At 38.5% G+C, this 72,089-nt stretch overlaps 1 protein-coding gene across 2 annotated transcripts; it reads right to left on the bottom strand.

Annotated features, from left to right (window-relative positions):
• Positions 1-6,667: 6,667 nt before the first annotated feature.
• SERTM1 (serine rich and transmembrane domain containing 1) lies at positions 6,668-37,422 on the bottom strand. Of its 2 annotated transcripts, none has more exons than XM_043999128.1 (2): positions 36,935-37,422; positions 6,668-10,357 (listed from the first exon to the last, which is right to left on the bottom strand). In XM_043999128.1, exon 2 carries the CDS (start codon positions 10,184-10,186, stop codon positions 9,863-9,865), a length of 324 nt encoding a protein of 107 aa, XP_043855063.1. In that variant the 5' UTR covers positions 10,187-10,357; positions 36,935-37,422; the 3' UTR covers positions 6,668-9,862. The 2 variants fall into 2 exon arrangements, with proteins under 2 accessions (XP_043855063.1, XP_043855062.1); XM_043999127.1 differs by having other exon boundaries at positions 36,890-37,422.
• Between the last annotated feature and the right edge of the window lie 34,667 nt (positions 37,423-72,089).

The raw sequence follows: 72,089 nt of genomic DNA on the forward strand, positions 1-72,089 counted from the left end.
CTCGTTTTTAGTGCTTTTCTGTCAACAAAATTACTTTGTATATATTCTGAATATGTTTTGTATATCCTTATTGGGAAACATGTTATTTGTTTCAAGTAAAACCCAAGTTCTTAAAGATCAGGGATTCTTACTTTTATGACTTGGCACCCCCAATGCCTTGTACAGTGTCTGACACAGTAGGCATTCAATAAATTCTTGTTGGATTGAAGCTGAATGGGTTGCCTTGAGAGGTAGTGGATTGTTCCTTACCAAAGGTCATAGACCAAAGCCAGCATAGCTAGAAGGGTGGTGTAAAGGAGATTCTTGTTCAGGTAGCCAGTGGATTAGATAGCCCATAAGGTTCCTTTGACTTTTTTTTTTGCAGGGCAATGGGGGTTAAGTGACTTGCCCAGGGTCACACAGCTACTGTCAAGTGTCTGAGGCTGGATTTGAACTCAGGTCCTCCTGAATCCAGGGATGTTGCTTTATCCACTGCTCCACCTAGCTTCCCCTGGTCCCTTTGACTTTTGAGATTGTTTCCATTTTTGTTATTATTGTTCAGTCTTTTTTCAGGTGTCTAACTCCATAATCCCATTTGGTGTTTTCTTAGCAAAGATACTAGAATGGTTTCTGCCTTCTCAACATAATTTTACAGATGAAGAAACAGAGGCAAACAGGGTTAAGTGACTTGCCCAAGGTCACACAGATGTGTATCTGAGGCCGGACTTGAACTCAGGAAGATGAGACTTCATATTTCAGGGCCAGAACTCTATCCACTGTACCATCTACCTGACCCTTGTTTCAATTAGCCTTACAACAAACTCTCCTATCTGGCAGTCTAATGATCAGAGGGTTTTATTACTTGTTATGTGATAATGGCACATATCCCTTAATCTCCCTAGACCTCAGTTTCCTCATCTGCAAAATAAAGGGGTTAGATTAGATGATTATTAGCACTCAGCTAGAAAAATCCAACATTTCTGCAGTACCTCACTAAGTGATTTTTATGAAGATGACCCAGGAACATTCTACAGCACTGTTTGAGTTATTAGTTGAGAATTAAATGATGTTCAATACAGTTTTACTGTTTTGAGACTTTTTAATTCTTTTTTTTTTGAGGCAATTGGGGTTAAGTGACTTGCCCAGGGTCACACAGCTAATAAGTGTTAAGTGTCTGAGGCCGGATTTGAACTCAGGTCCTCCTGACTCCAGGGCTGGTGCTCTATCCACTGTGCCATCTAGCTGCCTCTGAGACTTTTGAATTCTTTAAAATTTGTTCATCCATGTATGATATATAGAGTAACCTTTAATTAACCAGAATATTTAATTAACTGGAACAGTCCTAGAGAACAGTGTTTATTTCATTAGAATTCAATAAAGATTGTCATCATTTTCCATGATTATTAAGAAAGTGGAGACGGCCATGGTATAGTACATAGTGCTGTGGATAATGTCAAAGCAAACTAAGCCTCTCCATTTCTATCTTTTAGAATTATTAAAAAATAAATATTTCTCTAGTCTTAAGTCCTTGCTCTCACCCTAATGAGAAATCATATAAATAATCAAACTTCTGGAAAAACAATGTTCTCTACAAAATTCTTTTTTTCCCTTGTCAAAGGCCTATGTTGTTCAAAAATATATGGGGGTGCCTATCTCTGTTCTGGGTTTTAGGTAACTTAGCTGGGGTTTCTAATACATTGCTACTTATAAATTAGAGACTATTGCACCAGTCTCTGGCATTAAACATTTCTTAAAGCATATTAAATATTAGCAAAGAAAGAGAGCACATTCTTCAGAATTAGAGTTCAGAAGCCCTACATACCTAGATAGAAAAGAGAGAGAGTGTGTGTGTGTGAGGGGGGTGGGGTGTGGCTGCCTCCTTCAGCGTCCCAGGCCTAGCATAAAAATTCCAGGATGGGGAGAGGTAAAGTGAGAAGAGCAGGGAAGAGAAGAGAGTGACCCTTTTTACCCCAAGGGTTTTTATGCCCTCTCACATAGAGGTGGGTCACTGCACCTTGACCCAAGCTAATTGGCCAGTAGCATTCGAGTCCATTGATTGGCATGATATGAGCATGGTCCATATCAAAATGAGCAGTGCCTAATGTATTGTTGGTGGAGCTGTGAACTGACCCAACCATTCTGGAGAGCAATTTGGAACTATGCCCAAAGGGCTATAAAGCTGTGCATACCCTTTGACCCAGCAATTCCACTATTAGGGTTTTTCCCAAAGAGATCATAAAAAAGGGGAAAAGACCCACATGTACAAAAATATTTATGGCTGCTCTTTTTGTGGTGGGAAGGAATTGGAATAAAATGAGAGAGAGACCCACAAGGGCCAGAGGCTTTTGACTGATCTACTTAAGATTAGTAGCCCCCCCAACCCCACTGCCTTTGCCCAAGTCTTGATTACATTAAATTAATGATCCATCTAAGAGAAAGAAGACATATTTAATTCTTTCAGTTAATGAAAGTATCTCTAAAGTTCACCGTTGGAGATGGCGGAAGGGCGAATCCTTAGGGTAGGAGATTCTGTGTGTGTGTGTGTGTGTGTGTGTGTGTAGTTCTTTGACAATGAGGACTCCTCAGAATAATGATTGCTGCCTCCATTTGTAATTGAAAGAAATGCTAAATTTCAGTTAGAAGTTAGAGAAAAAAATGTGATTTTTTCCCCCATTCAAATTCATGAGTTCCCTGAAATTAATAAATTCTTGGTCCCTTGGGGAAGAGAAGTGTACATGGACTTCAGGTTAAGAATACCCACTTAGAGGATGGAGTCAAAGATGAATTGAATAGTTTAGAAAAAAATGATTCTCTATAATTAACCAATATTTTAATTTAATATTGTTCTAAGCTTACTACTTAACCTCTGAACCCTTTGTAAATCTTGATTGTGGAATTTTGTCTTATTTATGAGCACCATGAATTATAACTTTAAAGTTATCTTGTGTTAGATTTTTAAATGCTTGTAGAAACATAATCTGTCTTTGTCTCTTTCTTCCCCGTCTTTGTTTTGGATTAATTTAATAAAAATTAATAAAAATTGCTTCTAGCTGGCTTATGCCTTAAATTTAGAGTACAGAATTTTTTTCCACCTATGTTATCTATGTGACCCTGGACAAATTATTTAACCTCTCAGTGACCCAGACAATTTTCTAAGCACTGATCTTTATTAGTAGAAAGAATTTCCTCATTAGGAGTTCCCTTTGATAATGAAAGCACAGGTCTGCTAAAAAATTATGAAAATTTTTTTGCTAGTAGGTAACAAACAATATTTCTAATGAAAGGATCTATCACTAGTTACAATAACCTAAACATTTTGGTCATCAGGCATACCTAGACTCTGGAACTTGTTTACTAGGACTGTCTACAGATCACACATAAACCATGCTTTCCTGCCAAAACCACCAAGTCTAACACTTTCTTGCACTACCTATGGGAAACAACAGTAAGATTCATAGGGATTCATGATATAAATATAAAAGGTTATATTATTAAAAAGATAGAGAACAAAAGGAGATACATTCATAACTATGAACTGGGGATAGAAACTTTTCCAAATAAGGCTGTAATAAAGGGAATGATCATAAGTGTGAAATAGAAAATTTCTGTTACATAAAATTAAAAAAAGGTTTGCAAAGACAAAATCAATGCAAGTAGATCAAGAAGAGAAATGTTCAAATGAGAAAAAATGTCATTGCATACAAAGTATAGAATTGATATGAATACATAAGACCAAAAGACATTGCCCTGGAGATAAGTGGTTAAAATATATGAAAAAAAGTTTTAAAATAGTTGCAAACTATTGCTATGAATATATGGATCACCTTGATTTGATGGAGGTGTCTTTTTATTCCAAAGTATTTTTTATGAAACCCTGGATTAATAGGATTAATAAGAACAAAAAGTCCTTCAACTGAACTCTAAACTGAACCCAGATAGCTAGCAGATAAAACACCCTATCTAGTGACTTCTTTTCCCTCAGGATAGTAAGTCCATATCTTATGGTGACATCTGGGAGTCCTCATCCTTGCCAAACCCTTTTTTGCAATCTTGTAAACTTATCATGATGCTTCGGTATAACCTCCATACTTGTTATAACTGAAATTGTTAAACTGCTTTTTGCTTCTGGGTTGATTTTTGTATCATACTATTGAAACTGACAATGCCCTGTAATCAGTGGACAATAAACTTTATATACCCTCAGAAAGAGAGGGGTCTCTAAACTCCCTTCTTCGGAGGGGAGTCTCCACATGATCATGGTTTCTTTCTTCTTGGGACAAAATAAATTGTTACTGTGTTTTTTCCTATCCATTCTCTGATCTGGTTTCTGTGAGGTACCTACTTCTGGTACAAGAGGCAGAAATAATCTTCTCTGATCTGGGTGTACAAATTATAGGGGTTATTATTGATGTCTCTGACCTGTTTTTTATCTTGTAGGAGGATGGGTAAAAATACTATATTTAATATTCAACACTGAACATTGTTCTTGATTACTACTAATAGTAGTATTTCACATTAAAACAAGTGTAAGGCTGCCTTAAAATGATAAAAATAATAAAAGAAGGAAATCATCAATGTTATGGGGATAGTAACATTAATAAACTGTTGGAATTATGAATTAGTCCAACTTTTTTATGACAACTGTTCAGAATTGCGGAAGCAAAGTCACTCAACTGTTCTTACCCTGTGACTCACCTGTCCTGCTGCTTACTGGGCATAGACCTTGAGGAGATCAAAGACAGAAACAAAGGCCCCATGTATTCCAAAATATTGATAGTAGCAGATTTTGTGATAGCAAAAATATGGAAACAAAGTAGGTGTTCATCAATTAGAGGGCTGAAAAAAATTGTATATAATTGTAACGGATGCAGAGTGCAGAAAGCAGAAACCAAAAATATGTACAAGGGCTATAATAATGCAAATGGAAACTGCACTAAAAGGCAGTTAAACTGGGAAGAACTGTGACGTCCAGTTTTGATGTTGGAGAACTGACGAAGTACATTTTCTTCCTCTTGGTAGAGAGAGGTCATATGATCATAGCTTTAGAACTAGAAAGGGCCTTAGAAAACATCTAGTCTAGCCCCCTCATTTTTACAGGTAAGGAAATTTAGTTCTGATATCACAAAAGTAGTATCTCTGACTTCGAATACAGTGGTCTTTCCTTGGTACAGATGAGGAACCATCAGATGGTTTCCATTTATGTAGGTTAGTTTTGTTTAAACGTTTTTCTTTGTTACAAGGGAATTTAATGAGTGTGGCTCAAAAGAAAATGACTAGAGTGTGCTCTAAAGAGAGATAAGTAAGGGAAGGTTTGGGGGCACAAGGGAGGTGCTGTACAGTAATATATCAAATACTAGAATTGTGGCAACTCAATGTGCTTAGGACTGAATTCTCTCCAGGACACTAGGGCAAATGCCAAGAAACCTCAGCATGGCAAATTTGGAAGATGTATTTTCATACTCAGTACCACTACCACCTGGCATTTCCAGATACTTGCCAATCTTGCCAGAATATGAATTGAAGAAAGAATGAGTAGAAAGGGGAATGAAACGTGTATATAACAAAAAATAGTGAAATGGGTGAAATAAATGGGTGAAAAAATTAGGACTTAAGTCCAGAAATCTAAATGATGTCTGCCTCAAAGATTTCAGAGAATTACAGAGAGGGTGAAACAGAAGATTGGAAGTAGACTGCCAATATATGTCAGCTATTCAAAAGAAAAGAGGACCACAAATAAGAAACTGTATATTTTCATAAAAATATAGGCCAGATAATTTTTATAGTTTTAGGGGGTAATGTTTTAAAAGAAGTAAACATCTCATGCTTAAATTTTAATGTAGCAGTATCTGACCTTCATTTGAATCATCACTTGAATTTGTTGGAGATAAACAAACATAGTCAATCCTCAACTTTTGCAAGGATATGATTCCTAGAAAATGGTGTGAAAGTCAAAAATAAGTGTTGATACATTGAACCCATAGGAAATAAGAGGGTTAGGTACCTGACATCCCCAAAAACTATAATCTTTCACTAGAGATTGCTCAAAATACACTTTTCTGCATATATTTTGTTATAAAGGTATAATAAAAGCTATAAAAGTTATAAAGTCATATATAAATATAGATATATGCCATATACAAGTATATAAATATAGCTATGCATATGTTATAAAAAGTTATAAAGATATAACAAAACATTAATTCTTATAATATGCACTTTTCCTAATATAGTAATTATGAAATAACCCATAAAATGCAGGGAAGAAGAAAGGAGAAAATGAACAAGAAGGAGAGGGACAGGGGCAGAGTTGTCAGAAGAACCCCAGGTAAAAAAGGGAAAAGGGCAACCTGACACCTCTATTCTCCCTTTCTACTCTGTGGTTGAACTATTTCCCCATGAAAAGCACATGCCTTAGGCTGAGTCCCTGGCCCTGGTTGATTTCAAATCTCCTTACTGGTGCATCTCTTTCTGAACTGGATGCAGTGATGGGGGCAATCTCCTCCCCTTCCTCAACTCAGCAGCCTTCCAAACTGGGATGCTCAGGAGTGAGCCCAGCTTCATGGGAAGCAGGGGAGGCAGGATGCTCACTCAGCAGTGAATGCCTATGAGAGGGTGGGGTGACCATCTCATTTACCCACAAACTTAGCCGCTTTTGCATTTTTTCAATTCTTTTATTGCATACTCAAGAGATTACTTTAGCACTTTTTGGAGCAAATTCATGAACAATTTTATAAAGGCATTCCTCCTTTTTGCAGATATTAACTTGTGCATCACGCCTCTCATTTTTTTCTCTATGGTGCATAGCAGCAAATGTACTCAGTTGCGAACATGAAAGTGAAAATGAGGTTACTAATAAAATCGCACAAATACTTGAAGTTGCAAAATTTAAATACTTGAATGTTAAGGATTGACTACATGTAGGTGTGTGTGAATATCTATATCTATATCTATATCTATATCTATATCTATATCTATATCTATATCTATATCTATATCTATATCTATATCTATCTGCACATACCTGTTTACATATATATGTAGAATGCAAGAACAAGAGAGAAGTGTAGAGGTGTATATGTGTACATATATGTGGATATATGTAAATTATACATACATACATACATACACACACACATATACATATACATATCACCCCCATCAAATGGACAAAATAGTAGTAGTGATAGTGGGCAACTAGGTGAAGGAGTGAATACTGTGATGGCTGGAATTAGGAGGACCTGAGTACAAATCTGACCTCAGACCCTTACTAGCTGTGTGACCCTGGGTAAGTCATTTAACCTCATTTGCCTCAGTTTTCACATTTATAAAATGAGCTGGAGAAGGAAATGGGAAATCACTCCAGTATCTTTGCCAAGAAAACTCTAAACAGGGCCATGAAGAGTCAAAGACAACTAAAATGATTGAACAGCAACAAAGTAGTGGTAGCAGTCATAGTAGCAACAAAAATAATGAACCAGACTTTGGATGGGCTCCAGTTTTTATTTTTTATTTATCAGTTAAACTTCCAACTCTTTTGAACACCTTTAATATTCTGAAAACAAACCTATCTCAAGTTGTATTGGTGCCTTGGCAAATTTGGGAAGAACAAATAGAATTTATCTTCTACTAAATGTGCACAAATGTGTTGTCATTTATCACAAATGAAGTTGAGTGCAATGAACCATTATTGCCGACCACATTTCTTTCAGGATGTGTCCTGGCAATTCAATACTTTCTTTGAATGGTAGTTTCTGTGAATAGCTCTTCTAATAGGGACTTTTGTATCTATCTCTTTTTAAAAGAAAAAGGCATCATAATTATTTTCAGATGATGCTGAAGAAAATTTTTTAAATGTTTTCAGAGCCACTTTATCTCATCTTATTCCTCAGTAATTAAAATTGTCCCTTTGAAATCTGCATGGTCCTATGCCATAGAGATGGCATTACCATATTGTAAACACATATGTTTGCGTGTTTGATCCAACTTAAATGCATTCATAAAAGGAGAGAAGCAGCAGTATTTGCATAAAAAGCAGGTCTCTATTTCATTTTTTTTCCTGTCTCTTGAATCCCTCATCCATGAGTCGCTGTACTTTATGTGGTGATAGAGGAGAGTTCTGCACAAGCTCACAAAACCTAAGGTAGCAACCACGCACAACTCCTGGGCCATTTATGAACATATAGTTAGCTAAAGATGGCTTTGGCCTGATTCATCCTTCACTATATTTAAAGTTAAGAACCTTGTGGCCCTCTACTTTTACAAGTCCTCCAAGTTTCCCACACTTACCCACATAACCAGTATGTCTATGTCCTGAAAAATCTTGAGTAGAACAAATGGTCACTTTTTGGGTGCCATTCTCCTGACCAAATAGGTTTGACTGTGCAGCCAAACCAATGGTTGTGCTAGATTATGAAGGTGCCTTCCATATTTGCCTTAGAAATCTTTAAATGGGTAGGAATTGGTCTTGAAGAGGACTGTAAAAATTAGAACAAGAACAAAAATTGAACAAGAAATGGTCATTTGAGTTGCCATGTATGCACATGACCTTGGCAATGAGGCACCTGATGGCAGTGAGTAGTGGTAGTCCTGCATTTATGCTGTGGGGACTTATATTTACATAGAAAATTCTTATTCTCTAAGAGCCAGATATCCTTTTGGTGTAGTTTAATTTCTTTCATGTGCAAGACCTGTACTCATTTATGTGGCAGGCCCCAGGAACCATCCTGCCTTCTCTTAGTCTTACTATCACAGCCTACACTTATAGAAATGTCAACTTTAGACCTCATCTTGCAATTCAAATTCACAGTACTGGATAGCCTATGACAACAGTAAAAAGGGAGGCAACATTCATTTAGAGCTTTGAATGAGAACACATACATAGCTTTTGCATTTCAGTTTCTAACACTTTCAAGTTAATGTGAGTCAATGTCGATCTGATGTCTTGTAACCTTCACATAATTCTGCAGTAAGGTGGAAAGAGTATAAAACTGAATACATGAACACACTTCAATCAAGTTGTCTGTTGTAAGTCATGACAGTATGATATGTTTACAGTCTATTCTTCATGTGCTTAATTCCCATTGACAGAAATCACAGGTATGAAACAAGAGTCCAACTCTTTGATTTGTGCTGGGATATGCCTGAAATTCATAATTATCCTCACAACGAATGATAAAAAACATGGAATACTGGATCTGAGACAAATAAGTGGAGGAAAACCCCCCAAGAGACTGATTATATTGACAATTTGACGCTTACAGTTATTCCCATCTTGCTCTATGAAAAATAATTTCTTCCCAATCCTGCCCAGATATAGTTTTGGCTCATTAAAATTAAATTAAACTATTTGAAGCCTTTCTCCAAATTTTTAGAAATTTCCCAAGGGCCATTCAAACTGAAATTGCTTTTGGTTCCATTTGGTTCATGGAAAATGTTCTTTCAAATGCTGGGGGGGGTGGAAACAGAATAATTCTAAATAGCAATCCCCTACCCCACAAATTACACTGGAATTTTGGTTGGCTCCATTGGTCAAATAGTTTTTCAGAAAAGATGAAGTCCAGAAGCACACAGTCCAACATCACACAGATGAGGTGAATTACAGGTGAGCATGTGAGTGTCTAATGCCATGGAATTAATGAATCCCTCTACTAAGAGGCAGTTTTGGGGTGTAAAACCCCTTATCATTTCTAGATATTTAAAGCTGTTTGTGTTAGCATTATGTTCAGAGATGAAAAGCACTGCTAACTAAAAAGGGAAATTGAGACTAAGGGATGAGGGGTAGTCTAAGAGCTCAAAGAGTCATCTCTTCCACGATGGCCTTAAAGAGTCACCATAGCATGCAACTAACCCCCTCCAGCACCAAAGTGTTCTCTTTTGTTTTGCTTCAGGAGGAAAGATTGGAGAAAGTAGACCTCTGAGAGGAGATGCTACAGACTTCCAAGTTAGTGAATGAACTCCCAGCATCACTAGGGTACTCAGGGTAGGAGGAACTAGATGAGATGATGTTTTTAAGCCTCTGCAGAGCAATGATCAAGAGCAAGAGCAGAAATGCTAAAAGGCTGAGGAATATCGACACGTAGATGTAGACGTTGGATAAATGGCCAGAAGATGAATCCACAGAGGTGGACAGGGAGGTGGGGAAGAGCTCCAGGAAAGTTCCATTCTCTACACTGCCCACAAATCCAGATGAAGGGTCAGGGTCTGACATCTTTGTGGTGTGAGAATCAGAATGAGTGAATGAAGTTACTCAGATAGGGGTTAGATTCTATAGTTCTTCATTTTTCTGTGGGAATGCTGGCATAAATAGCAGGTTGTTTTATCTGAGCCGAGGGTCTTGCTTTCCAGACAAGTACAACTGGGGATTTGGTGTCCACTGGAACTGAAAGAAAACAGAAAGAATTGAGTTAGATTGCTCAGGAAACATCTGAGATAATTCTGAATTTTTGCTTTCCTTTTTTAAGGTATATCTATATGAAACATGATTATTAAACTTAGCAGGAGCAAAGCCCAAACTCTTCCCTATGAGCAAGTATGATTTGCCACATTATGAACAACGACATGACAATGAACTTTTATTATCTCTCCGCAGTACACTAGGTGCTAGATTTCTCTAAGTTGCCAGAGATAAAATTAAAATACATTTCTTATGTCTTCCATCTGTTGCAATTTCAACACATGCTGCAGTATGAAGCTTTGTGCACAGGCCCCCAAAGATTCAAATCAAGGTCTACCTCCTCCAGGAAATTCAAATTTCACCAATTCTGAAAACCATCAGCCCACCCCCAGACCAACTCTCCTCTATCTGCGAACTCTGGGAAAAATTGCATTTGTAGTTTCTATTGGGATCACAGTTGCCTATCTTGTTTCTCCTATTAGACTGTAGCCTCCTTAAGGACAAAGATGATGTCTAAATGTTTGTACATTTTAATATGTACCCCAAACCTGTCAAGTGATTTTAGAAAGAAGCTTACTCCATCATATATTGGTTCTTCTAAACTCAAGGTAAGAAAATCACTGTTTCCCATCATTTCCATGAATTAACTTGTCAGTTGTTAACTTGAACTAAGCAAAATTTATACATATTGCATCTTTTCTTTGTGTCTATTTCCCCTTTTCTCTTCTTTCCCCTCCATACTTTTTTTCTCAGTACAGTGAGGGTTAAGTGACTTGCCCAGGATCACACAGCTAGTAAGTGTCAAGTGTCTGAGGCCGAATTTCAACTGAAGTCCTCCTGAATCCAGGGCTGGTGCTTTATCCACTGTGCCACCTAGCTGCCATATCCCTTTCATACTTGAAAGGAAAAAAAGGTTGATATTGGTGCGTAGGTTTGAGCTAAAGTGTGGTGGAGATCAGAGAACACAATCTCTCTACAGGAGCAGAGAGTATTTCTTTTTATCTTGACTTCCCCTAAGGAAAGATAGAGATGTCATAAAGTAAGAACTGGAAGAGACCTCAGATGCCATTGAGTCAAGCTTCATTTTACAAGTGAGGAAAATGAGTCCAGGAGGTGCAAAGTGACTTGCCCAGGGTTAAGTAGATAGTAAATTAATAAGGCAAGATTTGAAGCCAGGTCTTTTTGACTCTAATTCCAGTGATCTTTACAGAATACAGTTGGGTGGAAGTTATAATTATCTGGGTTCCTTCTCTGGACAGAGTCTCTGGCATTTCTTAAAAGCAAGTACAAGAAACTTTCAGTTTAGGGCAATGAGGCATTAAAGCCACTGGGGACTAGAGGGTGAGCCTAAATATGCAAAGAGACACCTATAGAGAAGATCAGTAGAAGACTCTTTTTTCATGTCCACAGAGGACACTGACATTTCCAAAGGGGGCATGCTAACACAGTGAGAAGATTTGAAACTATGCCATGGGAGAATCAGCTGAAGGAACCGAGAATATTTGGTTTGGAGAAAAGAAGACAATCTAACAAGTCACCCAGAAATATTGACCTATTATTGAACATCTACATAGCTAATAAGTTGGAGGGTCAAATATAGCTTCAGTATTTTGGAAATTAAGAAAAAGGTAGGTCTGGAGTAAGATGAGGGGAGAAAAAAGAGGTAGAAACAAATTATAATGAATTAAAAAGAGAGAAGGGTAGAATGCAGGAAAACAATATATTTTTATTGATTTCTTCTTGCCTAGAAGACTATGGATACATTAGATGGAAACTTAGGTATCACCCTATAGAATACAGGAATGGTAATTAAATGGATGCAAGCGGATATTAAGTGATACAGAAGTGGTACAATGAACACGCTCTCTTAGACGTGACCATGTGTTGGTGTTGGTCAAAGGTTACAGTACATATGAGAATCAATAAAAGGACTTTGGATAAAGGATATTTGGAAGGTGGGACATGATGATTACCTTCAAGTATTTGGAGGACTCATGTGGGAAAGTGATTCAATTTGATCTGTTTGACCCCAGAGAGTAGAACCAGGAGAAATTGGTAGCAGTTACAGAGGGACAATTTTTGTTTCAATAAAAGGAAAATCTTCCTAATAATTATAATCCACCAAAAGAGGAATGGGATTTTTTTGAAAGCAGGTCTCCATATGGAAGCCGGAGGACTACTGGTTGGGGATGTTGGAAAAAGATTCCTGCTTAGCTATGGGTAGAGCTAGACAAGCTCCGAGCTGTCTTCCTAATGGGAGATTCTGTGATCCAGTGAAGGTCTGATCCCTGGTGCAAAGTCAAGAACTGAGCTCATTAGAGGATTATATCATTTCAAAATAATTGTCTAAATCTCGTCCCCTAAGGGCACAATGCTAGTGGCAAAACAGTTCCTGTGGCACCATTCCTTTTCTCTCTGTCCTGCATTTTACCTTTAAAACTTGCATTTCCTCTCTGTTCTCCAGATCTAATTAAATATGTGATTCTTCGGGAGTCTGACATTCACTGTTTATGACCAGAGCAGTGCTGCACTAATGATCCCCAGGAAGGAGCAGCTTCTGAGGGAGCTGTCCCTGTCAGGGCAGGCTAATGAGTCTTAGCAAGTTCCTCTGGGTAGGCCAGTGACAACATCTTGGTAGTACCTAAAATAATTTGCCTCCTACAGCTCATTATGCTTTGCCTGGTGACTTTTACTCCATTTGATTGTCACGGGCTCTTAACAGTCCTAAATAAAGGAAGAATTAGAGTTGGATATTGAGTGTAACATTGGGTTTTTTAAATTGTATGACAAGGCTGCTTTACATGAGTGTAGCAGCTCAACTCTCTAGTCTGGCTCAAGTACAACTGGGAGGAAAATTAGAGAACATTTTGCCCAACCCCCTCACTTTACAGATGTGAAAAATGGGTCCCAGTGAAATGGGTCCCTGTTCAAGGTCACCTTGGTAGCCAGATACAGAGTCGGGATCTAAATCCTGTCTGATGACCCTAAATCCAGTGCTCTCCCATTATGGTAGACTTTCCTAGAGGTAATATAGAATGCACACATCATAGGGTTTGGGATCAAAAGATCTGGTTTGGAGTCCTGGCTCTACCACCCATTTCTCAACCTTTAAGAGCCTTAGTTGCCTTATCTATAAAGCAGGTATGATCCAGCTTTGCTCATAGGGCTGTTGTGTTAAAAGCAAATTGTAAATCTTAAAAAGTTATATAAATATAAATATTAGTTACTATGTTATATTATTTAATACTGTATTATATATTATCTTACACTATGCTATATACTATGCTATAAAATACCATAGCATATAGTATACCATATATATTGTTGTTCAGTCTTGTCCAACTCTTCATGACCCCATTTTGGGATTTTCTTGGCAAAGATGCTAGAGTAGTTTGCCATTTTCTTCTCCAGCTCATTTTACAGATGAAGAAACAGACAAACGAGGTTAAGTGACTTGCTCAGGGTCACACAGCTATTGAGTATCTGAAGCTAGATTTGAACTTGGGTCTTTCTGACTCCAGTGCTCTATCCACTGAGCCACCTAGGTGCCATACTATACATACTATTACATAGTATATGTAGTACATATACTATGCATAAAGAATATATGGTTTAATACATATATCATATAGATGTACTATAGTTTAGTACAGGAATTATATTTACCATTAAATATGTAATACTATAAACCATATCATTACTATACTATATACTATGCTATATTATATATTTTATACTATTGTATAGGACCTAATATAGTATATATGATATTATATATAGAATGCCACAATATCTTTTAGGTAGATAGATAGATAGATGTTTTTGAGGCAATTGGGGTTAAGTGACTTGCCCAGGGTCACACAGCTAGTAAGTGTCAAGTGTCTGAGGCCGGATTTGAACTCAGATCCTCCTGAATCCAGGGCCAGTGCTCTATCTACTGTGCCACTTAGCTGCCCCAACAATATCTTATATTTATGCTGTTATACAATACATATACTATACTATATTATCATGTGATAATGGAAAACACTGTGAACTTGAAAGTTCAATCTAAAGTACAATCTAAATATATAATTAAATAATAAAGAGTAAAATTCATAAACTTTAACATTCAATATAAATATTCATTATTTTAACTAATGATCTCTGTTATTAACTGGTAGGGAAACTGAGGCACAAAGGTACTGTCATTCTATAAAGCAGCTGAGCTGCAGAGAACAAAAGAGGCTTCATTATTTCTAGGTGCTGAGAAAACTGATCAATATCAAAGTGATTTCCTTTATAACAATGAATTCAAAGAGAATTTTTGCTTAACCTTCAAAGGTTTTTGAAAACAGCACATTGTGAGTTAATGTCACCTATTGAAATATTATATAGGAAGCCCATAGTAAAGGAAGATTTATGTAAAACATCTCTTCTACCAGATAAACTTAATATGATGATACAGAATGAACAAAGAAATATTGTATCCTGATTTTCCATTCTTCTCCTTAAATTACTTTGGAAAGTAAGGTTTGGGATTTAATATAATTTTCAAGTCACTACTTTAATTTAAAATGGCGGCAACATCAACTTCATTTTGATACTCTAACCTAGAAGACAGCATACATTAAATTTGGTAGAATTAATTTTTTTCTATTTTCTTGTTTAGGTTGAAAATTGGATGTTGCTTCATTTTATTATTTAAATATTTTATTCTGCAGTGTGTGGATGATAGTGATGTGTGAGAAATGAACAAAATCCTGATTTCCCATGTTTATGTGTAGGACTGTATGAAGCATTGAGATCAGGATGTCAGTGCAGAGGTGAAATCCAATCAATGCGCAATTCCTCTGGGATAAAGGGCTCTTCAGATTGATCCTTTCTGGATGGTACCTCCCAGACACACTGCATTTAAACCATAGATGAGACTTCATCTCAAATGCATACCCTCGACCTTTCACTGCCCTACTTCTCCAAATGCCTCTTCTTTCAGGTGACACATAATGGCTATAGCAGCTGGATTTCGATGCTGTTTCCTAAGCCACCTTCAGAAACTCACTGTATGGGTGATTGGGAAGGAGACAGCTGCGTCCTAACATTATAAATCATAATCCGTGGAAATGATTCATTTTGTGGTCAGTCAACTTTATTTTTTTCCACATTCAACAAACTAACTCAGGAGAACACTGGGACAAAGCAAACAAGGTATGAGGAAAATTAAAATCCTTGATTAAATAAGTTTGGCTGGGGAGGCTCCCACAGAAGAAAACCACACAGCTTCTCAAGGTGAAGGGGCTTTCACTCCTAGCCCTTCCACTAACCAAAGGTCATTCAATGCCTCTCCTGCCTCAATTTCCTTACTTGTAAGACAGTAAATTGTATCCTTTTTGGAGCTATTAAGAGGAAAACATTTCATTCTATGGAGAAAAGTTGTATCCTCTTATGTTTAGGAATTGAACCATGGAGAAAGGCAGAGCTATTGTCAGCTTTCCTCTGGGCAAGAAGCTGTCACAAAATTGTCTGAGAATCTGCTGACTAGGTGCTGCTGACAATCACCAATCAAAAATGCCCAGATACTAAAGAAAAAACCCCTGTAGTTTATCATGCTCAGAGTGCAGGCCACACTGAACATAATCAAAAAGTCCTGATCATTTTTTAGCCTACACTATCTAGGTTTTGGTTAGATGACCAGGATTTGTACGATGAAATTTCAAAGAGCAATTGGGAAAGATAATGATTTATATGTCAAAGAACAGAAGGAGAAGATCTATATCAGATAAAGCAGGAAACTAGCCAATAGTTGAGGTCTCAGCTTGATTTTGCAAACTAGTTGCGTGCAGTGCTCATCTTAAGTAAATGGCAGTAAGAAAGTTAAGCCAGATAGTCTCTTATCACAAAGAGAAGGGCTGAATGTCCCTGCCTACTCTTGCAAAGAAATTCACCAATCTGATTTTATGTAGCATCAGCCAAGTACAGGTGAAGTAATCAGCTTGTGTTAACGGCAGGCACCAGGGAATTCTCTTACAATATGAACCAAGTCTACTTTATTTTTTTCTATTTGTGTTTATTTGACATGTCCTCTGGGTGATTGTCCCAACTTGCACTCTTGCTAGTGGTTTGGGGACATCAGAGAACAACTTACTTTATCTCCTTTTCTCAGGACTCTCAGGATAATCCTGAGGGTCTGGGTTTCTAGTGCTGTTGATCACAAACTCTTACTATTATGCTTTCCTCTAATAATAAGCCATTAGGAGAGTAAGAACAAATTGGGATACTCTGTCCCAGAAATACATGCAGGCTCTCAGGAAGAGTGGGCTTAAATTAGAATCCAATGGTAGTGAGGTACATGTGTAGGATACAGGTGTAGCAAAGGGGTAACTCATATTCCACATTGCTTTTCAGCCTGGAATTCCTTTCCTGGGCCTGTGGTTAAAATTCTTCTGTGGTTCTAGAGGCTATGATCCTCAAAACCGCTTCCTCCCTTGAATAGCCATCTTTGTCTCCATCTTTGTGTCGTTTACACATTAAAAATGTTGTCTGTGCCCATATATTTCCAAGATTAATTTCTGCCTAATTTATTAGCTGTCAGTTAATATTATTATATTATTATTAATATATTATTATATTTTATATATTATATTAATTATTATTAATTAATTAATATATATATATATATAATAATATTAATATTACCCTGGTATCTGCATTTTTCTCTCCTTATACTGAAAAAAGAAAATGCTTGAAGCCCAACAATCCTATAGTCTATTCATTTCCATTCCTGAAACATAGGTGAAAATATGCAAGACAACTGGTTAAGCTTGGGGTACAAAGACAAAAGAGAAAAAGCTCCTGCCCTCATAAAGCTTTCTATAAGACAGGTAAGAGGCTAAAATAATCCATCTCCACTGTTTCCATAGTAGTAGTAGTAGTAGTAGTAGTAGTAGTAGTAGTAGTAGTAGTAGTAGTAGTACTAGAAGAAGAAGAAGAAGAAGAAGAAGAAGAAAGAAAGAAAGAAAGAAAGAAAGAAAGAAAGAAAGAAAGAAAGAAAGAAAGAAAGAAAGAGAGAAAGAGAGAAAGAAAGAGGGGAAGGAAGGAAGGAAGGAAGGAAGAAAGAAAGATTTTGAGGATCCATTCATATAATCTAGTCTTGTCCCTATTATGCATATATTCCCAAGACATCTTGTTGGACTGAGGGGTACCATTTGCTGCCCTGAAACAGAATGAAGCTTAAAGATACATATAGAAATTGACTATGTGACCCCTGGCCAGGACATTTAAGTCTCCTAATATACATACCCGCCCCTTAAATTGTCTACTCGAATGCTTTTTCTTTTTTTCAGAAGGAAATCTGGTTGGACAGTTTGGAGAAATCATTTAATGAAACACCTTTCAATGGATCTTCATTAACTATTCCCTACACTCAAGCCTTGTTGCTCCACACTCCAAATGTGTTCCCAGAAATGTAAGTAAAGGTGAGCTAGAATTGAAAGAGATTAGATTGTACATACCTCAACATGACATTAATGAAATGCTTTCCCCAGCTGAACAAGTGACACACTAAAGATACTGTAATTCTGTTACTTTAGTTCATATCTTAGATCTTTCATTCTGTACAATTCAAAGAAGAAAATACTTGAAGTTTGGTTGCTTATAGACTCCAGAGGACATTATGCTAAGTACACAAGCATTCCTGAGTTTGGAGTAGGGATACAAAGAAATCAAATTGGATTTGTCTTCTAGGAGGTGCAGCTATCATTTGTTTTCTGATGCCACCCAAAAGGTTTTTTTGGGGGTGGGGGCTTAGATTTCTTGTAAATTCTTAAGGAACATGATCTGAGGGAGACATTATACTGATAAATCACTTCATCCCTCCCTTTCAGGTCTACAGTATTAATTTAGCATTTAGGCTGCACAGGGCCAGGCTAAATGCTGCAACAAAGACGCTTTAGTTACAGCTCTGATGCTAAAAGGACTTACAATCTGATGGGTCAAATAAGACAAGTACACAGCTACCATGCTAGGAGTTTTGGCAAGGAGGGAAGAGTAGCAGACTTGGAGTCTGGAAGAGTATGGGGTTAGCACCCCACTTTAAATATTTATTAACTATGAGACCTTAGGCAAGTCCCATAACCTTTCTCAACCTCTACTTCTCATTTGTAAAATGGGCATAATAGAACATACTGCTCAGTCTTGTTGTGAAGATCAAATGAGATACAGGTTTGAATACCTCAAAACCTTAAAGTGCTATATAAGTGTTAACTATTATGATTAAATTGACCAAGAAACCTAGAGTGATATGAAGGTTCATGGGAAGGAGAGATCACTTCCCTCTGAAGTCAGGAAAGGCTTCATGGAAGTACATAACCTTGAAATCTGGGTAGGACTTTAACAAATTGCAGGAGGCAGCCTGAGCAAAGGCACAGGGACATATTCGGAATATGAAACACTAAATAGTTGTTTGGCCAGAATATATGTTTTTGAAAAAGAAAAGTATTTTTTCCCCAGAAACTTACCTGGGGAGCTTGAATGACCTCTCTGGAACAGGGGGCAGATGGAGAACAATGGGAGCTAATCTGGAAGGATTGGTCGTAGGGTTGTTGATAACTGGAAGGTTGGTGCCCTTCAATGCTGAACTAAGGAGTTTGGCATTAATTCAGAGGCATTAGAAAGCCATTGAAGGAGAGTTACATGATCAGAACTAGGCTTTTAGTATCATTAATCTGGCAGCAATGTAAATGATTGTAGGGCTGGGAAGAAAGAACTAGCTAGTCTCAGTAAGAGCTACTAAGGGCCTGAAGGAGGGCAGTGGCAGTGGGAATGGAAAAGAGGAGACAGACATTTCCAAAAAAGATAGGATTTAGCAACAAATTGAGTGTCAGTGAAGGATAAGGAGGAATCCACAATGAATCTAAGGTTTCTAGTCCTATGTGTGCCTGGGAGAATAGGGAACTACAAGAATGGGAATTGTTTTGAAGAGGTAATAACAATCATAGAATCCGACAGTTTCAGAAACTAGTATACATCAACTCATATCCATAAAGAAAATCCCTTTTACAATCCACCAGGAAGTGGAGTAGGCCATTACAGCCCAAGGCAGCCCATTCTGCCTTTAGAAAAGTGTTAAGGCATTTTTTCCTCACATCAGAAATTTGCCTCTTTGTTACTTCAACCCATTGTTCTTGGCCCTACCCTCTGAGGAGAAGCAGTACAAATGTGATCCCTCTTCCACATGAGAGTTCTTATTGATGATGGTTATGTCCCCTCTAAGTCTTTTCATCTCCAGGCTTAACACCCTCAGTTCCTTCAACTGGGCCTCCTATGACATTTATTCATAGCACATCAATGCCCTGACTGCTCTCCTCTAGAAACATATCAATGTCCTTCCTAAAATTCAGTGTCCAGAAGTGAACCCCAAATTCACAATGTGTACAGTGAGATGTTGCCTCCTTATTCCTGGATACTGTGCCTTTCATTCATTTTTTTTAATTCATTTTTTTTTTTGGCGGGGCAATGGGGGTTGTGACTTGCCCATGGTCACACAGCTAGTAAGTGTCAAGTGTCTGAGGCCGGATTTGAACTCAGGAACTCCTGAATCCAGGGCTGGTGCTTTATCCACTGCGCCACCTAGCTGCCCCCACCTTTCAATCATTTTGTTACAGCATCTAGGTTCTGTCAAAGTCTTTCTGAATACTGACTCTCTCATCCAATCTATTAGCTCTCCTTTTTCCAGATTTGTGTCACCTGTATATTTGTAAAGCTTGCCTGATGTTTATATCTTTTCCCATGTCATGGATAAAAATATTACAAAAGACCAATCACGAATCCCTAGGATATTCCACTGGATACCTCTTTCCAGGGTAGTTGTCAATCAATTTAATGAGTACTCTGGGTCTGGTTGTATGACCAGTTCTGAAATAACTGTATTATCTTCTAGCCCATGTCTGCCCAACCTCATCAGCAAAAATATGAGAGTTTATCAAATGCTTTGCTGAAATTAAGAGAAACCTTTGGCATTCCTTTGTTCTATCAGTCTAACAATTCTACTTGAAAAGATATAAGGTTATCCTGTTGTTAGCCTCTGCTTGAGGAATCATATCTGTGCTCAGTGTTTCCTTTTTCAAATGTTTGTTAACCGCTTCTTTAATAATAATACTTCTAAGAATTATGTAGGAAATTTATATTAAGTAAAATGAGCTATAGTTAACAGATTCCAGTCTCTTCCCTTTTCAGAAAAGTAGGTCATTTACCCTTCTCCATTCCTGTAATAAGTCATCCCTTTCCACAATATTTCAAAGACAATTGATGTTGGCTCAGCACCTACATTTACTAGTTGTATTAATACTTCTGCATATACTTCAGTTGGGCCAAGAAATAAACTAATTAATGTCAGGTCATTGTTATTATCTCATTAGTTATTTCAGGTATCAAACTCCCATTAGCCATTTTTGATCTGTCCTTTCTAGTTCAAAGATTCCAAGTCCAAAGATGACAAGTCCCTATATGGAAACAAAAAGAAAATTAAGTGAATCTGCCTTTTCTCTATCAATTTTCCACCTGAGCAATTAAAGTCCTACAATTGAAAGAGTTCTAAAGCTGACATTATGAATTTCAATAGCTCAAGCTCATATTGTAGATAGGCTTTTTCCCCTGGTTTTTGAAATGGCCTTCCTTGGACCTAGATCAACAGCATCAAAAGGGAGATAGACAGATTCCTCATTTATAAAATGTGTGTGTGTGGGGGGAGAAGACAGTTTAATACTTGATGACCTTTAAAGTCTCTTCCAGCTCTAAATCATGAATCCTATGGTACATGGTTTACTTCTAAAAAACAATATCAGGACAGTATTTCCATGATGTGGTTTTGTCATTTTGGAGAGATCAGGGAGCTTTGTGCTCCAATTCAGAGAAAGACTGCCTGTTCTGGCTAATCTAATGACAATGGCCTCAATAAGAAATAAAATAGGGAGCAACCTGAAGCTTACAGAAAAGTCCAAGTCAGGGGAGGATGGGATGATGATGATAACCTCTGAGCAGAAAAAAAAATATCACCAACAAACGAGGTCACTCCCTAAGCCCTAGAAAAATTGGATAAAGAAAATAGCCCTAGAATTATGATGTGAAGATTTGTGGGAAGTAATATTGGTCTTTCAAGATGTTGTAGCATTGTTAATGTGAGCTTTCAGGCTCAATTTCTCCTTAGTTCTGAATCATATTCAATAATTTAGGAAGTGTATAAAATGGGGGGTGATCTCTAATTTCTTACCAGTGAAATCTGATTACACAATAGCATAGTCTTCAAAGGGAAGTGTGATTTCTTTTAACAAGACTGGACAAGTCCCTCCTCTGGAAAAATGGATTGGTATTTGTCCACTTACATGCTCTTTCTCTGCCTCCTACTATTCAGACTGCACAATTAAGAGTGAAATCATTTATACCAGGCACCATTTCCAGCAGAACCATAAACAGGAATTTTTGTACCTGAAGCAAGAAGCAGGAAAGGTACCTTCAGTTAGGGAGCAGAACCTGGGACACCAGGATTATTTAGGGGGAGGGAATAAACATTTATTAAGCACCTACTACTTGTCAGGCACTAAGCTAAACACTACAAATATCTCAATTGATCCCTTATACAGTTCATCTGGTAGCTTCAAATCCAATCTAACTGGCACTTACTAAGTGCCAAATATTGTGTATTCAAAAAGTCAGTGCAGTTTGAGTTTTGTTTTCTAATGAAGGATTTCCAAGGGAGGGACCAGCAAATATTCATAATACCCTCACTAGTGTTATGTTTTAAAGACCACTAAACCAGCAGGCTGTTTTCTGGGGAAACTTAAGACTCTATAGGCTGCTAAAGGCAGTCCTATTGTTTACTGCTTACAATGTATCCTTTGTCCATTGGGAATCAGCTGCCAGGATCCATGGAAACTTCAGGGATTTCTTAAACTTCCTTGGGGTGAAGATGCTGGAAACACTCTAGTTCAAGGCCACCTCTTGAGGTATACCGTCAATATAAATAGCTAGCATTGATATACCGCTTTATAATTGATTAAGTGTTCTATATTCACTATTGTGTTTTTTTAATCATTATAAGAGTTCTTTGAGGCAGGTGACACATGTGCTCTGATCTCGATTACACAGACTGAAGTGACTTGGCCAAACTAACAAATGACAGAGCTGAGGTTGGAATGCAGATTTTCTAATTCTGAATCCAGTGCCCTCTCCACTATATGACAGTTGCTTTTCAAGTTAGCCTCAGCATTTTAATCTAATTTTAATAGACAATCTTGGGCAAAGGTACCAATGTGTGTTACCTGGTGTCTTCCCATGGTAAACATCGTTCTAGCATGTTTCAGTACCCTGAGTCATTCTTAGTTGAAAAACATTCCAAGTTGTTTACTATCCCTTATTTCAAAGAATTATCAAATCAAATGCTGGAAGTGACATTCTGCTTCTCCCTGTACCTGTGTATGCACACACACATACACATACATACATACACACATATATACATACATACACATATATGCCATGTGGGTCCAGTGGCAAAATATATATCAGTACCACTGGAGTTGGCCCAGGTTGTTTGAGGCAATTGGGGTTAAGTGACTTTCCCAGGGTCACATAGCTAGTAAGTGTCTGAGGTGAGATTTGATCTCAGGTCCTCCCAAATTCAGGGTCAGTACTCTATCCACTGCCCCACCTAGCTGCCCATTAAGCAAAATAACCTCCATTGAGATAATAGAGAGATTTGGCAAAGGAAGGAAAGGACTGTGATTAAAAGTAAGATACTATACTCATGCTTTATCTTCATGCGTGAAGATATTTTCAGTCTTTTAATTGCATGAATCTGAATGGCATACAAAAATAAATAGATATAAATATCTATCTAAAAATATGCTGTGTATTCACAAAATGTTTCAGCTTAAGATTTGAATTTAGGATAATATCTGTCACCAAGGAAGAATTATTGGCAAATTAATTGAGTAGGGTGTTTACATGTGTATTATCAATGATAACCATTTGTTTGCTTAAACTAGGTCTTCCTTCAACATAACCTAGATTCTCTTAACTAGTGTGAATTTATTAAGCCTAGTAGATCCCGGAAGGGGCTCAGGCTCATTGAATATTTTCACTATTAATAGTAGTTGTAATCAAGGTTTAAGAGGAGGGTGTAATAAAGCTAATGAATCCTTGTCCCTCATAATAAAACCACTAACAGTACCCTAACTAATTAGGGTGTTAATTGTACTTCCCACTGGGATATCAGTCCAATCTTTAGTATGACATATACGTAGAAATTGTACTAAATCTCCCATTCTTTCATTCTTCTATGAGGACTGACAGACAAAGCATGGTGATTGATTGTCTATTTTCAGGAAAAATTAGGCTCTCCAAAGAGGACACTTTAGACATCAGCAGCTCAGGCAGACTGAATGAATATATATAGTTTGAGACTGCCAGAATTAGTGGTTGGTATTTAGCAGAATACTCAAGAAAAGTAAATAGGATACAAACTTCAAAGTTTATCTCCTGAGGATACCAAAAATATACACTGGAAATACTCTGGAATAAGCCAGTAAAACCTAACAAGCCCCAACTGGCCCAGAGAAACTGTAGCCTGATTCATTAGGAAGGGTGGTCAGCCAAGGCCAGGGATTCACTATCTCAATAAACCCATGATACTTGCTAGTACTCAAGTATTGGGAAAGAAGATTTAAGGACTATGCTCTACAGAAATGTCAATTTCCCAAGAAAATCCATTAAATGCCTGCAGGGCAGCTGGGTTGCACAGTGGGTAGAGTCCCAGGCCTAGAGTAAGGAAGACTCATCTTCCTGAGTTCAAATTTGACTCCAGACACTTACTAGCTAAGTGATTCTGGAAAAGTCACTTAACCCTGTTTGCCTCAGTTTCCTCATCTGTAAAAGTAGCTGGAGAAGGAAATGATAAGCCACTCCAGTGTCTTTGTCAAGAAAACCCCAAATAGGGATCACAAGAAGTTGGACATGACTGAAAAATATTTGAACTGGGAGGTGTGCCTGGAGACTGTGGACAGATGATTCACTAGTCATCCAGGAAGCCTTATTACTACCTCTGCCAATGGTAACGGGATCCTGGTATTAGCTACCTGTATTAACTATGCATTAACCAATCATCTTCAGAAAACACCAGGTGTATCTTCCTCTTATAGTTTCCTTTAATATTCTAAGGTAAAAAAGACCCATCTGGCCACCAAAGCAGCAACATCTCGGTGGTGTGCTGGTAAATGGTTAAGGACAGGCTTTCTGAAAAAAAAAAAAGTAATGACTACACATGTAAGTGTCAAGTGTCTGAGATTGGATTTGAATTCAGGTCCTCCTGACTACTGTTCCACCTAGCTGTCCCTTGGTAGTGGTATTGCTGGCTCAAAGGGTATGCACAGTTTGGTTGCCCTTTTGGCATAGTTCCAAATTACTGCTTAGACTGGATCAGTTCACAATTCCATAAACAGTGATTTAGTGTCACAATTTTCCTACATCCTCTCCAACATTTATCATTTTCTGTCATATTAACCAATCCAATAGGCGTCAGGTGACACCTTGGAGTTGTTTTAATTTGAATTTTTCTAATCAATAGAGATTTAGAGCACTTCTTCATATGTCTTATAGATAGCTCTGATTTCTTCATCTGAAAACTACCTTTTCATATTGTTTACTGTTTGTCAACTGGGGAATGGATTACATTCTTATCAATTAGACTCATTTCTCTGTATATTTGAGAAAAGAGGCCTTTATCAAAGATTCTTGCTGTAAAAATTCTTTCCCAACTTTCTGCTTTCCTTCTGATCTTGGTTGCATTGGTTTTGTTTGAACAAAAGCTTTTTACTGTAATGTAACTAAAACTGTCTATTGCATATTTTGTAGTGCTCTCTATCTTTGTTTGGTCATGAATTCTTCCCTTCCCCCTTGATCTGACAAGTATATTATTCCTTGTTGATGGTGTCACACTTTATGTCTAAATCACGCACCCATTTTGGCCTTACCTTGGTACACAGTGTGAGATGTGGGTCTACACCTAGTTTGTGTCCTATTGTTCTCCAGTTTTCCCAGTGGTTTTTGTCAATAACAAGTTCTTATCCCAAAGGCTGAGGTCTTTGGGTTTATCAAATGCTACGTTACTATGGTCATTGACTACGGTATCTTGTGTACCTAATCTATTCCTCTGATCCACCATTCTATTTCTTAGCTAGTACCAGATAGTTTTGATTACTGCTTTATAATATAGTTTGAAATCTAGTATTGCTAGGCCATCTTCTTTCATATTTTTTCATCAATTCCCTTGATATTGTTGACCTTTTGTCCTTCCAGATGAATTTTGTTGCTACTTTTTCTAGCTCTATAAGATAATTTTTGGTTGTTTGGTTGGTATGGCACTGAATAAATAAATTTAGCCAGAAATATAATTTTTATTATATTAGCTCGGCCTACCCACATTAGTTTTTATTTTATTTTATTTTCTGGGACAATGAGGGTTAAGTGACTTGCCCAGGGTCACACAACTAGTAAGTGTCAAGTGTCTGAGGCCGGACTTGAACTCAGGTCCTCCTGAATCCAGGGCCAGTGCTTTATCCACTGTACCACCTAGCTGCCCCAGCCTACCCACATTATTAACATTTTCTATATCACTTTCTTAAGTCCATACATAAAACCCTAATATATTGAGTCCTGATTTTCAAGGTATAAATTCTCATACTCAAGATTTCATAATCCTAGCACATTTCTGTGAGCATCTTGACTTGGACGGGTTGGGGTGGAGCAGTGGTTCTAATAGAGACTAATAAGTAAGTGCTGTAGGGGCAGCTTACTCTGATGGGGAAGGGAGGGGATAGAGTCCTGGGCTTAGAATCAGAAAGAACCAAGTTCAAATTTTTCTCAGAAATTTATTAATTGTGTATCTTTGTGCAGGTCACAACTTACCTTTACACTTTTCTTATCTATGAGAATGCTGTACTTGGGATAATTTCCTTCTAGCTCCAAATCTCTGTTTTTCTACCTTTCCCCCCACTTTGTATATAGTTGGTGTTCCATCTCTAGATTTGTCTATATGATCTTGGCTAAATCACATAAACTTTCAGAGTCCCGGGACGATTCTCTAAGATTGTAAATTGTATGGTGGATGACCTTTCATATTGGTAGAAGTTTCCATTTTGGAAGACCTGAATACCAATGAAATCAAAGAACCCCTTCCCCCAAGTTGATGTATGCATATATGTGTACCATTTACTGCATTTACTGCAATAGACTGTAAGGTTCTTGAAGGCAAAAACTGTTTTGTTTTTTGTTTCTGTATCTCTAGTGCCTCCCACAGCTCCTGGAACAGAGTAGGTCACCAAATAAATGTTTGCAAAATAACTTGCCACCCATAATAGCTGCCTAGAGACAAAAAGGAGTTTTCACAAATCACAGCCTCAAATAGTATGTCTGTAACACATGGACTATAGAGGAAAAGGGGCAGCAGACTTATCAAGATGGCACACAACAAGCAGGCAGGGATATTCAGTGAGATCTCACAGTGTAGCTACTCCCTCCAACAATGGATATTACAAAGTGTCCCTAGCCATGTATAGGCATCATGTGCAAGTCTTCACCATGTCTTCTTGTAAATCTATCACACAAGGTCCACCTCAGGTACTTCCTCTAAATTTCTTGACATTGGATGTATACCTAAGGAACATCTGAAGTATGTTACTCTTTGGTCTTCCTGTGTAACTGGGCCATCCTTTTCTCCCCTCCCAAGTCAGGGATAGGGTAGGTTTATTTAAGTAAGTTTAAGAGGCAGTATGACATAGCAGATAAAAGATCAGCCATGGCACTAGGAAGACCTGGGTTTGATTCCTGCCTCTGACATTATGGTTGGGTGAACCTAGTTAACAGTGCCTCAGGAAATTATATGGCTATAAGTGGATAAGTTGCTGATCTGTATTGATAAGATGAGTTTAACCACTAGGAGTTCCTTACAGCCATGGAATCACAGGTTGAGTATAGGTTCTGCAAATACATATCTGCTTTCCTGTTCAATCAATGGCTACCTCTGTTGGACATTTATTTGGGGCTAGAGTTGGCACCCTTGAAATCACTTCCAATTCTTAAAATGGAGGTTGGGGCAAAACTCAGAGACAATCTGCAAAATATATACTATTGCTCTACTAACTTGTACATAAATAATCACAGCCCTAAGAAATAGAAGTATGATTTTCTTGGGAAAGGTCCAGACCTTTAATTTTGTGGGGTTGGGAACTCCTTCCATTAGTGAAGACCAGGAAAGCATCTATAGCTTTAGTCTTAGTTCCTGCCCTGGTACTAAGTGGTTGCCCATGCCTACACAGTCTTTATGTGTCAGAAGCAAAACAAGAATTCCTCTCTTTCTGACTCCAAGGCTGGCTCCCCTATCTACTATGCCATGCTGCCTCTCTGCTGTGATTTTTATCCACAGTAAAATCATGGACATTTTCCTCTTACATTTTAGGGCAGTCTTTGACTCTAGTTGATCCTTCCTCAAAAAGAAGAATTTCTTTATTTTGAGAACATGCATAATTTGATCCTCTGTCCACTCACTTATCTCCTAGGCTTTCTAATCCCACCTTCACTTTTCTGTGTTTGCCTCAAACTGGGCTCTCCCATGACTCTCTCTGGATTTCATCTAAGTGGATATCTCCTTTGGAATAGACACATGGAGCCTTATGTCTCTGGGATCAAATGAGCTGGCTCTCTCTTGCTTTAACACTATTAAGAACCACAATTGGTACAAACATTTGCTTTGTCCTTTGAAATATTATTTATTCTTAAATTCTAGTCCTTCTAGTGTTAAATCCTCTGTAACTTTCACTTCCCCTCCACCTGCCCACAGTGACCTTTAATAATGTGAGCTAACATTTCATTTCTTAAACATAAATTCCACTGTTGGTTATGCATGCTAACAGAGATGAGAAAGGCTGTATGATCTGGGGCAGGCTGAATCTGGGGGACTGATGCACACAACCATTTATTTAAAAACTCATACTCAGGTTATGATGCAAACATTAAACTTACTGAAAAGTGAAAAATTCTTCAACTGCTTGTTCCCTTTACATAAAACCAAAGGATCATTTTGACTGATCTTTTCACTGGACTGAATGAATTTTTGATGGAACTGTCTGGTTACTTTAACATCATGTAATCAATAGCCCCAGTGGGAAATCACATTGGCATATCTAGTCCCTTTGAACTTGGGTTTCTCTCAGCTCAGTGATCAGGTCAGGAAGTGAGGGCATGCCAGCCTAGAGGAGTGGGAGAGAATAGGGAGCAAGCAGTTCTAAAGGTACCCTTCTTCAATAGCACCAGGACCGAAGCCAAGGATGAGTAGTATAATAACCTAAGGTGTAGTGATCCATCCTTCTTTCCAATTAATAACTCAGAAAAGGAACTAGGTCCTCTACAGTCCTGTCTTATTTCATACTATTCCCATCATGAACCCTAGGTTCATGATGGGAGTAGACAAAGCAGTCTTAAACTAGCCGTTTTGGGAACCTGATTCGCCACCTCCCATCTCCATACGCAAGCCCCCCTCATGTCTGGAAGATGTTTCTTTCTCTCCTCTGTGTCTCAGGAAATATTAACTTTTTTGAATCTAAATTCTGATGTCACTTCCTCCATGAAGCCCTCCCTCATTCAACCTCCCAGTTAGTGCTTTCTCCCTCTTGAATTTCCTTTCTATTAGATTTATTTTGAGAACATATCATGTTCCCTAGTAGGATGTAAATTATTTGAGGGGCAAAAGCTGTTTTGATTTTGCCTTTGTCTCCCTAGTATTTTGAACATAGTAGGTGGTTAATAAATGGTTGTTGAATGGATTTACTATATAGTAGAGGAGGACTTTATCCTTGGTGAATAAAAAACAGGAAACCCACATATGGATGTCAAGGAAAGACCAGACAAGCCAGTTTGCCTGGCATAATGACTGAGCATAGGCTTGGAATTGGGACCCTGGTGATTTTTAGGGCCATTATATTTTCTAGTAGATAATTAAGAATTGTTTGACTTGTGTATGTGATTCACTGGAACTCCCCCCACCCCTGCTTTTTAGACAGCAGTACTATAATAGAATTTAAATTGCTTTAGGGCAGGGACTATTTCCATTTATATCTTCATATCTCTAGCACCTAGCAGAGTGCCTTGCACATGGCAGATGCTTAATAAATATTTGTTAAACTGAATTAGAAAAGAGGATTCAACTGCCTAAAGACTGTATTATAAGGCTTTTATTATATAGATTTAAGGGCTCATGATTTGGCTGTGACCAAATTAAATAAATAAAATTATAAACTGGATAGTGAAGAGGTGTTACTGTGTAGGCATTGCTCTGGTCAGCTCTTATGTAATGGGGGCTAGCAGTTATAAGAATCAATCAAACAATAAACATCTATTAAGTGTCTGTTATGTACCAGGCACTGTGCTAAGGATACAAAAAGAGGCAAAAGTCGGTCCCTGCCCTGAAGAAGTTAACAATCTTATGGGTTCACATCATGCAAAAAATGCATATAAAACAGGTATATACAAGGTAAATATGCAAAAAAGTGAAACTACATAAGCATATATTAATTGTAATTGGGAAAAAAGAAAATTGGGTACTTGTAGTGGGAAAAGGCCATATATAACAGGTGCTCCTTCCTGCCTTTCAACTCTTCTTGTACCTTACTCTCTGACAGGTACTCTTTGATCCAGTGACACTGGCCTCCTGGCTGTTGTATGAACAGAACACTCCATCTCTTGGCTTTGGACATTTCCTTTGGCTGTACTCCATGCCTGGAACATCTTCCCTCCTCCATTCCAACCACCAACAGCCCTGGCTTCCTTTAAGTTCTCACTAAAGGTTCACTTTCTACAGGAAGCCTTCTCCAACCCCTCTTAATTCCATTGCCTCTGTTAAATTATTATCATTTATCCTGTACATAGCTTTCTCTTTCTCTCTCTCTCTCTCTCTCTCTCTCTCTCTCTCTCTCTCTCTCTCTCTCTCTCCCTCCCTCCCTTCTCTGCTTCATTTATTTATTTGCATTTTGTCCCCCATTAAAGTGTAAGCTCCTTGAGGGCAGGACTGTCTTTTGTTTCTTTCTGTTTTCTTACTGCTTAGCACAATGCCTGGCATGTAGTAGGTGCTTAATAAATATTTACTTATTGATTGATATCCATTAATCTGTTCATTAAGCTGTTCAGTGGACATCCACTGTGCCCAGGGCACTGTTAAGCATTACTTCATCTCATCTCACTTTAATTTGTTAAAGCCTTTTGGTTAAATAATTTTGATAAAGGCTAAAGAATCTCTATAATGGCAAGTTAATCAGCTAACAGTAAATAACTAGGATAAATTCACATTGAATTTTAACTCTCACTTATCAACTGTGGAAAATAAGGCAAATAAATAAAACAAAACAAACAAACAAATGAACGGACAAATAAATAAATGGAAAAGAATAGATAAAAATTTTTAAAAAAAGAATCCTAGAACAGCAGAATCAGAAAGGACCCCTGTCCAATCTATATTTGGGAAAGTATCTTTCTCTATAACACACATGACAAGTGGTTATATAGGCTTTGTTTGAAAGCTGCAGGGTGGGGTGCCACACTAACTCCTGAAGCAGGTTGCTTGGAGGTCCTGGAGGAAATGTACAATTGGAAAATGGAACTCAGTAGTTCCCAGCATATAAACTGTCCATAAGTGAAAGCTAAGCCAATCGTCATGATAATGTTCTGGGATATCCAGATTTCACTGGGGTGATAAATGTCTGCACAGGGATGCTTATTCTGGAAGGTAGGGAAAGGACAGTAAGAATCTGGCTATAAATATTCTCATTGGCATCACTTTGTAAATGATGTAGAAACGTGAACCTGAGGTTGTAATAGATGGGCAGATTCATCTTTAAACATGAGCTGAGGAATTTCTTTGGACAGCATTATGGACTATACAGCAATAATCAGAATAGAATCTAGTTTTGGCAAGGCAGCACAGAACTGGTTGGACCAACTGTGCATGAGACAGATGGAAATAGTCTCAGAGGATGAATATTTTAATTAAATTTTTTTAAAAATTAAGGTCCTAGATGATCCCATTGGGGAAAGGGGAAGCAATTATAAAGAAAGCCCATTACAACCCTGGTGCTGAAGGATAAGATATGTCTGTCATGTCTAAGGAAAGGAGATTAGTGGTATATCTAGCATTGCTATCACAGGATACCAAAACATTACTTCAACAACCACTGCTTCTTAGAAAAATTCCCAAGAGGAAAGAATCCAGAAAAAACTAGAAATATGGTAAAAATCTTTTCTTCCTAAGCATCATTCACCTTGCAACTACCATTGGGTATTTCTATTCTAGCAAAAATCTTCATTCGCATGAACTATTTTTCTTAAAAATATCGACTCTATTCATAATTTCTAGTCAGGAAGACCAGAATTCAAATTCTGCCTCAGACACTTACAAGTTGTAACAAGTCATAATAACCTTTCTCATCCTCAATTGCTTCATCTATAAGATGAAGACAATAATAGCACTTACCTCACAGGGTTGTTGTGAAGATCAAATAAGACTATAAAGAGATAGAAAGATAATGATATGTGTGTTTGTATATGTGTGTATGTAGGTATGCAGATCTTAAAGTGATATAAAATATGAATAATAAAATAATATTAAACATCTCCACAGCAAAATATTAATGATGGTATATTTCCTAGATGTCTTGTTATCTTTGTCATGTACATATAAAAGCTTAATACAGATATGTCCACATATCTTTTCTTAAGAGATGAAAACACAAAAAGCTGTAAGTTATTCAAGTACTTTAAAAAAAATACAAATGTGCTCATATCAAATATCCAGATATTTGTATTTTTTCATTTGCATCTAATTGTTTGGCAACATGTAGATGCAGTCTGAACTGGGTTGAAAAGTAGAAACTTGTACTTATGGCACATAAAATTATTACATTCCTACTATTGAGGTTAGGAAAGCCAATAAGATTTTAACACCCCACTTTGTGAAGCTTCACAGCAATATATTTATTTTTCTACTAGCTTTGTCTCTTAAAGGTAGCATAAGCCATGGGAATGGACACAGAACCAGATGGCAAGGATAAATGTGTTCTGGCAAGATTGTCTTGAATCTGTAGTAGGATCGTATTCTTAGTTGCCCTTCCCTAGCCACCTCCTAAACCCTGAAGGAAGTCCTAGCCTAGGGTGAAGCCCACATGTTTCATTTTGCATGGTCCTGCTCAGGAGCATCAAGATACCTGAAGTGTGGCCAAGAGCAAATTATGATGTCTATACTCCAGCATCTTGCCTATAAAAATGACATCACCTTCGTTCAAGGTCACTGCAAAAATTAGTATTAGTTAGAACTAACATTTATAAAATGTTTGACTTGATTGAATAGTACAAAGTACTAAATGCAGAGTTAATTCAAATCCTTAGATTGTCCCAGGACATTTGATTGTCTACAAGGGAAACAAGTTACCTGTTACTGAAAGCTAACTGAGAATTAGATACCAAATAACCACAAACTGGGCACCAGACACATAGTGAAACACTGCAGTGCCAAGTGACTGGGAACTAAACCTATTTAACTGGCAATAACTAAAAGATTAACAGGTCCTTCTAATCAGTGCAATATTCTTGTGACAAATTAATTAGGAGGGCTGCTATTTCAGTTTCCCTGGGGAGCTGAATCTATATATTGACTGCTCCCTAAATGAATTCCATTTAGCTTCTGAACTGATGCTGTCATAGAAGTTATTTTCTATTTCCTGAACATGACACAAATTCTCATAGCTATGTTCTTTTGCTATCTCCATCAAATTTTTATTCAACCCTGTAACAATCTTAAGGAACCTGCTTTATAAAAAGTAGATCGTTTTCCCAAGCTTTTTGAACACCAAGAATAATGGAGAAAAAAATGTTAAAACATAATATAATTAGAAATTTACATTTGCATGTAGATAGTAGAGAATAGAATAGTAGAGAATTTGAAATGTTTCGAGTTTAGGAAGTATTGGTGGTAATCTTCACAATACCTCTCAATAAGTTCAGCTATTTTGCAATATTGGTAATGCTTTGGCTGGGTTTTGCAGTAATTTCACATTTTCATAGTATGAACTACTTGTTCAAAACCTCCTTTTTGGCCTGTCTAAAAAGAACATACAATTTAAAGTGTTTCATATTTGTCAGTCCCTGTTGGGGAACATGATCACAGACCATATTCATATTCCAAAGAACTCTAGCAGAAGAATTTTTGTCACATGTCATGGAGCACCATGGAGAAATAAATTTGATCAATGCAAATGCTACAATACAGAATTACAGATGAGATGAATCTGGAGTCATGGATTGTGGAGCTTGTCACTTGGCACCTCAAGCTGTTTTAATGAATACAGAGATTAATGATTTCTATCAGCCTCAAAGACTTTATCTTGTGTTCAAGAATATTACATGCACTTATCAGTCTTAGCAACTAACACTCAGGCAGCCTAAATTGTGAATCAGAATGATGAATCCCTTTTATACTCCATCCCAGACTCCCCCAGTTCATTTACTGGCAAATTTAAGCATTTAAAGCTCATTGTTGTCACCCCCTGATCTTCTTAGTGTTTTCTAGTACAAAGTCTTTGAAAGTACCTAACCCCCCCCCCCCCACCATTTATTACAAGAGAAAGAGTATTTTATATGTACCTGAGGGGCAGCGAGGTGGTGCAGTGGATAAAACACCAGCCCTGGATTCAAGGGACCTGAGTTCAAATTCGAACTCAGACACTTGACACTTACTAGCTGTGTGACCCTGGGCAAATCACTTAACCCTCATTGCCTGGCAAAAAAAAACCCAAACAACCCCCCTCCAATATATGTACCTGAAAAAACTAAGAATGTGGTATTCTTTTACTACATTATTTTATTTATTGTATTTCTATAAATATATTAACTCAGGTACTTGAATGACCCTTTTGAATCCCCAGGGAACAAAACCTGTTATTATGTGTAGTAACTACTTTGAATTGTTTTTCTTTTAAGAGCTAATGACGCTTGAAGATATGTCTACTGGAACCACTTAAGAGACTTTAATAAAGCATTTCATTTTGTTGTGTCTTAAACTAAACACAGAGCACTTAGTTACAGACCCAAACCCAGGAGGAAAGTGAGGTGTATTAGCTGGGGAAAGGAAACATTTTGGGATGCCTTTGAGATAGAGTTGATAAAAGTGATAGCAGAAAGCTAAAATCTCTAATTTAGAGACTTATCTTTCTTCCTCATAATAGTGACAACCAACCTGTTAAAAAATCATTGAATTATGACTAACCATCTCCTCAAACATCTTTGTAGCCCAAAAGAAAACAAGAAATAAAGCCATTGGTTGGAAAGAAAAGACAGCAGCATTAATTAAATTGCCTTGGAATCTGGCAGTAGTTTGGGAACTATAAAAATCAGAGCAGAAAGATAATCTTCATACTATGTTTGCTTCTTTGATGATGGAAATCACTAATATTTATTGAGGTCCCACAACACTTGAAAAATTGTGGGTATTTATCATTTGCAAGATGAAAGAACTACCCAATTGTGAAAGGTCAATATTCCTGGAATAATTCTATGATCCTCAAAGGTTACACTTCCCTTCAAAGCCCAATCATCAGAAAGTAGCTTCAGAATGCAGTAGTGTTCAGAAGCAGTCTCATCTGCAAATTACCCCCCTCCCCGCCCTGCAAAGAGATTTCTATTATTGATCACAAGCAAGTGTGTGGTGAGGAATGGAGCGGATAGGAGGGGACAGAGGGCTCTTCCTTCCAAGCCCAAAACAGTTTTTTTAGTGAACAAAGAAAATAAGTATTCGTGTATGTTAATATCTGATGAAACTGGATTATAGAAGGTGGAATTTTAAAATGCTATTACTTCTTGCCAATAAGAAAATCTATTTTTTTAAAAATCAAGGAATCACAAGCAATTCCAATGTTATTATTTGAAAGGGAATAACTATTTGACTTGTTTTCTTTTTTTGTTGCTCTCTTTATGAAAGAGAAAATTCAAGTGAAAAGCACCTAAGAAGAAACATCTGGGAGAGACTGTAGCAAACCCTTCCGAAGACTTTTATTATTGGGATACTCATATTCTTGCACTGGCATAGTCACAAATCTGTCAAAAGAAGCAAACCCCACCAGGTGACCTCTAGGCATCCCTACCTGTCCTGTATCTCCTGCTGTTTATTTAGCCCCAACACCACCACCTCCCTAAGCAGATCCATTTCCCTAAGAAAATTAAGCAGATAAAGGAAATTAAGATGTAGATCTTGTCTCTAAGGTCAAAGTACCAAACTCTTTGCCCATTCTGCTAGCAGTCAGGAAAGAGCGACAAGGAATGAGACACCAAAACCAACTTTCCAATGGTCTTTTTAAATGAATGGGATCCTTCTACTTCGCTAGTTTCTCCTCCCCCCAAACCAATATGCTCTCTGATTGTAAGCAGTTCGGAAAGGAAATGGATGATTACAGCTGTTGAGTTTCAGGGTTTGGAACAGGGGGCTGCTGGCTCTGGGAATGGGCGTTGTTTCCAATCGGATCTTCCAGGCACCTCCATACAACTACTGCCAGGGAACCAAGACCAAGAGTCCAGCATCCAGTAAAACTTCCTGGTAACGGGATCAACCCTACTAGCCGTTTAAAGCCCAGCCTGAGATACATTTTTACCACGCAAAGCTGGCGGTGAATGTGAACACGGGTGGGGAAGTTTTCCTAAGAAAGAGAAGATGAACAAAATGCAGACAAGAGCTGAGAAACAACGCACCTGATGGAGCTTTGAAAAGTAGGAAGCACTATATAAATACGAGGTGTTACTGCTAAATGCTAGGATATTGGAAAGGACAGAAAAATCTCTATTCTATTTCCCTCTTACTCTGATCTAAATAATATATCCTGGGATGACTCGTCCTGCTTAAGTCCAGCCCCTTGATGCCCAGTGTCCGACCCTTGAGCTGCCGCCTTCAACTGTGATATCTGCGACAGAGAGGTCTTAGGAAAGCCGGGACCCTTTCCACTTCTCCCACCAGCCCCGCGATGAATGAATAGACTGTCTTCCAAAATACGGAACCGACGAGGAAGGGATCTAGGGTCTGGCGGCTAGGACAACGTGGATGGAGAGAGGACTGATAGGCGCAGGACAAGGAACACTTTCGACACGTCTCCCAGAGTGGGAAACCGCACCTCTATCCGTGGCTCGCTTTTAGACAAGCCTGAAGATGAGTTCTCCCCATGCAACCAAGTAGGGAAGGAAGAAGGGGCTTGGGGGTGCGATGGTCACTCGGAAGAAACGCTGCGCTCCAAAGAGAGGGGTAGGAAGATGGATGCCCATAACTTGACCCGGGGATTTAAGCAGTGACCTGCTGACCAGTTGCCTGCTCCTCACCTTTCCCGACCCCCCTCTACTCCCCCGAGCCCCCAAGTCTCCCGCTCTGAACTCCCTCGGGAGTGTTGGGGGCGGGGACGTCGCACTAACCTGCAATCCCGACACCCTGAAGGGAAGGTCGGGAAGGGCACCCACCAGGCCGACTTAGGAGAGAGCCGTGGCTTGTCCTCTTCTCTCCCGCAGCTACAGGGTGGAGAGCCTTCCTCTGGAAGAGTGTGGTGCGCTGGGCAGAGTGAGGCTCTAAGAGCGTGAACCAGCGGGGAAGCTTTCGGTCCAGTCTGGTCCGGTCCGCCCTCCAACCGGTACTGGAGCCTTAGCAGCTGAAGGCAAAGAGCTGAGCTGCCCGAAGACTAAGAGATCCAGGGAGGAGTTTTCCCCCGCCCACTCTCCAACCCCACAACCAATGGTCCTGAGCCTCGATGCTCTCCCTCCCTGCTAGCTCCTTCTACACAGTGCCAGGCTCCCACTCTGCTAGGGACTGGGATGGGCGCACCTAGCAGCGTCTCTGATCTGGGCAACGGTAGGAAGCTGGGGCGGGGGAAGGAGATGGGGAAGAACCTTGCTTTTTATCCACCCCCAGGTTGGAAAAGCCCAGAGAACATAGGCGTCTGCCCATAAAACCCCATCTGGGAAAAGCAGGTTGTGGAGGAACTTGGGGTGGAGGTGGAGCGGGGTGGGAGTGGAGCAGAAAGACTTGGGGGTGGGGGGACAAGGTGCTTCTCTGTAGGCGAAAACCTACCACCTGGTCTCTTCGCTTAACCCATGCCTTAACTCTCCAGAAACATCCTCTCTCCTTCCCTTACCATAGGGACTGCACTGGTGGGCTTGCCTGTCTGAATGGGAGGATATAGTTCTCTTTCCGTTCATTGCATTACAGTGTTTTGTCCTATGAAATTCTGTTGAATTTCCCTTCTAGGGCTTCTCTTGTAATTCATCTTGGTGTCATGGAATATTTCCAAACGGGACTATGTGCAGTGCGAGATTGTTACCATTGCTGTGTATCGCTGTAAAGCTCTGTTCTTTGTATGTATATCTCTGCTCAGCTCGGATCCATAGACCCGAAACACAGACCATCAGAAAGCAAATATGGGTTGCTGCTGCCATTAAGTCTTGATGATCAATACAGCAATCTATATAAATCTAGGAGACTGGCATGGCAAGATCTGATAGCGACAGCATGGCGATAACGGTTGCTGTCTATACTTTAGCCTCTTTGTTTAGCATATTTTCATGTCTTTAAAGAAGTTTCCGTTTTAACTCCAGGTCTCTGTTGTATCCTTGCCAAACAGTTCTTACTCCTTTTTCCTGGGGCCTCTTTCCACAGGGGGCTTGTAGTGTTCCTATGTTCTCTAGGTGACCTGAATTGTCAGAGGGTAGACTTGCCAGAGCTAACCTGAGGTCATCCTATAATAATTGTTTTAGGGTTCCTGAGATCAAAGGATCATAGATTGAGCTGAAATTGACTATCATTCAATTGGGCTGGTATCTGTAGGGCAATGTGCCTAGCAGACAATTTTTAGGGAAGGGGAAGCAAATTTGGAGGTTACAAAGACCAAGGAATTGCCTATTTGTCCTGCAAACCTCAACACTGGCAGTTTAGCTAACTGGATATGTGACCTACACTTGGCTTTGGAACAATCTCTTCTCCCCATGACCATCACACTTCCAAACCTCTCTTCCCTACCACTTGGTTGCAAAGGAGGGAGAACTTGTTTCCAGGCTTTTCTGTAAGGGTACCAAGGGCAGATCTGAGACAGCTGTCAAAAGTGTCCCCTGTAGGGGGCAGCTAGGTAGTGCCCTGCACTGTACCGTTCATTCAGGTCTCTTTCCATCTATGTTTTGCTTGCTGGATATTTGTTAACCTCTTTTAAACATGTAGGCCAACCTTGCTTCCTCTTTAACTTTACTGGGCCTTAATCTCTTTACTACTTACTTTGTGAGACCTTGGGCAAGTCACTTGACTTCCCTGGGGCCCCAGTTTTCTCATCTTTAAAAGAAAGGGGTAAAACTAGTTGATCTCTAAGGTTCTTTTCAGCTCTCCATCTATGATCTTGTGATGGTTTCCTCCAACATGACTCTGGTATTTAATGTGCAGGTCTCTGCATAGCAAATCTGGAGTTTTGGCAAACATTCTTTGGGCCAGAGTTGTACTATATTCCCAAGAAAAGGCTGAACAAATTTTCCATAGATGTTAAGTCATCTCCAACTTCCTGGAAAACCATGGGTTACTCTCTAGGTCACTAAGAGAATGTTTGCATGTCACTTAGAGGTAGCTCAACCTGAATCTAGACTAAATATCTTGTTTATATGTACCAACTGTACTTCACCTTACTGCAGTGGTTTTCATTCATCACTATAATCCTTCTTTTGGTATGGTTACACATTGAAATTTCAAAGAATAATATATAATTAAGGTAATTCCTGTGTGACAGAAGCAGAATATTTTAATCTCAGTTATCTGGGCATTTCAGATTGAAATTAACCAGATAATTTTAGTTTTTAATTTTGCTTGTATGGAAATTCCTTAAATGGTAGCATTTTTCCAAGTAATTTTGGGAATTTCAGGCACTTTTTAAAAAGTCTTGAAGGTTTTCAGGCAGGGGTCCAGGAAATTTTTATTCTTTGCTAAGTATTTTTTTCTAAGATCTCTTCCTTCTATTTTTCCATACATATGATCAATGCACAGAAATACATTTGTCCATTTTTCAGTTCTTTCTTAGCCATAGAATTCCAATTCAATTCAATACAATATATGTTTTTTATGTTTTAGGGATCATGGGGAATACAAAAATGAACAAGTTATTTCCCTCAAGGAACTTACAGTCTAATAGAAAGGATAAGATAATTACACAAATAAGTAAAATATACATCAGGATACAAGTGTTGTAGTAGAAAGAAAACTGGTTTGGGAGGCAGAGCCTTGGACCAGAGGATTCAAACCCTAGATTTGCTCGACTAATTGGGTATCTTGAGCAATTCACTTTAACTCAGCCCAATAAAAATTTATTAAGCACTTGCTGTGCTCAGAAGAATCTAAAGTTACACAAATAGCAATAGAAACATGCATAATGGATCTGAAGAGACTGTGATATGTCACTAAGTGGGGCTTACACAAAGTATGCACATAGGAAGTGGTATAAAAGATATGTTCAAGAATAAATTGACCATGGGTTCAGCTAGGTGGCCTCAGTGGATAGAACACTATCCCTGGATTCAGGAGGACCTGAGTTCAAATCAGGTCTCAGACACATGACACTAGCTATGTGACCCTGGGCAAGTCACTTAACCCTCATTGCCCCCCCCCCCAAGAATAAACTGACCTCTCTAAAACTTCTACCATTTATTCTTGGTTCTGTACCCTGGGGCTAAATGATAACCCTTCAAATGTTTAATGATAATGACTATGATGTACCCCTCTCTCTCCCCCTCTTGCAATCTTCTCTTCCCCAGGTTAAATATGATAATTTTCTTTAACAAATCACCATGTGAAATGGACTTAACACCCTTTATCATTCTGGTTGCCCTTTTCTGCCTTATTTATCAATGTCCTTCTTGGGTGTGGGTGAAGAGTAGGAGAGATGTGTGTATAAGTAAGCCAGAGAGTAAAGAAGGATCTGGGTTCTTGACGCTCTGTGGTGGCACTAGAATGTATGCTGGGACTGTGTGAGTGAGGGAAGTTATGGTGAGTGGTTGTGTCATGTTTTGCGTTCTCGTATTTCTCACTCCTATTCCCCCTGCTCAGCAGTGACAATATTTGGAAGCCATAATATTGGAGGATTGATATTAATTGTGCACATGGTGAGAGCAGTGGATAAAAAAAGTTAGGAGGATTGTTAAGACATGAGGCCACACCTGAGTCTACACTCAGCAGGAGACCAGATGCTTAGGAAGAGAAGAGGCAACATGAGTGCATTATGCTAGGGATGGCAGGCCACAGACAAGAAAGGACCTAAAAAGGTAGGTTACAGCAATAATTTCTCAATGAAGGTTGTATCCAAAAAGGGGGGGAGGGGAACCAAAAGCAAACTCCACCAGACATGAACTTGAACAAATTCCATTGTCTATCATGAATCTCTCTATTGGAGAGTAATGGTAGAAGAGGCAGTTTTTGAGGATTTTGAGATAAAAGTGACAAGCAATAGTTACTTCCTTGGATTGTTTGCACGAATCTTTTACCCTTTTCTCTTTCATTTCCTGTAATATGCAGTGCCCTCTCCTGGTCTTCCAAAAAGAAAGCAGCTGCCAGTCTCACCTAGCAAGGGACTGACCACACAAAGAGATTCAATCAATGGGATGGTAGTTAGAAAGGTACAGAAATGAACATCCTTCTTGTGTTTTGCACAAGGAAGAGAGACATAATCCACCACAGCAAAGAGTTTTTAGTCTTTGCTCACAGAAATCATTAGACAGCTTGAACATATTTCCTCAAGAGCTGCTAGAGAGTGGAGGAGTCATCCATGTCTAGAAGCCTGAGGCTTCCCTTCAGAAAAGCAGTTGATCACCTCTAGGTGCAAGTCTGAGGAAAATATTAATGCCACAGACATGTCACTTAGTGGAAAACACTCCCTAAAAGCCTCAGCTGGTCCCTGTTGCACTTGTCTCATCAGCTCTGTTTGTGTTGGCCAAATGACTTACTGTGGCTTATAAATCAATGATGAGTGATGTGAGGAGCAGATGGGTTGTTTAATGCATCCTCCACATCTCTGTCTTGTGACTGGCTGAAGTCCATGTGCAATTTTGAAAAGGATGTTTGAAAAGGATATTCATCATTTTAAATTGCTCTGTGGGAGCTGCACAGTTCATAATGTGCCACTTAGGCACTTCTCAAAGATAGGCTTTCCTTGATGTGGTTTATACAATTTCATAACAGTGAAAGGGCAACTTGGGGTGTTAGGATATAAAAATACTTTTGAAAGGATTAGCATGAAACAGGGGGAAAAGTCCAAGGAGGCTAAATGGCTTTTGCTGAATCCCTGGTTTAAATGATCAATGCTGAAAACTCCTGATATCTAGTGGAGTTTTATCGAATGAAGTTCTCCCAAAAGTACTAAAAAAATTTCACTCAGGTACTAGCCTTTAGTATTAATGAAATCTATGAACTTATCTAGCAAATGAAGCACAGACAAGAGACATTCATCTGTCACCAACACTGAGGATGATAATTTACAAGAAAATAATTGTGCCTTTCAACAAAGATCCTTACCGAAGCGGTTTCCTTACGAAAATAAATCTGCTATTGTTCCTCACCTTTTTGGAGTTCCGTTTACCTGGAGGGCACAGGGGAGGAAGTGCTATATTTGGATGACACTGTGTTGCAATTTAGAGATGATGAACAAGCATTTGCCTAAATCACTTCTGGGTAGATAAAGGGGATCACAGAAACACAAAGGCTTATATTCTTATATCTTTTTTGTTTTGTTTTTGCAGGGCAATGAGGGTTAAATGACTTGCCCAAGGTCACACAGCTAGTGAGTGTCAAGTGTCTGAGGCTGGATTTGAACTCAGGTCCTCCTGAATCCAGGTCCAGTGCTTTATCCACTGCACCACCTAGCTGCCCCCATATCCTTATATCTTTACCTGTGTCACAAGCAAAAGTGCTCAGTGTCAAAAGGCAAAGAAGGAAAAAAGACGAAATTGTTATCCAGGCTTTGAGTTCAAGTATTGGTACTAAAGGAATTAAAAATGGAGAAAATATGGGAGTATGAAGCTTCCACAGAAAATAAAAGAAGGAATAGTGATACAAGCAAAAGATTCACCATAATATAATGAATTATTTATGAAGATTTTCAAATCCTTTCTCTTCCTATAAGGTCTTGGAAGCCATTCTAAACTGGCTTGATGTTTTATACACAGCCTCTAGGGCACAACCAAGTTTCCTCAGACAATCAGGAAATGATTTCTGTGCAACATCACTATAGTTCATCCAAGGACTTATCTCATTTAATTTAAAGCCTATAATTGATTGTTTGATTGAATCTAAATCATATGATTGAGATTGACTGAGACTTTTTACCTCCTTAAAGTATTAGGAGTTTCATCACTTACTATTGATGGGGTGGGATAATTTTAATGATTTACTCAATCAACACCCACTCTTACAAATTAATTAAGCTATGTTTGTGACAGTGAGTGCAGGTAGTTGAATACAAGGGCTGGGTTTCCCAAGGTGACACTTGAGATATGTGATGATTAGAAATGTTTGAGAAACATATTATTTGGGTAATTTAATGCTTTTTATTAATAAGGCCAGCAGGTTATTAATAAAAGGGTGGTCATTTTGTTGTTGCTCCTAGACCAAAGAAAATCATGGTGGAATGCTCACAGTTTATATACCCTTTGAGGAGTAGGTTTTCAATGAGGGGTTACAAGTGATATCATGTCACACTTGGGCAGAGAAACTATCTCAGACCATCTCCAGACTTGGCCTACCTAGACAAAAGGATCTGTCTCCCCCAAAGATTGAGTAGAACACAATGAGCTTCCCCACCTTAGGTTAAATTCCCTATGAAGTTGGGTGGGGTCTGACCAAGATCAGGAGATTTAATTCAATCTCATTATCAGTAATGTCCTTCAAGAGACTGAACTTTTTTTTTTTTAAATCAAGAATTTGGAAGAAGGGGAGAGCTCTGGATCTCTCCAAGATATTGGTATTAGTGATCCTTTCTCACGGATACCACAAAAGCACAGTAACCTGTACCAGGTTTGTCATCCTGCTTTCTTTAAGTTTAAAAGAAAAGCAGGATGTCATTTTAATAATTAGCTAACTAGTGAAGTATCAATTCTAAATATGTCTAAGAGTATGATACGAAATATACTATAAAATTGCCAAAAGAAGAAAATCTGTCATCTTGGCTCTCAGTCTCCCCATTCTCACTTTTTAAGTCTTACCATCCCATTTATAGCCCTCTTAGTTATTATTTTTTCACAGACAATCAAAACTGTGGCCATGTGTATTTTATTATTACAAAGAAAGTGAATAGCCCTTGTTAAGTGCTACTCCTTGAAGAGCCCAATGACCTTCTTTCCCACTTTCTTTAAGTGGTGAAAAAATTAGAGAAAGGAGTCATGTATTATTGTTGTCATTCAGTCATGTCCAATTTTGGAGTTTTCTTGGCAAAGATACTAGAGTGATTTACCATTTCCTTCTCTAGCTCATTTTAAAGATGAGGAAACTGAGGCAAATGAGGCTAAGTAACTTGGCCAGGGTCACACAGCTAGTAAGTGTCTGAGGCTACATTTGAACTCATGAAGATGACTCTTCCTGATTCCAAGCCCAGTCCTCTATCTACTACACCACCTAGCTGTTGTGTTTTAGGAATTCCTTTCTAAGGGTCAGTATACTTTATTAATGGAAGGAAGATAAAGGCAGATTGTGGGGGTAGTTTGTCTCACCAGTTGCTAGTGCTCAGCCTCAGAATTTATGTGTGATACCTCCCAGAGCCCCCCTCTCCCTTGTAGTGCAGACTCTCATTCTCAGACAGCATCCTTGGTTTCCTGTTCCAAGTGCAGATGTTGGCTCTGGTTGGCCTCAGTCACAGCACACAGTGGTTATGGTGACTGCCATAGTGATAGATACCCATGCTAAAATTGCCTTATGTCTAATTCTTTGTGACAGTCTGGCCAGTGGCTTTGTGACTCAGGGGCTCTCCCCTCTCCTGGTTCCTAATTTTCTTCTGTACCCCAAATCTCACCTCTCTTAAAGGGAAAAGGAAAGGAAGATCCATGTCAACACACAGGGATGTGTTTCAGAAATGGCAGGAACTCACAGGAAAACTTTCCATGTTTGTCTAAAACAATTCACCGAAGCCAGCATTAACCAACAGTCATGTTTTTAGTCTTTACGTAAACAAGTAGCTTCTGAAGACATTCACTTTTTATTTAAGTACCTTGCCTTCTAAATCTGGGTATTGTAATGATTGGAGTGACACCACCTGCTGGAGAGTTACTGTAGGAAAGCTCCGCCATGAAGAGAAAGTGTCTGAGGGCAAGCCATGTGACTTTTCCTTGGCATCAGGAAGTGACATTTGCTCATGGGTACTGGCTATCAAAGCTACCAACCAATTAGCTTGGAGCTGTGTGTGCTTGTGGATGGTATGTTTCCAGTTTCAGAGGAGGTTTGTGGGATAAAGAAGGGGGTGAGGCTTGCTCTCTCGCTCTCTTTCATGAGGATCTCAGGGGGGAGCAGAGCAGGAGACACTGGCTCCCTGAGATAGGCAGCTGAATTTAGGCCTCTTTCTCTCTCTCTTAACCAAATTCTTATACTCCCTAATAAATGCTTAAAAAGTCTAAACTCTTGCTAAAGCTTATAATTTATTGGTGACCACTCATTAGATTTTAGATAGTATAGCTATAATTTTAGCACCTTACAGTATTTATAGTGAGAGTAGATTTATGTTTTATGAAGATATCAAAGAAGGGAGATCCTGCCTAGATATTAGTAAGAACAATAGTTTTGGAGTTAAAAGACCCGAGCCCAATTCACAGCTCCTGTACATACTAGCTATGTGACTCAGGATAAGTCACTTAATTCTGTGAACCTCAGTGGCCCCATCCATAAAAAAGGGATATTTGTATAACTTGTTTAACAAGGTTGTTGTGAGGAAAATGCTTCATAAGCCTTAAAATAATATCTAACCTGAATTCTTCTTATTAAATCAATTCTGACTCATATAATATAGAACAGCTTGTTGCACTTGTTCTCCTGAATGGTAACAGAAATTTGTTCATGTCATTTATTTTATTACTTCCCACCTCAGGCATTACTTTCATTTCTCCCCACCTCTTTTTTCACAACTTAAAATAATAGCTAACATTTGCATATTCCTTAAGGTTTACAAAGTGTTTTGCATATATCATTTTTTTTTTTGGTTTTCATAGCAACTATAATTTTATGGAGAGGAAACTGAGGCTCAAGGAGGTTAAGTGACTTGCCCAAGGGGAAACACAAGTCAGCATCAGAGACAGGGCTTGAATCTATGTCTTTCTGACTTCCAAGTTCAGTGCTGCTTCCACTATGCCAGGCTCTTTCTCCTTTTCCCTCACTTCTGTTGTTCCTTCCATCTTCCTTTAATACATCTTTCCCCCATCTTGCCTTAGTCCCTCTTTCCTTTCTCTTTTTTGTTCTCTACAAATAGAGTCTATGGTATTAGCCCACCAGTGATGTCCCCACTCACACTGTCCCATTAAGGACAACCAGGGCTACAGAGGTTACAGATGCTGGAAGTAAAGTCAATATTTTGAATGGCACCAGGAAACATGTGAAGCCACTGCAAATAAAAGAGCACAAACATTCAGAGTCAATCAATTAATCAATTAATAAGCGTCTGATATACGTTTGCTATTTGCGAAGTACTGAGGATATAAAAAAATGGAAACAGTGCCCGTCCTCAAGTATATATTTAAATGGGGGAGAAAATATGTATGTATTATATTGATATATAAAAGAGTAACCCCAAAATCCTAGGGCAGTTTTAATTTTTTAAAGCTAAAAATTGCATTGAGAGTTTTGGGACATCCTGTCAAAGATACATACAAAATAGAAAAGATTTCTTTTGAGGAGAAGGTACCAGCAGGGTTGGTCTTTGGCAGAAAGTGATACTTGAGTAGAGTCTTTAAGGAATTCTAATGGGCACCATTGAGGAGGGAGAACATTACAAGCATGGGAGACAGCTGGTGCAAAGACCTAAGAAATGGGAGCATCACATGTGAGGAACAGCAAGGAGGATCAGTCTGGATGGACCATGGAGTACATGGAAGGGAGAAATGCTTAAGTAGGCTGGAAAGATTGGAAGAGGTCTGGTTATAAAGAACTTTAAATGCTAAACCTCTATTTGCATTTGATCCTAGAGATAATAGGGAACTGATGGAATTTATTGAGTAATGGGGGTGACATGGTTAGACTTGTGATTTAGAAACATCACTTTGGCTGGCATGTGGAGGATGAATTAGAAAGAGGAGAGACTTGAGGCAGGGAGATCAATGAAGAGGTTATTGCAATAATTCAGGCAAGAGATAATAAGGGCCTAAACTAGGGTTGTGGCTGTGTGAGTATAGAGAAGGAGATGCATACAAGACATAGAAATGACAAGATTTGGCACCTCATCAGATATGAGAGATGAGAGAGAAGTTGTGAATGACATTATATTTTTAAAACCTGCATGACATGAAGGAAAGCAATATCCTTAACAGTAATAGGGAAGTTCAAAAAAGGAGAGGGTTTTGGTGGAAAGATGATGGGTTCCCTTTTGGATATGTCAAATTTGAGCCATGTATGGGACATTTGGATTGAATTGTTCAGTTGGCAGTTGCTGATGTAGGATTGGAGCCTAAGAGGTAGCCCAGGGCTGGATATATAGATTCCCTGTTAACTATAGGCACAGAAATGATAATTGAACTCATGGGAACTGATGAGATCAGTAAGAAATATTAGTAAGAGAGAATAGATAGAAAAGAGAAGATGGTTCAGGACAGAGATATGAGACACCTCCAAAGCATATGATATAGATGAAGACCTAGCAAAGAAGATTGAGGAGGAGTGGTTCAAAAGAGAAGAGGAGAACTAAGAGAAAGCAGTGCCATGAAAACCCAGAGGGGAGCATATGGATGAGGAGAAGACTGTCAATCTTACCAAATCCAACAAAAAAGAAAAAGCAATATGAGAACTGAGGGGAAAATTAGGGTTAGCAATTGAGATAAGTGATAACTTGGGACAGAAGAGTTTCAGTTGAATTACAATGTCAGTTGTAGAGTTTAGAAGAGGGAGAGTAAGTGGAGGTACTGAGTATACACAACTTCTTCAATGAGTTTGGCTGAGAAGGAAATGAGACATATAAGTGATAGGTGGATATTAGGAAGGATAGCAAAATAGAGTATTTATATTCAACAGAGGAGAGATAGGAATTTTTTTGTTTTGTTTTGTTTTTGTTTGTTTGTTTGTTTTATGCGGGGCAATGAGGGTTAAGTGACTTGCCCAGGGTCACACAGCTAGTAAGTGTCAAGTGTTTGAATTTGGATTTGAACTCAGGTCCTCCTGAATCCAGGGCTGGTGCGTTTATCCACTGTGCCACCTAGCTTCCCCCAGTAGATAGGAATTGAAAGAGAAAGAGACACAGAGACAGAAAGAGAGAGACAGAGACAGAGAGAGACAGAGACAGAGAGAGACAGAGACAGAGAGAGACAGAGAGACAGAGAGAGAGAGAGATGGAAATACACAGATGGAGAATGATGGTGGGAGAAATTTGAATGAAGAAATGTGGAGAAATGCTGGGGAAGATAGGAGATGGGATCAAGTGAAGATTTAGAGGAATTTAGCAAGGAGATAGGTCATTTATCAGAGACTATAGCAAAAGAGGACTTAGCAAGGAAAATGTAAGGAGAATGTGAGATGCGAAAGAGGATGGGCAGAAGAGGGAGCTTATCATGAATGAACTCATTTTTTTCTAAGTGAAGAATTAAACAATGTGCCCAATTGTAGGGTGAGAGGCTTGAGGAAAGATGAAAACATATGAAACAGTTTCTGTGGAGAATGGCATAAAGAATCAGTTAGGAGGGGGTGGCTAGGTGGCGCAGTAGATAAAGCACCGGCCCTGGATTCAGGAGGACCTGAGTTCAAATCCAGCCTCAGACACTTGACACTTACTAGCTGTGTGACCCTGGGCAAGTCACTTAACCCCAACTCCCTCACAAAAACAAAAACCCAAAACAAACAAAAAAAGAATCAGGGAAAAGTTGAAGCATTGCTTTGCTACAGTGAAGGCACAGTTGAGCTTAGATGACATATATTTGTAGTGGACACAGTCAGCATAACTTTGTGACTTCTGTTAAGTAGCATGTGTAAAGGAATAAAAGATGGATGGGAGGAATAGTACACGGTTGGGATTTGTAAAGGCATAAGTGCCAATAATATAAGGGAGCAGGGGCAGCTAGGTGGCACAGTAGATAGAGTACCTGCCCTGGATTCAGGAGGACCTAAGTTCAAATCCGACCTCAGACACTTAACACTTACTAGCTGTGTGACCCTGGGCAAGTCACTTAATCCCAATTGCCTCATAAAAAAGATAATGGAGCAAAAAATTGTAAAGAATAATGTGGGGGCAGCTAGGTGGTACAGTGGATAAAGCACCGGCCCTGGATTCAGGAGTACCTGAGTTCAAATCCGGCCTCAGACACTTGACACTTACCAGCTGTGTGACCCTAGGCAAGTCACTTAACCCCCATTGCCCTGCAAAAAAACCAAAACCAAAACCAAAACAAAACAAAACAAAAAAGAATAATGTAAAGTTGAGCTAGTTCACACAGGGGGTCTATCCTAGGATGGGAAGAGAATATAGTCAGACTATAGATAATATCCTGGGAAAGTATCAAGGGTTGGAGGAATTGGATGTCACAGTAAGGATGAAGAATAGATTAAGGAATACTAAGGTATTCCTTACTAAGGTAAGGAGAAAGAAGTAGGATGTCAGAAGATTATGAACCAGATAGAGCAATTTTTGAATTTTTGAGCATGGATGTGAAAAATTATGGTTTATGGCAAGAGTTGTAACTCAGAATTATGATGCTCACAGCAAATTCAGTTGAGGGGATTAGGGGAGGAGGAGAGTGGGGAGGAGGCAGAGAGTGGGGAGAAGTGGCAGGTAAGGAATGTGGCAATGGGCTAGGAGAGGGCAAGGTGCTTCTAGAGCTACATAGCATGGGGCTAGTTGAAGATCACAAGATGTGTTTTTAGTAATGGGGAGGAAATGTGGCCGTTAGATGCTCATACTCTGGAGCAAAGACCCAGTCACCTGGGCCTAGTTACAGCTCTGAGGGCCTTATGACTTATGCCAACCAGTTGCCAGACTACTTACTATATTCTACATCTGCTGGAAATTTGTATTCCTACAAAGAAATTCTAATCTAATATTTCACCAGTTCCATCAAATGGTCTAGTTATAGGGTATCCTTCCTAAGGCAATATTGATGACTGATATTGATCAAGAAACCAAATTTATGCTTCCCCCAATCATTGTCCTTGATTGCCTCTCTCAGAGGATATGCTTCCACATACAAGGTTGAGCAATTGCACATTTTATCTCTTTTCTTAGCTTATATTATCCTCTGACTTACTTCTGTGGAAAAGTTCAGATTCAAGATTTATTTTAAATGCTGGATTTATATTTCATACAGATGGTAGTGGGAGCATTCAAAATTAATTCAATTAAAAAACCAAAGGAATGATCATCTTTCCTGACAACAGTGGAGGCCTGCCATACCCACGTTATTAAATTTGGCTAATTATCTAAGATACAGGGAATGTTAGTGATTCATGAAATTAATAGTAAGAGAAATGTGTTTCCTAATTATGTGTTGAACTTTTATGCAATTTTTGTCCCAACTCCTCCAGTGAACATGTACAAGTATTTGGGGGGAGGGAAATTGTTCAGATGAATAAGCAGTGGGTGCATATTTAAATGATGATGATTTTGTTCAGCAAAGTAGGAGTAAACAGGATATGTAGAGTTCAGTAGCCTCTGACAATAATGGATATTTTTCCCCCTTCATATTGCCTTAGATGTCTGTGTCATGCTATTCATCATGGCATGTGTTTGCTGGCAAAATTGCTCAGTGATATTGAATATAGCAGCTGCTGAGAGGTATTGAGGCAGATCACGACTTCGGAAGAGACCTTGGCTTGTTGTCTCAGAGCTCATGCAGAGTTGCTGAGAGTGGGATGGTCCATGGTTAGAGTAGAATCAACTTCTGCTTTCATTACCGTGGCAATCTTTCCATTGCTAAAATAGATGGTCAGGAGAGCAAAAAAAAAATGGGACTTCCCATTTTGTCTTTTCATTCCTTCTACATATCAATCAATCAATCAGCAAACAGTTATTATTATACTATAGTACCTATTGTAGAATCAGTGCTAGGTGCTATGCTAGATGCTATGGATACAAAGTAAAAAGTAAAAACAGTTTGTGCAAAAGGAGGCAAGTCTCTGATGAACAAAGTGACCTATCTCCTTGCTAAAATACTCTAAATCTTCCCTTAATCCCATCTCTTCCTATCTTCTCCAGCATTTCTTCACCCAGATTTATCCCACCATTCTCCCTGTTTATCTTCCTCTCTCTGTCTCCATCTGTCTCTCTGTCTCTTTTTCTCTTTCTGTCTATTTCTCTTTCCCTCTTTTTTTCTCTCTCAGAGTTTATAATCTAGCTGGGATAGACAACATATAAATATATAAATGTTCTTCAAATATAAAAATAGTTATAAGGTAAATTGAGGCATGCAGTGGGGTGCAGGGGGAGGTATTAGCAAATGGTGGAATAAAAAAAAGTCTTATGTAGAAGGTGTTGCTTGAGCTGTCCCTTGAATGATATGAGGGATTCTGAGCAATGGAGGTGAGTAGGAAGTGCTTTCCAGACATCTTCTATGTATGAAGAACATCAGGAAGTCCATATGGAGTGGACCAAGGGAGAAGTAGCCAACTTAGACCATGTATAAATAGAGCCTATTCATGCTAGACAGTGACAAAATTGTGAAGAATGTGCAATAAGGCTAGAAAGGAAGGTTGAGAACAAGTTATAAAGGGCTTTAAATGCCAGAGGAGTTTATATTTGATCCTGAGATCAAGGGAGCCCTGGAGGTTATTGAGAAGGGAAGAGACATGTTCGACTTGCAAAGTCTACTCAAAGGATGGAAATGATTCTGGCTTCCTGAAGACTATAACAATGGAGCACCAGTTGTGATAGGTCATCCAAAGCCAGAAAGTCCTCATAAGTAAAGTATTAATGATAGGACTCTGATAATAGGACTATAATCTTTGTGTCTCTCATCTGAGAATAATTCTAGCTCAGTTGGGAGAGGCTCCTTCATCACTTGGAAGATGGCCATCAAGTAATGATTTCTTTGGTCACAGAAATTTATGTAACTAAGACATGAAGAGCCTTTGATTTCTGTCCCTGGAAGAAGTACTCACACCAATGAAATCAGAGGATTAGAGATTCAGATCTGGAAGAGATTTTAGAGGCCATATGATATAGAGTAAGAATTTTTTGTCAATGCAAGAACATAGGAAAAATAATATCTTTTTTCTGTTTGAGATGTTTCATGCTTCAGATCCTTCAAAAACTCAAATGAATGTTTAGTCTTATCGGTGTGGAAGATCCCTCCAATGATTCAGATTGCAGCCCTTAAAGGCCTATCCATCATGTATGACACTTGTCCATGTCCTTCCTGAAGCTCACCATGGGGGATTCAGCCGGTTGTTCTAGGCCACCTTCCTCACTTTTTCCTGATATTGTAATGCTACTTGGGCTGTCTACTCTCTCACTCTCATTTCATCTTTTTAAATCATATGTTTTACTGGTAACATTCTTTGTTCCCCTTATTTTTTTATTTGTTACATGTTTTGGTGGCACAGTAGGTAAGGTGTTGGGCCTGGAATGAGGAAGGCTCATCTTCCCACTTCAAATCTGGCCTCAGACACTTTCTAGCTGTATTACCCTGCGGCTTTTTCCTTGGTGTCAGGAAGTGATGTTTGCTCATGGGTGCTGTCTAGCAAAGGCTACAATTGTTTCATTTCCTCCCAACCTACCCGGTTGTCTTGACCCGCTGAGTTACAGGATTTGGTTTATTTTCTTCTAAAACACGGGCAAAATGACTGAGCTGTCATATTGGACGACCTTCATGACTTTCCCGAGACAGCTCTAGTACCAAAGACACACAAGCTGGAAAGAACCTCATGAACAGAAAGTAATTGGCAAGCACTGACATGCAACCAAAGCAGCACATAATAGCACCCATGAGCAAACGTCACTTCCTGATGCCAAGGAAAAGCCGCATGGCCTTGCCCTCTGAGGCATTCTCCTCATGGTGGAGCTTTCCTATAGTAAGTCTCCAGTAGGTGGCGTCATTCCAATCATTCCAATATATAAATAAAAATTATCTGGGTGTATCTAACCTGTGCCTCAAGGTCCATTTATATAGAATTTGCCTCAGTGAGGGACAGAGTTGGTGAGGGCTGGTGCAAAGAGAGATACTTATCTTCTGGATATATTTATGTACAAGAGAGAAATCATGCCATTCCAGACCTCTTCAGGTCCCTCAAGAGAGAGAAAGATTCTAAGAAGACAAACATGTAGAGGAGTTGGCAGCCATTAACTTCAGTGTGCTACACTAGAGACTTTGGGGAATTTCTCTGTGGGTGAGATCTGAGACTATCTCTCTTGGTTGAGCAGAGTTATATCACTCCCTATGGGAGAATTCAGTATTGTCTGGTGTGTGAGGAATTAATTGTGATTTGGGGTTTCCATGACCACATCTTTGCTTCATTATGGTCAGACTGAAAAAATGTAATCTTGAAAAATGTAAGAGAAGATGGGTGTGTACTTGAAGAGATTATAGAAAAGAACATTTATTGAGTCAAAATATCAAACTAAGTATCTAAGCTTCTCCTAGCAGTTCCCCTATGCCCACATGGGCCTGGCCAAATTATAATAATGGGGACAGCCCAGGGAGTATGTTGAACCAATTGGAGATGCAGCATAGCTAAGAACCTCCCCTTCCTGTGGGAGAGGTAAAAAAAAAAGGGAGAGAGAGAGAGAGAGAGAGAGAGAGAGAGAGAGAGAGAGAGAGAGAGAGAGAGAGAGAGAGAGAGAGAGAGAGAGAGAGAGGAGCTGGGTGGGTTGAGCTTTGGACCAAATGAGGAGAGACTGCACAGCTGACTCTCATTGAAACTACAGACTCCAGGTGGTGGTGAGTTTGTGTTGTGGAAGCGAGGTCAGCTCTTTGAGCTAGCTGAGCTGGAAGCAAGTTTGGGTTTCGAGTCAGTCTTTCCTAGAGCCAGGTAGCTTATTCATTTTCTCTTCCCCTATTCCCTTTCTCATGGTCCCTGACTTTATTAACTTCACCTTTGTTGTAAATTTTGTTCCTATTCATAAAACCTGGTTTGTTTATGGAAAAGAGGCTGTTAATCTCCTTTCTTATTAGTCTGGGAGAAATAACCAAAAAGGCAGTTTGGAAAGGAGGAAACTTTGGACCTAGAGGTGTATCGTTATTTTCTGAATCCCAATATTATAGCGAGCCACCCAATTAACTCTGTGTGTACACGCACACACACACATATTAGAGAATATATGTGTATGTATGTATATATATATATGTATATATATATGTATACATGTATTTGTATACATTCTCTGATTCCTGTTTTGCTGTTGACTTGGATAAATGGGTTTATTTGCTTTTTGGCTATGCATGTTATTGTGGAAATAATATCTGGTGAGAAATATAGCTTTGAAATATAGCTAAAAATGATTTCCCCATAGATTAATGATATGTACAGGAGCAGGGAAATATGATTCTAGCCCAATACCCCCTCTGTCTGAGGAGAGCAGAGAGGCCAGCCTCTGATTGCAACCTCCTACTTCCCCTCCTAGAAGGAATCAAAGTCTCCTTTGGAGAAGGGTGGGGGGGCAGCTAGGTGGCGCAGTAGATAGAGCACCGGCCCTGGAGTCAGGAGTACCTGAGTTCAAATCCGGCCTTAGACACTTAACACTTACCAGCTGTGTGACCCTGGGCAAGTCACTTAACCCCAATTGCCTCACTAAAAAAAAAAAAAAAAAAAAAAAAAAAAAAAAAAAAAAAAAAAAAGGAGAAGGGTGGGGGAATGATATGCTAGAGATACTTAATCTTGCCTCCTTGTGAGCCATCTCTAGACAGATCTATGTGGATACACTCCCCCCCACAACACATATTTATATACATACATACTACATGGGAAAACATAGCAGTTACATCAACTCTACATATGTAGATATCTTGTGAATCAATCTTTTTGCATTTTCACATTTTTTGTCACTGTCTACAATGAAAACATTCCATTTACACATGGTCTACATATGGTGTGTACATGTACATATATATGTATTAAATATATATATGTATGTACAAATATATAGATTCTGATAGAAAATTTCTGTAGGTTATTCCTCTAGCTATAATGCAATAGCTACATGTGATAATCCAGGCAATAGACAGTCTTCCTCTACATAGTTTTTCCTGGAGAGGTATTTAGGTCAAACTGTTTTGTGCCATTACAGATTTCTTCTAGGAGGCACCATCATGTTTCAGGAATTGATGCAACCAGTACTATGTCCTCTACAAACAGAAAAATCTGGAAGACTTCCCCATCCACAGGGAGACTTTATTCAACTTGAACTCAAGGCTGGATCTCCTTGATAATGGTGGCAGACACCTTTATTGATTTTGCTTCTCCTGATTTTATATCTTCTGATATTTATAATCTGTTGTTATGAGGAATTTTTTTTTTGTGCAGCAATGAGAGTTAAGTGACTTGCCCAGGGTCACACAGCTAGTAAGTGTCAAATGTCTGAGGCCAGATTTGAACTCAGGTCCTTCTGAATCCAGGGCCAATGCTTTATCCACTGTGCCACCTAACTGCACCTATTATGAGGAATTTTGAACAATTTTGATGTATGGATGGGAGGTAGTTTGTTGAAAGAGAGCCTCTAAGGTAGTATTTGGCTGTATGAGATCAAATTCATTTTTATAATCAACAAATGCAGTGTGATCTTGTATTCTCTATTTCTTTCAGCCAGGTGTTAAACAGTAAGATGTGGCATACTGTGAAATATTGCTTCTAAAGGTCTGCCTATTCCTAATGCCCTCTATATGTGTGTGTGTGTGTGTGTGTGTGTGTGTGTATAAATAACTCATAACAATTTTATAGAAATAAGAAATTAGGCACATAGTTCAGTAATTGTTAATATTCCCTCTGTCTCTGTCTCTGTCTCTGTCTGTCTCTCTTTCTCTCTCTGTCTCTCTCTGTGTGTCTCTGTCTGTCTCTGTTTCTCCCTATCTCTTTCTTGGTATTGATAAGGTCTGAGATTTTCCTCACCCTTTTCTATCTATTCCTCCTTTAGATAACTTGTAAATCAATCCTTTTGAATTTTCACAAATTTTGTCACTGTCTAGCATGAAAACATTCCATTTATATACAGTTTAATTGGGCTACCTTTCCCATCTTTATTTTCCTTAGTGCCACATCTGCTTCTTCTACAAGCACAGCCAGGATTGTGATGTTAGAGCCCAAGCATGGTGGAGCTACTCTCCTTAGTGAAGAAAGTTTGATATAAAAATCTTTGCAGATCTTTCCCTTTTTCTTCTGTTTGTTGGCCTTTTCAAGTTTTCATCCTTTAATGTTTTCTGGTTGACTTTGTTTAGTTGAGTCTCTCACAAAGCTTTTTTTTTTTTTGGGCGGGGCAATGAGGGTTAAGTGACTTGCCCAGGGTCACACAGCTAGTAAGTGTCAAGTGTCAGAGGCTGGATTTGAACTCAGGTCCTCCTGAATTCAGGACCAATGCTTTATCCACTGCACCACCTACTTGCCCCCACAAAGCTTTTTAATAATTTATTTTTACCATTCTTGTTTCTCTTTGTCCTAGGAAGCAATTCAACTCCCAATCTTCCACTGTCTTAAATCAAAAAAATTCCTAAGCAAGTTTAAACCAGTTTTTCTTTAGGCTTTCTACTTGGTAAATTAATTATTTGCTAAAAACGTGCTTTTTAAACATTTTGTGTCTTCTTGTTATGGTAACTAATTCACAACAAACTTTAATATGTCCTTTTTCACTCAGTAGCAATTTTTTTATCATCTTAATAATAATAGCTAACATTTATATAGCACTTACTATGTCCCAGGCATTATGCTGTGCTTTACAATTATTATTTAATGTGATCTTCCCAACAACCCTGAGGAGTAGGTGCTATTGCTATCCTTATTTTACAGATGAGGAAACTGAGGCAAATGAGGATTAAGTGACTTGCTTGGGGTCACATAATTAGTGTTTTAGGCTGGTATGACTTCTGCTCTTCCTAATCCAACACCCAGCTCTCTTTCAATGGACCACCTAGCTGTTTCTATTGTTCTAATCAGCCAGAATTCAGTTGTTTCAAATGCCTATCTTTTTATTCTTTATTCTAGCTGTGTATTAATTTTAAAGAAATTCAGTGTTCTGGACAGATGCAATCAATCAGCAAGCATTTGTTAAATGTCTACTGTGTTTAAGTAACTGTTAGAAGCTGAGAAATATAGTTTTCTGCCCTCAAGGAGCTCACATGCTATGAGGAGAGGCTGTGTGTGTGTGTGTGTGTGTGTGTGTGTGTGTGTGTGTATAGAGATAGATATACTCACATACATACATATGTATATTTATATAATGCCTATATACACATAAATGTAAATATATGTCTCTGTGTAAGTAAATATACAATACATGAGGCAGAGTGGTTTAGTACATAGAGGCCTGGTCTCAAAGCCAGGAAGACCCTCTGCTGGTATATATTAGCTGTATGACCCTAAACTTCTCAATGTTCTAGGTAACTCTCTAAGTTTCAGAGAAGGTGCCAACCCTGCATTTCCCCACCTGGGAGAGCCCTATGACAATAGTCTAATTCCTATATACACTGTTTCTATATACAATTATAATTCCTATATATATAATATACAAATATAATTCCTATATACAATATACTACTTAAGTCCAATTCCTATATACAATATATAAAATAAATACAAGGTTATTTTTTAGGGGAATGCCCTTGCAGCTTGGGGATGAGAGAGGATATTGGTTTACAATTCTTGACTCACTTGCCCTTAGGGAAGAAAGGTACAATTCAGACAGTTAGTGCTTTTTTAAGGTACACTCACTTTTGTATCAGCAGCCAAATTGAAGACGTTCCTTCACCATTCAGCAAGGGGCAGGAAACAATGGCAGAATACTTGTGCATGGTCTGAAGTGGAAGGCAGAGAACCCCATTACATACTCCCTTCCTGGCAGATTCCCCAAGCATACATGCAGGTTGGTACCATTAAGAACTTACTGTTTATGGTTGAAAGACTGGGCCTCTATTGGCTATGCTTGGTAAATAAATACAGACAAAGCATAATGAGACAAATCCATAAATGTAAGAAAACACTGGGAGAAAGTCAATAAGTAGTAGCTGGGGGATCAGAAAAGGCCTTAGGCAGAAAGAGACATTTGATCTGAGCCTGAAAGAAAACAAGAGCTTCTACAAGGAACAAGTGATGGGGATATGTAGCCAGACATGGGGGACAGCCTAGGAAAAAGCAAAAAGAAGAGAGTTGGAATGTCATGTATGAGAAATAACAGGAAGACCAATAGGCTGTACCATAGAATCCATCAAAAGGAGTCATGTAGGGGCAGCTAGGTGGTGCAGTGGATAAAGCACTGGCCCTGGATTCAGGAGGACCTGAGTTCAAATCTGGCCTCAGACACTTAACGCTTACTAGCTGTGTGACCCTAGGCAAGTCACTTAATCCTCATTGCCCTGCCAAAAAATAAAAAAATATTTAAAAAAAAAAGGAGTCATGTATAATAAGGCTGGCAAAGTGTGTTGGAGGCTGGTTGTGAAAGACTTTCATTCCACTGGCAAAAGACTTTTTATTTAATCCAAGGGGTAATAGGGAGACTCTGGTGTTTATTGATCAAGGAAATGACGTGGCCAGACCTGGTTTTTTGCAATATCATTTTGGCAGCTATGTGGGGGACAGATTGGAGTGGGGAGAGATGAGGCAGGGAGGCCAATAAGGGTGGTGGATGTGTGAGTAGAGAAGATGTCAGAGATGCCATGCAGATAGAAATGACAAGACTTGGCCATTGATTGATGTGGGGTGAGGGGAAATGAGGTGAGAATGACTGTGTAATCACAAAACTAGGTGACTAGAAGGATGATGGTGCTCTTGAGAGAAAGAGGAAAGTCCAGAAAAAGCATAGGGTTATTCTTTTTTTTTTTTTTTTGAAAAGTAGGTGAGTTTTATTTTCGACACTTTGAGATTGTGCTATACCTATAGGATATCTTATTTGAAATGTCCACCATTCAGTTGGTGATATAAAAGCAGAGATCAATAGAGAGAGACTAGGGCTGGATATACAAATATTGGAGTCATCTTCATAAAGATAATGATGATGATAGCATTTATATGACACTTTAAAGTTAAAAATACTTTATATGTATTATCTCTTTTAATAAACATCCTGAGAGGTAGGTACTATTATTATCCTCATTTTACAGATGAGGAAACTGAGGCAAAATGAGACTAAATGACTTGCCTAGGGTCACATAGCTACTAAGTATCTGAGGTAGGATTTAAATTCAGGGCTTTGTGAGTTTGCATTTAGCACTTTATTGACTATACCATCTAATTGATATTTAAATATCCGGGAACTGATGAGGATGTTAAGTGAAAGAGTGTTAGAGACAGAAGAGACAAGGGCCCAGGATAGGACTTGGGGGGCACCTTCAGACAGGGGCATGATATGGATGATGGATGGATCAGAAAAGGAGAAAGCTAAGCTGATGCTTTAAAAAGGTGAATTGGTCTATTGTTTGGTACTCAACATGTTTTGGTGCATAGTGGGTGCTTTATACATTATTGACCATTGACTGATTCCCAGTGTGGAAGAACTTGCCAAAGCTTGGGCTTTCTGTCCATAGCTTTCAGGAATCCAGGTCATCCATGATGAGCCATCAGTGGAGGACTTTGTAAAAAGTTTCATGAACTAATGCGGTAAAACCAGTTATCTCTAGAGCCACGTGGTACAGTAGATAGAATGCTAGACCTGGAGGGAGGAAGACCTGAACTCAAATCCAACTGCATGCATTTAGTTGCTATGTAACCCTAGGCAAGTCACTTAACCTTTCCTTCCCTCAGTTTGCTCACCCATAAAAAAGGGGATAATAATAGCACCTACTTCTCAGGGTTGTGAGTATAAAATGAAAAAAACAACATTATAACATGCTTTGCAAACTTTAAGGCACTGTGTAAATGCCAGCCTTACCATTGATGAATATGTTCTATATGTTAAAGATTTGTAAATTGTTAGGGCTAAAAAAGTACCTTAGAGATCACCTAAGCTCTTATCTTCTGTGATTACAGATCAGCTACAAAATTGACCTTTTGAGGTTTATCAAAGCACAAACATATTGGATTATGAAAAAAATTGATAAAAAATCTTTGATTAAGAGAATTTTTAAAAAGCTGACAGATACAGAAATATGTTTAATGTGATTATACATATATAACCTATATCAGATTTCTTTCTGTCTTGGGGAGAGGGAAGGGAGAGAGGGAGAAAAATCTGGAATTCAAAATCTTATAAAAGCAAATGTTGAAAACCATCGTTACATGTAACTGGAAAAAATAAAATAAAATGCTATTAAGATTGAAAAAAGTAAAGTTATAATGGGGAAAGTTTAAAAAAAAAGCTGATGGATTAAATAAACAATGCAACCCAACAGACTTTTTTTTCTCAAGAAACACTGAGACTAATGAAGTTTAAATGAAAAATATGCAATTAAAAAATCCCACAACACATTTTTTCTCCTACATCCAACAAGCTATTCTTTTTGTTTGTTTGTTTTTGTTTTTTTGTTTTCTTTTTTTTTGGTGAGGCAATTGGGGTTAAGTGACTTGCCCAAGGTCACACAGCTAGTAAGTGTCAAGTGTCTGAGGTCAGATTTGAATTCAGGTCCTCCTGAATCCAGGGCTAGTGCTCTATCCCCTGCGCCACCTAGTTGTCCCACCAAGAAGCTATTCTTGCATAGTAGATGAGAGAGGATGTTGGAAGATTGGATGCTCCAAAAATGAAGCCTCTCTAGTGTCCTACTGAATAGCAGGGCTATCTGATAAGTAGCCTTAAACAGTACAAAGTCAAAAAATACCATTAAGATCATCTTAAGTAATTAAATCATTCTGATACTTCAGCTTCATTAAATCAAGCTTAGTGGATTGAGTGGCTTAGTGGATAGAGCACTTTACTTGGAGACAGAAAGACTTAGGTCTATGATTCCACCTCCTCTGGTTTTAGCTGTGTGATCAGAAGTAAGTTGTTTAAAATTTCTGAACCTCAATTACTCCTGCATATTCCTTCTTGAGCCTTCCTGTATCATAGGATCATAGATTTTTAGAAGGAAGGGACCTTAGAGGTCATCAAATCCATTTAACAGATGAGGAACTAAGGCCTGAGGAGGTTATTGGACTTGCCTGTGTTCACAAAGGTAGTAAATGGCAGGCAGAGCCAGGATTGAGACCGAGGTGCCTTGACTCTAAAATCTAACTTGGCGTCTATAAATTATAAATAGTCTGTGTTGAAATGACAGATCATTAACATAGTGTCATTAAGTTGTATCAAAATTTAAATTTTTTAAAAGCCTTACTTAATCTATGATCACAGGCCATAAACATGGCTAAACCCAGAAAGGCCTTGGGATATATTTCTACCTCATTTAATTATAATGGTTCATCTATAGCCATTATTAAAAGGAGATGTTACACATATGATTGTATTAAATAACAATTTCCATTATTTTGCTAAAGAGGTTTGTCTTTCAGGGAGGCACTTTGGGATGTAACATTTCTAATGAGAGCTGGTACTTCATTATCCTAAATGTCATTTTTATTATGTTAATAGATTTACATTTTAATAAAAGGGTGAGGCCCAATTCACAAAGTGCATGCTGAAAATGCAACTTTGTGCAGTATGAGATCAAACCTGGAATGGTTCAAACAATAGGAAAACTCCTTTTATATTTTGTAAGGGTCTAAAATACTAGCTAGTCTGTCTAAAATATCTAATGAGTGGTTGCCAATAAATTATAAGCTTTAGCAAGAGTTTAGACTTTTAAGCATTTATTAAGGAGAATAAGAATTTGGTGAAGAGAGAGAAAGATGCCTAGATTCAGCTGTCTATCTCAGGGAGCCAATGTCTCCAGCTCCTCTCTCCCTTTGAGGTCCTCCAGAAAGAGACCAAGAGAGCAAGCCTCGCCTCTTTTATAGATAGTACCCACGAGCAAAGTCACTTCCTGATGCCAACGAAAACCATATGGCTTGCCTTCTCAGGGTGGAGCTTTCCCACGGTAGCTCTCCAGCAGGTGGCATCATTCCAATCATTACAATATAGGGTTTTTTATCCTTTTTTGTATGTGTCATGGACCTACCTGGCAATCTGATGAAGCCTATGGATCACTTTTTATATGCCTAAAATAAAATATATTAAAATATAGTTATCAAAATATTTAAAAATGAATTCAACTTAGTAATACCTACATTTGTATATATATGTACATATGTATGCATATATAGAGATATATCATATGATACTTTAGTATGATAAATGCAAAGTGGCAATCAGTACAAAAGTTATCTTTTTGGTGATCATTTCTTGTGGTTTCAGTTCTTGCTATAAATGGAGACAAAGCAATTTAAAATAATCTTTTGGAATAGTGAGTATAAGTTTTCTAAGTGCTTTTGGTGACTGAATTCATTGAGTACATTCATAAGACATCAGCTCCTATAATACCAAATCCATATATGCAGTTTTTAAAGCTAAAGATTACAGAAGTTTGGACCATATGATCATGGGGCCTCTTATATTTCAATCTTTCATTTTGGAGGACCATCATAAACAGCCAATCACTGGAAAACTGTTCAGACTCACTGTGATCCACATAAATCATCTAGCTAACTAAAATGTCCTAGGTCAATTTCTCGAATTGATGACTTTTCATAAACACATATTCATAGACATACACACAAATGTATATGTATATATGTATATATCTCTATCTCTCTGTATCTATCTATCATCTATCTGTTTATTCAATCATATCCATTTCTTCCTGACCCCATTTGGGGTTTTCTTGAGAAAGCTACTGGAGAGATTTTCCATTTCTTCCTCCAGCTCATTTTACAGTTGAAAAAACTGAGATAAACAGGGTTAAATGATGCACTTAGAGTCACACAGTAAGTGTCTGATGCTGAATTTGAACTCAGGTCTTCCTGACCTGCTTTTTCCCCTGAGGTCTATTTTTCAAATTGCCAATCATATTTTCTTAAGTTATCTATGTCCCTCAAAAGGTAGCATTTCAAGGATTTTAAATTTTTTCCAGTATGTCCAAAAAACATCTAGAACAATATCTGACATGTTGCTTAATAAATATTTGTTGATTTATAGATTGATGTTATAGCGGAAAAGAGTCCACATTGGTAGATCCAAGGGATTTGCATTCTAGTTTCCTCTCTCTTAACTTCATGACTTCAGGCCAGCCACTTAAACATTTATAGGTTCCATTGTCTTCATTTGTAAAATGAGAGAAATATACTAAGAACCTTCTAGCTCTAAAATCCATAAATTCCATTGTGGGTCCCAGAACTGGACATTGTTCTTTAAAGCATTCTGTCCTGAATATATCAAGCAAATTTTTCCCAAACACTGTGATTCTCTCTCTCTCCCTCTTTCTTTCTTTCTCTCCCCACATTCCAGAGAACCAGAATAATAGATCTGGAACTGGAAAAGACTTCAGAGGTTGTTTAGTCCATCCCCTTCATCTTATAGGTGAAGAAACTGAGGCCCAGAGATGTTAAGTGACTTGCTCAAGGTCACATGGGTTGTAAGGGCAGCTAGGTGGTGCAGTGGATAAAGCACTGGCCCTGAATTCAGAAAGGACTAAGTTCAAATCCGGCCTCAGACACTTGACACTTACTAGCTATGTGACCTTGGGCAAGTCACTTAACCCTCATTGCCCTGAAAAAACCCAACAACCAAGATTTGAACCTGCATTCTATAGCTCCTGTGAAACACAGCACTCTGGTCAGTCCTTTTTGGTGGTAGAGAGAGAGAGGCACTAGGCTTGGGTACTGCCTCCCTAAGAGGAGGAAGGACAGCGATAAAGAAATGAGTACAGATGAAGCTTATCATCCTGCCAACCTTCCTCTCCCAAATTTCTCCCACTGATTTTGACTTCAGGGAAATCTTGAATTGATGCACATATTGGCAAAATGCACCTGCCTGGACATCAAGTAAAACTTTTGACTAAAAAGGGGAGTCTATGAACACTACTTTCTCCTCTCCCTAAACATTCCTTCCCCAGGCCTCAGGCTAGATGGTACAGTGTGGATGGGCTTGAAGGAAGACCTAAATTCAAATCCTCCTTAACCTTACTACCTATATGACCCTGGGCAAGTAACTAATTTTCTGTCTCCCTCAGTTTCCTCAACTGTGGAATGAATATAATAATGGGACCTTCCTCATAAAGTTGTTCTCAGGATCAAATAAGATAATATTTATAAAGTGTTGGGCTGAACCCCTTTCATACAGTAGGTGCTTAATCAATGCTTGTTTTCTTTTCCCATCCCCAGACACTGAAGCTGCTCCAACAGTAGAGAACACACAGTGTACTACTTGTGTTTTTTGCTATTCAACTTATCTCTAGTGAAAATCTCTTATTTCAAGCATTATCACAAATTAAAGGGAACTCAAATTGATGCAAGAGGTGACTCGACTAAAGACATAAAAACCCATCTGAAGAGCCTGCAGAGGGAGATTTTAGACACATTGAATCTGTGGCTGCATCCTTTCCTAGGCTGTGTCAAAATTTTCTTTTCCTGAAAGATTTGCCTGAAATTCATTTTAAAACATTAAAAAACCTATACCTAATACATTTCATGCTCCAAAAACCATGAGATTTCTACACACAAGAGAATAGAAGAAAATTATAACTCAGAAACTTAATTAGTCCAATGCCTTCAGTTGCATTCTATAAATACAAGGTGGATAGAATTGAAAAGCCCTGTGTGAAAATACAAAAAGGGTTAAGGTAGCCTGCTTGCTGCTCTTAAAGCTGCCCAGCTACAGAATTAGGGAATTACCTTCCCAGAAAATAATATGGTAACCTATATACATCTCTTATTGTGTTATTATGCAACTGAAACTTGGGGATATAGGATAGAATACTGAAAACAAATGATGCAACAGTAAGTTTGGATTCAGAAACCAAAAACCAACCAACCAAACAAATAAAAATGCCTTATGGTACCTGGCCATGCCAAAAGCATATGGATGATGCTATGTCTACACTCAGAGTCAGAGGACCTGGATATGAATCCCAGCTCTGCTACTCTACTATCTATGTGACCTTGGGGAAATTTACTTATTTTTTTCTTCATCCTTGAAATGAGGGGATTGTATTAAATAACTTTGAAGGCCCCTTCCACTTCTTCTTTTGTGTGTGTGTGGGGCAATGAGGGTTAAGTGACTTGCCCAGGATCACACAGTTAGTGAGTGTCAAGTGTCTGAGGCCAGATTTTAACTCAGGTCCTCCTGAATCCAGGGCTGGTGCTTTATCCACTGCACCTCCTAGCTGCCCCCTTCCACTTCTTAATCTATGATTTTATGATGCCCACCAGTTGATGACCGATTTTATCCTACTGAGTTGACTTTTCATTTTGCCCATGGCTGAAAGAGACATGTTACTTTTATCTGTCACTGGAGCCTGCACATGATGGAACTTGGGGCAAAGAGAAATTATAGGGGGTGCATATTATTTGGTGATTAAGTTCTAGACTTAGACTCCTTGAGATGTATTTAATATCATCTCAGCTCAATTTGGCAACTGCATTGAGTGGCTTCTAGTACAACAGTTCTTGACATGGAGTCCATAAACTTTTTAAAAAATTTAAGTATATTTCAATATAATTGGTTTCCTTTATTATCCTAGATTTATTTTATGAATAAAAACATGATTCTGGAAAGGGGTTCATAGGCTTCACCAGATTGTTCTAGTAGGCCATGACCCCCAAAAAAAGTTTAAAAATGACCTAGAATGATTGTCTTTGAGAATTGCCTTTTGTTTTGATTTTGTTGTTGTTGTTTTTAGTCATATTTGATGGTGACCCTCATTTGGGCTTTTCTTGGCAAAGATACTGGAGTAGTTTGCTCTTTCCTTCTCCAGCTCATTTTAGAGATAGATGAAGAAACTGAGGCAAACAGGGTTAAGTGACTTGCCCACTGAGGCCAGATTTGAAGTCAGAAAGATGAGTCTTCCTGACTCCAGGCCTAATACTCTATCCACAGTGCCACCTAGCTGCCTGATTCAGAATGACTGACTTTGAGAATTTGCCTGTAACAAATAATTCTATCACACATTGTTGTTTGTCCTTCATTCTCAGAGAGGACCATGATATCAGCATAACATCATAACTTGCACTGAATTGGATTGAAGTGAGGGAGGGCTGTACAAAGTCATCAGCCTCACTCTCTCCTTCAAAGCCATCTGAGTCCAGTGGCAAGATATATATCAGGCTGACTGGAGATATTCCTGGATGTTTAAGGCAATTGGGGTTAAGTGACTTGACCAGAGTCACACAGCTAGTAAGTGTCTAAAGTGAGATTTGGACTCAGGTCCATCCACGTTCAGGGCTGGTGCTCTATCCACTGCGCCACCTAGCGGCCCAATTCTATCACACTCCTGTTATGGAAGGGGTCCTGGAAGAAGCCTCTCACAAGCAGTAATGGAAGAACTGAATTCACTAATAATAACTGAGAAAGATCTCCCATCCTGTTACAGCTCTTAGTCCTGTCTTAGCAATTTGCGACAATGTATGAATTACTTGTCTGTCACCTATATTGTATGAATTCTTATCCCACTTAAGAGTCTCCCCCCCTTCCCCCAATCCCCCACCTTAATCTGGCTACTGGCTTTCTCAGTATTTTAAATTCGACATTTTAGATTCTGTAGATTCTTTTCCAGTAGCCCACCTCTTCCTGTAATTAGACTTCAAGGTGAGGTCTCCAGTTTTATCTTCTATTTTTTTCTTTGACTAGTTTGGCACAATACCTCCCCGAGACAGCAGTAAGAAGAAAGAAGCCATATCTTAGTCTGCAAAGTGCATGCTGATTATGGATGATGGGCTCAGACAAAATGGATTTCCTTCTTTTCCTCCAGTATCATGGACAAAACAGAAAATGGGCCTCCCTATTCAGCATGCAGGATGCTGTCTAGCATTCAGTAGGGAAGGACAGAGCCAGTTCAAAGAGGCAATGAATGCTGTCTGTAATGAGATTGCTCTCTGGCCATTGTTCATGAAAAATAAACTGCATTCTGTAATTTGCCTTCTTCTTGAGCTGCCTCTGTCTGGAAGGAAGAGTATGATCTAGGGTTGTTTTTATTTGTATCTGTTTTCCTGAGCATCAGGAGTTTTCAGGAAACCCTTTGGTTTTTAGTGGTATTGTACTGTAATTAAGGGAGAGTGGTCAACCAGACCCCACAGCACATGCCCTCACATACACTTTTCAAATAAAAAAGTTTTTTGACCACCCATTTTTTTACTTTTTCCCCCTCTTCTCTTTTCCTTCTCACTCACTGACATTGATCCAGATTTCCTAATCTAGTGTAGGATTTAGCTAAGGGCATAGTCAAAAAGTTTGGAAAAACATGTAATCCACCGCCTGGCTTGATTTAATCAAGAAACTTTATGCAGAATCTCTCCCTCTGCCTCTACTATCTCCTACTGGTTCATTCTCATTCCTTTGCCTTTTTCTGATGGGCCTCAATTTCCTGACTCAATCATTTCCATTATTTTCTCTCTCTCTCTCTCTCTCTCTCTCTCTCTCTCTCTCTCTTTCTCTCTCTTTTTGGAGAGGCCGTTGGGGTTAAGTGACTTGCCCAGGGTCACACAGCTAGTAGGTGTTATGTGTCTGAGTCCGGATTTGAACTCAGGTCCTCCTGAATCCAAGGCTGGTGCTCTATCCACTGCGCCACCTAGCTGCCCCATTAATTTTTTCAGGATCTTTTTACATTTGGTACTACATCACACATCTTATTTTAACTTATTTTTTTTTACTTATAAAACAATAAATTGGTAATTTACTTCAAATGAAAGCCATACCAGTGTGAAAAATTAGTAACAGAATTACTTTATATGATCAGTTTTAGGGGTTTCCAGGGACATAAAGAAAGCCTCACATTGAATTGACTGAACACGAGAGTTCACTGATAATATACAACTACTGGTGGAAGACATACCAAAAAAAGAAGAAAAAAGTACACTGCAATGTGGGCCTTCTCTGCCTTACCACCGTTGCCAGGTCCCTGGTTTGGCTTTATTCAGGGACGTAAGGATGGCCTTCAGCTATTAGAGGGATATGATGTTTTATGCTGAGGTAGAGTAAGGAAGCTGGATGAACTAACCCCAGATGCCATTGAATACCCTACAGCTGGGTGGTACAGTGAATAGAGTGCTGGACTTGGAGTCAGAAAGATCTAAATTCTAATACTGCTTCAGATTTTTACTAGATCTGTGACCCTAGGTAAGTCACTTGATAACTCTACACCCCAATTTCCTCATATGTAAAATGAGGATAATAATAGCAACCACTTCTCCTAGGGGATGTATAAAGAACTTTGCAAACCTTAAAGCATTTTGTAAATGCTATTATTACTGTTATTATTTATAAGGTTAGATAAGAGATAGGGTAGAACTGAATGGACATTGCTGGATCTGGACGCAGAGGACTTGGGTTAAAATCCTGTGTCTGTTACTACTTGTGTGACTTTGGGCAAGACACTTAATCTCTCTTGGTGTCAGTTTCTCCTTTTGTACAATGAGGGGATTGTATTAAATGACTTCTAAGGCCCCTTACATAGGTGCAGTGGAGAAAGCACTGGGCCTGGGGTCAGGAAGACTCATCTTCTTGACTTCAAATCTGGCCTCACACACTTACTAGCTTTGTGACCTTCGGCAAATCATTGAACCCTGTTTGCCTCAGTTTCTTATTTGTAAAATGAGCTGCAGAAGGAAATGGGCAAACCACTGCAGTATCTTTGCCAAGAAAACACCAAAATGGGGTCATGGAGAGTTGGATGCAACTGAACAGTAACAACAAGATCCCTTCTATCTCTAAGTTTATGATCCTATAGGCCTAAATATAAACACAAGGGTTAGTAGGATTCTCTTGCATTCAGGGCATATACTCAAGGAAGTTAGTCTGGCTCTTCTTTTCCAAGTGAAGGAGCTGATATAACCAGCCTGCATCAGAATTTATGCTCTGTTGCTATTTATACAATGCCAGTATCAAGCTCGATTAAAAAAAACACTCAATATAACCTTAAAAACATGGTGTATTTTTTTTTACCTCCAGTTATAGTTTATTGGAGCAGATAGAAATCCTAGATCTTTTTCTCATATTTTGGTAAAGTTTTCTGACCAAAAAAAAATACTAACTAGTATTATCAAACAGCACACCACTCTAGCCTAGCTATCTTCAAACTATTGCTAGTTGCTCTCCAAACAATTGTACATTTCACCTCTAAAACTATGTACTCTAAAAACTAGTTTTCCTTTTCTTTTAATTTTTAGTGTCACCTTCAAACCACAGTGAAATTTATACTATAGCCTGAATAGATTGTGAGCATTCCCACCCCTCCCTACAAAGAAAACACATAGAATTCTGGGAGAGGGGTGATAAAGGGAGAAAGAAGTCGTCAGGAAGATAGTGAGGTGGATGGAAGTGAGGTGATAGGACAGGAAGATCAGCTTTGGTCTAGGATTCAGTATGGTTAATAGGTATAATATAATGCAGATGAGTCTTATGACTAAAAACAATACCTTCAAATAAATGCAATTCAAGGTCATATGCCATGTGGGGGCACTAACAAATAGGCAGAATTAACATGTGTTTCCCTTGTAAGTTTAATGATTATTACTTGGTAGTTGCTTTTTAATGCTAATGGTGGGATCACAGCAAGTAAGGCAGTACTCTATGTATGATGCTTCCTGGTTAATATCAAGATACCTTTTGTAATTGATCAGAAAGGTTCAGCTGAGGTTACATTTTTAGTACATCAAATTATAATAACATCTCTGCTTCAGATCTGAAAATTCTTATGCTGTTTCTACATGGCAATCAATAGACGCTATCATGGTTCAGTGATATAGAAATTCTTGTTTTTAAACTGAAGCAAGATTAACTTTCAAGCATATTTGGGTTAATGTTGAAAAAAGAAGTATGACTGTGCAATAAACACCAATATAGAATAAAAACCTTAGCACATCAATTTATCACTGGGTTCAGTAACTTGAAATAATTATGTCTGAAAGAAGGATGGTAATTGGTACTGTTGGCTACATGTTTTAAATTAAGTCAATTTTTGGACCAATTTTGCATTGTTGGACATTTTTACTGACCCTCAAACAAGCTAACACAGCCTATGTCAATGGGTGAAGGCTTTATACTGTTTTTGTCAACAACATCCTGGACTCCAAGTCACACAGCAATGTATTGGCAGCCATTGGAGAACAATTGTAAGAAATAATTTGATACCTAACATTAGATTAGATAAAATAAAATATAAAATTAAGGAGCTTTTAAAATTCGAAGAGGGAAAAGTTGAAGAACTTGAGGACATTGAAAATCTTTACTTAATGCAAATGCCATGAATTCTATGGAAAAGTGAAAAAGCCAACCCAAACGAAACCATCAAAGGATGTTGAAAAGGACATTGGTATTCTTAGATTGGAAAATTTTTGAGTTTAATGGCATGCAGCCAAGTAGCAGACCAGCTACATCTTAGCTTTAACTTTTCTACAAAACTAGAAAGTAGTAGGCCTGGATAAGATCCATAATTAATGGCTCAACACTTCACAGTGCACAGGAACTACTAGTAAGGACTTTACCATCTAATTCTCAGACTGATCTCATCTTTCTTCAATCAATCAGCATTTATTAAGCACCTACTATGCACCAAACATTGTTCTATCCCCTGGGGATATAAGCAGAAAGACTGAAACAATCTCTACTTGCAAAGAGTTTAGATTCTACTAAAAATATGAAAATACCAGTGATTTCTCCAAACGAAGTAATTATGAACTTTTGTACTTTCTACAAATTATTCTGCTTATGTATATAATGTGCATATTATATACAGGGTTTCTAAAAATTCTTTTTTTGTTATTGCAGGGCAATGAGGGTTAAATGATCTGCCCAGGGTCACACAGCTAGTAAGTATCAAGTGTCTGAGGCCGGATTTGAACTCAGGTCCTCCTGAATCCAGGGCCAGTGCTTTATCTACTGCACCACCAAGCTGCCCTCTAAAAATTCTTAATGCAGTATCAAGCTGTTAGAGCTTGAAGATTTTGGGGAAAATACTGTATAATTATATTATATAGAGAGTAATAATGTGATTATGCTAAAAAGCATAATGAAGAAAGTGCTGGATCTTGAATCGGGAAGACAAGTTCAAATCCTGCTTCAGATTTACTAATCATGTGACCCTAGACAAGTCACTTAATCTCTGTTTTACCCAGTTTCTTTAATTGTAAAAAGGGGATAATACTAGTACCTAACTCTCATGATTGCTATAAAGACAAAATGAGGTAAAATTTGTAAAGCACTTTATATACCTTATATAAACATTAGCTATTATTATATCATAAGATATATAAATAAATACAAACAATATATTGGCTGAGAAGTGAGGTATAAAGAAACAGTATTACTGAACAAGTCATAAAAAACACTGTAAGATTAAATTGCCTTTATTGATTATCGCAAAGCCCATGACGTAGTTCCACACTTATGGTTTGTTCATATATTGAAATTATCAAAATAGATTAAATGATGGAAGGAAACATGAGTATTTGTTGTCCACAAGGAAAACTTAAAAATAGATGACCATTTTTATATGGACATCGATGACCTTACTTGGGTTTATGTTGCCTATTTGTACAAACAACACAATGTCAAGAATAATTAATTTATAATGTATTTAATTTTAATTTGTAATATAATTCAGGACCATTCTGGTCCTCTTTAGCTTTATGGGCATTATCATCTCTCCCAAATAGAAATAGATATGGTTTCCAAGTTATTGAGGAAATCAAATCAAAAGATTCTATTAATCATTTGATGTGCATAGATGACCCTGAGCTACCTGGCTTCACCAAAACAAAACAAAAGAAACCCATTAAACAACTCCTTAATCATGTGAAATCATTCTCCAGTGATATAAAAATGACATTTGGACTCAATAAGTGTAACGATGTTCTTATATGCAAAAGATAGAGACTGAAAGTTTTAAGCTTGATGTCAGTCAACAAGTATTTATTAAGTGTCTACAGTCTGTTAAAAGACAGACAAAAATGCCACATTCCTTCCCAGACAAGATACATAGAGCATAAAACTATCAAGAAAAAAGTTGCAGTTGATACATTGAGACTCATTGGCATCCTAAAGTCAAAGCTTAGTAAAAAGAATACATTTAAAGCAACTAATGCTTATGTACCTCCAATCTTATATTTTTGTAATTATAAAATTAACCACGATAGATTTTGAAAGTATACTAACAACAATTTGTATAATATTCACAAAGCAAAGGATCCATCACGTTAAGGAACATGTAGAAAGAGAATCACTTCCTCACCAAAAGGATGAAG

The sequence above is a fragment of the Dromiciops gliroides genome, chromosome 3, assembly GCF_019393635.1.
Source record: "Dromiciops gliroides isolate mDroGli1 chromosome 3, mDroGli1.pri, whole genome shotgun sequence".
In the NCBI taxonomy this organism is placed as follows: domain Eukaryota; kingdom Metazoa; phylum Chordata; class Mammalia; order Microbiotheria; family Microbiotheriidae; genus Dromiciops; species Dromiciops gliroides.

Excerpts from the sequence above, each read along its gene's own strand:
- SERTM1 (XM_043999128.1), bottom strand. The coding sequence starts at position 10,186 with ATGTCAGACCCTGACCCTTCATCTGGATTTGTGGGCAGTGTAGAGAAT.